The sequence below is a fragment of the Lolium perenne genome, chromosome 7 (assembly GCF_019359855.2).
Source record: "Lolium perenne isolate Kyuss_39 chromosome 7, Kyuss_2.0, whole genome shotgun sequence".
Taxonomy (NCBI): Eukaryota; Viridiplantae; Streptophyta; class Magnoliopsida; order Poales; family Poaceae; genus Lolium; species Lolium perenne.
Window position 1 is genome coordinate 142,908,013 of NC_067250.2, and position 71,701 is coordinate 142,979,713.

At 43.7% G+C, this 71,701-nt stretch overlaps 4 protein-coding genes and 1 long non-coding RNA gene across 6 annotated transcripts; 3 read left to right on the forward strand and 2 right to left on the reverse strand.

Annotated features, from left to right (window-relative positions):
• Positions 1-10,880: 10,880 nt before the first annotated feature.
• LOC127318745 (uncharacterized) lies at positions 10,881-11,702 on the reverse strand. Its single transcript, XM_051349225.2, has 2 exons — positions 11,553-11,702; positions 10,881-11,442 (listed from the first exon to the last, which is right to left on the reverse strand). The coding sequence occupies exon 2, from the start codon at positions 11,416-11,418 to the stop codon at positions 11,167-11,169; it is 252 nt and encodes an 83-aa protein (XP_051205185.1). The 5' UTR covers positions 11,419-11,442; positions 11,553-11,702; the 3' UTR covers positions 10,881-11,166.
• Positions 11,703-14,833: 3,131 nt separating this feature from the next.
• On the reverse strand, positions 14,834-15,685 carry LOC127318744 (uncharacterized). Its single transcript, XM_051349224.2, has 2 exons — positions 15,465-15,685; positions 14,834-15,312 (listed from the first exon to the last, which is right to left on the reverse strand). The coding sequence occupies exon 2, from the start codon at positions 15,287-15,289 to the stop codon at positions 15,035-15,037; it is 255 nt and encodes an 84-aa protein (XP_051205184.1). The 5' UTR covers positions 15,290-15,312; positions 15,465-15,685; the 3' UTR covers positions 14,834-15,034.
• Positions 15,686-17,173: 1,488 nt separating this feature from the next.
• LOC127318660 (uncharacterized) lies at positions 17,174-18,794 on the forward strand. The gene is made up of 2 exons (XR_007862057.2): positions 17,174-17,995; positions 18,454-18,794. It is a non-coding gene; the product is annotated as an uncharacterized lncRNA (long non-coding RNA).
• Positions 18,795-27,231: 8,437 nt separating this feature from the next.
• Positions 27,232-32,749, forward strand: LOC127318587 (RNA-binding motif protein 25). Of its 2 annotated transcripts, none has more exons than XM_051349069.2 (7): positions 27,232-27,678; positions 28,740-28,993; positions 29,136-29,288; positions 29,975-30,371; positions 30,444-31,106; positions 31,190-31,773; positions 32,259-32,749. In XM_051349069.2, the coding sequence occupies exons 1-7, from the start codon at positions 27,273-27,275 to the stop codon at positions 32,508-32,510; spliced, it is 2,709 nt and encodes a 902-aa protein (XP_051205029.1). In that variant the 5' UTR covers positions 27,232-27,272; the 3' UTR covers positions 32,511-32,749. The 2 variants fall into 2 exon arrangements, with proteins under 2 accessions (XP_051205029.1, XP_051205030.1); XM_051349070.2 differs by having other exon boundaries at positions 27,539-27,678; positions 27,983-28,993.
• A 13,419-nt stretch (positions 32,750-46,168) lies between these two features.
• Positions 46,169-55,271, forward strand: LOC127318656 (DEAD-box ATP-dependent RNA helicase 29). The gene is made up of 11 exons (XM_051349134.2): positions 46,169-46,653; positions 47,085-48,246; positions 48,338-48,395; positions 48,643-48,741; positions 49,769-49,808; positions 49,965-50,041; positions 50,164-50,216; positions 51,318-51,399; positions 51,479-51,529; positions 52,214-52,346; positions 54,624-55,271. Exons 1-11 carry the CDS (start codon positions 46,188-46,190, stop codon positions 54,974-54,976), a joined length of 2,574 nt encoding a protein of 857 aa, XP_051205094.1. The 5' UTR covers positions 46,169-46,187; the 3' UTR covers positions 54,977-55,271.
• Positions 55,272-71,701: the final 16,430 nt, after the last annotated feature.

Below are 71,701 nucleotides of genomic sequence, written 5' to 3' on the forward strand. Positions count from 1 at the left end.
TCCGGTACTATTGCATCGAAGAATCACGGTCCCGGTGAGAAGATCCTTCACAGAAAAACCATAAGGGTCAAATTGGATAGAACATGAATTATCGATAGTGAATTGCCGAACAGAAATCAGATTTTTGATAATGTTAGGAACAACAAGAACATTGTTTAGATAGAGTGGTTTGGAGGGAGAGTATAAAGTTTTGGAACCCGTGTGAGTAATTGGAATAGAAGAGCCGTTTCCGACGGTGACAAATTTGGATTGAGAGGGTTTTAGAGAGGATAGGTTACCGGGATCGGATGCCATGTGAGAGGATGCGCCAGAGTCCATGAACCAGTCGCCTCCCGAGAGTTGCATGTTGTTGAGAGCGTTGACGAGGGCCGGGTCCAGCGCCGGCTTGTTGTATGCGGTGGCGGTGGCGATGGGTAGTTGTAGGAGGGCTGCCCGTAGGCAGCGTATGCCTCAGGAGGGGTGTAGCCGGGGCGCGGGCCAAGGACGCCAGTGGTCGGCGCGGTCCAGGGCCGCGGCGCCCATGACGCCGACGACCAGGGGGCCTGCTGCTGCTGCTGGAGGTGGGCGCGAGTAGGAGCGCCATCCACGGGTTGTATTGCCAGGGGGAGTCGCTGCGCCCTCGCCCACGGCCGCCACGGCCGCCACGGTAGAAGGTGTTGGCGGAGAGTTGTCCAGTGCCGCGACCTGCGCCCCCGGAGTTCACAGCGCCCCCGGACGACGGAGGTGGTGGAGCTGGAGGACGGGGGCTTCCATTGGGAGGCTGCACACTCTGTTCGCAGGCCCAGAGCACCGTGCCCGCGGCATTCTTCATATCAACTTTCTTCTGCCTCTCTTCGAGGATGAGGGCGGAGCGCGTCTGCAGGAACATTGGGAAAGGCACCTGAAACGGAAGAAACGATCGGAGGTGTGCATAGCTCTCGTTAAGACCACGGAGGAGGGTGAGGACGAGTGTCTCATCTGAGACGGGCTGGTCGACATCGCCGAGGGAGTCGGCGAGGGCCTTCAGCTTGGCGCAGTAGTCGCTGATGGAGAGGTCCCCCTGCGGCGTGTTGCGGAAGTCGGCCTCCAGCTGGATCGCGCGATGTTTCTTGTTGTCGCGGAAGAGGTCCTCGATGGCGTCCCAGATGACGCGTGCCGTGGCGCCTGGGCGCATGACGATGCTGAGGAGGTCGACGGAGACGGAGCCGTATATCCAGGAGAAAAGGGTGAAGTCGTCACGGCCCCAAGATGTGTTTGGGCCGGTGTCAGAGGGGGTTGATTCGCCGATGACGTGGGCAGTGAGGCCATAGCGGCCGAGGGCGACAAGGAAGAGTTCGCGCCAGCTGGTGTAATTGGCGTCGTCAAGGCTGAGGGTGATTGGGACGTGGAGCTTGATGGATGTGGCATAGGTTGTGGGGTTTGGGCTAGTTGCAGCTGGAGGACGGACGAGGTCGGTGGAGGGTGTAATGGTTGTGGTGGCATTGTTGGCAGCAGTGGTGGTGGCGGCGAGGAGTTGCTGGGAGAGTTGGGATTCGCGGGCGTCAAGGGCACGAGCGCGCTCGTCGAGCTCGCACTCCTTGGCCGCAATTTCGTCGGGTGTCATGGTGGAGAGGAGGGTTTTAGGGTTTTGGAGAGATGGGAGGGGTGCGGCGACCTAGAGGGGAGAGGTGGAGGCCGGCGGCTAGGTCAAGATGACCTGCTCTAATACCATGAAATAATATGGTCACGGGTGAATCAATGATCCTTCCTCGTGCCGATCATACATATATATATGAGAGAGTACATCTTGTGTTACAAGTTTACAAGTTGACTTAGGAGCTAAGCCTAAACCCTAACCACCGACGGCGCCTGGGCTAATGGGCCAGGCTGGTCGATGGTCTAACAGTAGGTTTCTAAATTGTGGAACCTTAGCTTTTAGTCATTGCGTGTAGAGAGTGCAGCAGCACAAGAGCGCCCATCCCCTTCTGAAACTGAGAGAAAGTACAAACCCATGATATATACGAACCGGCTTTCAATCCTTCATGATTAGCGTTGCATATGTACTGTGCATCAGCACAAGACCTCCCATCCCCTGATCGGAAGATCTCTTGTTTTGCAATATTTTCTAGAACATGCACCCAAACTAGTATGACACATTCCTTGTAAATTCAAAGTTATCTGATGGGTAGTGCGGATGAACATAGTACAATAAACAATCGCATTCATGTTCCTGGTGAAGTACATGTAAAGAAGTTGTTGCAAGTTTTTATTTCTTTAACATCTTAAAGGATAAAGAGAATTCATGACCTGAAGGAAACATGCCTTGGAGGCAATAATAAGTTATATTATTCTATATTTCTGGATTGATTAAGTTTATAGTTCTATGCTACAAGTGTATTGGTTCCACATATTGTAATATCAAAGGAAATTACATGTGTGGAATTATAAACACCAAATAGACATCCTAGTCTCGCTTCTAAGACTAGTTCGTATATTATTGATAGTTTTGTTTTTTTACTAAGGGTAAATGTAAATTATTACGATGTTGCCAGTGATATATGAGAGCAACAATGTTAGTAGAACAATTGTGTTCGATATAGCCCGGATGATCGATATACCATGAAACACATCGTCAATATTGTTATTGGTAATTTCTCAATAAAAAGTACTACTGTTATTTATTTTTTCGAAATGGGGCATTGCCCAGCCTCCGCATCAATATGATGCATATGACTTTTTTCATTTACTGAAAGGTCCAAAATATTCAGAAGTTTACATCAAGGATTAGAGAGGGTTGAGACATGTATCAACCATCGAAAAATAAATAAAAACACAAAATTATCCATTTTGCAGCCTATTAGTGCGCCGCCACTCAGTAGCCTGGAAAAAGAAGTCCCGAGTAACCGTTAGCAGACGGCTGCATATCCATAATCTCCCGCTGATCCTCCGTGAGAAGGAAAGCCCATTGTTAAATCCGGTACACCGCCCGTCGTATAACCTGCAAACAACTAATTCCCTTTTGTCTCTTAAAAATTATGCCATTCCGACTTGTCTAAATAGACCAACATACAAAAAATATGTCAATCCATATTCTATTATTATCCAATTTGTTTACCCCATTAAACCAATTACCAAACATATTAGTAATATCCGCAAGTGGGGGTATATCAAAAGAAAAATAGATCATGCCCCAAACAATGTTAGCAAAAGGACATGATAAGAATAGGTGATGTACCTTTTCTAGCACATTACAAGGACAACACTTTTGGCAACCATCCCAATTACGTTTAGCCAGATTGTCTTTTGTGAGCAGAACTTAGTTGTTAAGGAACCACATGAAGATTTTGATTTTAAGTGAAATCTTTAGTTTCCACAAATATTTACGTAAAAATGTAGTATGACCATTCATTAAGTCAAGATACATTGATTTTAGTGTAAATATGCCTGAATCAATGAGTTTCCATACAAATTTATCCGGGTTGTTTGTCAATTGTACCGTCATTAGTCGCTGACAAAGATTAATCAATTGGTTCCATTTATGTTCATTAAAATCCCTCATGGAAGCAATATAAAGTGGGTTTTGTGCCAGCACAGTGGCCACCAAAAGATTCCTTCGCTGTACAATATTATATAGCGCTGGATATTGTTGTGCTAAAGAAATGTCCCCTAGCGAGATGTCCTCCAAAAAACAAATATCGGATCCATTCCCCACTTTGAAAAACCCTCTAATGAAGAAAATATTTTTCACACGCATAAGGCCCTTCCGAAATGGAGAGTCGGTAGGTTTAACCTCAACTTGTGCTAATGTTTGATTTTTCAAATAATTATTAGTAAGAAGTTGCTGCCACATTCCCTCCTCGGTAAGAAGTTTAAACCACCATTTACTTAGCAAACAGTTATTTTTTAGTTGCGGTACCTCAATTCCTAATCCTCCTTGGTCTTAGGTCTACATACCATATTTCATTTTGTAAGCCTATATTTTTCTTTGTTTCATCAGTGCCAAAAGAAACTCGAATGGTAAAAATCCAAACGTTCTCTCACACCTACAGGGATCTCAAGAAACGACAACATGAACATTCGTAAAGTGGTCAAGACTAAATTGATTAATATTAATCGATGAGAGTAATTTGTTGCGCCAACTACCAAGTTTTGCCTCAAAACGACTCTCAATAGGATTCCATTCAGAATTTCTTAATTTCTGATAATGTACCGGTATACCGAGGTATCTAATTGGTAGTTATCTAGCCTCACAACCAAAAAAAATTGTATGTATTCATGTTCCTTTTCTTTAGCCTTCCCAAAACAGAAGATCTCACTTTTATAAAAACTAATTTTGAAGCAAGACAGTTTCTCAAACATAGATAGGATTAGTTTCATGTTAATAGCATTATCAATGTCATGTTCCAAAAACAAGATTGTATCATCGGCATATTGGAGTATTGATACTCTCCCATCAACCAAATGAGGAATAAGACTTCCTACTTTACCCTCCTCTTTTGCCCGCGCAATAAGAATGGCAAGTACATCAGCAACAATGTTGAAAAGAATTAGAGAAAAAGGAGCACCTTGTCTCAGCCCTTCTCTTGTTTGGAAATTATGTCCGATATCATCATTAACCTTAATTCCCACGCTACCTCCTTGGACATTTTTTTATCAAATCGCACCACTTGGGATCGAAGCCTTTCATCCTTAACACTTGCTGGATGAACGGCCATTTAACTTTATCGTGAGCCTTTTTAAAATCAATTTTGAAAAGAAACCCGTCTAGTTTTTTTCGATTAGTTTCATGAATAGCTTCATAAAGGAAAACAACTCCCTCAAGGATGTGATGTCCCGGCATGAAAGTCGTCTGTGTTGGTCTAACGACTTTTTGAACTATCCCGGAGATACGAAAGGTAGCTACCTTACTAAGATCGGTAGACCATAAGACTTATACGGACTTGGATATGATATGGATGTCGCAAGATCATCACATGTTATCTTGTGATTGAGTATCGATAAAGGTGATTTTTGTTCATACCGGGCAGTATGTCGTAGTTTTATATGATGTAGTTATGGGAATTGCCACCGCCATGTGGTTTGTCTTTTTCTTATCTGTATTTACTCCACTCACTCAATTTTTTGAATTTGTTGTCTGAATGGTATGCAATGAACAACTTATATTTCTCCTCTCTCATTTGTTTTTTGAAACAAGGCAAGACTTGCCATTTTCATTGATAAAGAAGAAGGCAGACGATTTATTAACGGGAAAACCGGTCAAAAACCGATAGAAATGCATCAATATCGTCATGGGAGATGACAATATTGGGCACAAACCCCTGACCGACCGAGAGACAGCTCCGACTTGGCCGTCGAGCATCACAAGAGAACTATGCTGGGCTTGCGCCGACCTCTCTCATATTTTAAGCCATATAGTATGTACGTAAGGCTTGAAATTTTTATCCTTACTTTTATTTGCCATGTTTATGATGAGGACATCTAGGCAGTTTGGTACACTAGGATAGCCCTTAATACGATGATTAAGTCTAAGGTTATACCAGTATTGTATCTTAGTATTATTATAAGGGAATAATATAGCCAGGTCATGTGGTGAGCCAATTAGGATTAAATTATTGTTGTGTTTTGTTTTGGGCCTGTCCAAACCAAACCAGATCAGCCCACCTAGTGGGGCGCCCCAGCTACCCCCTCATATAAGGGAGCTGGCCAGTTAGGGTTAGGGTTAGCTTAGATTGAATCCAAATAATGTAGAACATCAAGTTCATGTTATCACCGTCCCTATGGGATCGGCGTGCGTGACAGCGTCTTGGACGTTCGTCCGGTTATCCATCAATAAAGGCGTGATAGTTCTTGAGTCTGTCAAGCGTGATCGTGCGTGCGAGAAGGTACTCGAACTGTCGAGGGTTATCGAGCTTGGCGTGTCTATTCTTCTTGAGGTTCGGCGTTCTTCATCGAGTTGCTCGTCGGATTGGCGTTCCCCATCTTCAGGCCGCGTGTATCGCACACGTGGTTGGGAGAGTTATCGGATAAAAAGGATCAAGGAGGTGCACCGTGAAAAGATCGGGCCAACGCCCCGTATCATCTTGGTATCAGAGCACTAGGTTGATCACGGTGCAATTTTATTGTTGTTCGCTGTTGTTTTTCTCGATTTGTAGTGGATGCCATTGGGTAATATGTCGCCATACTGTTGGTGAAGATCGAGGAAGCCTTCGTTCATGCGGAGGAGGTGGCGGCAAAGGGAGAGGAAGGAGTAGTGCTGCAGAATCTCTGCCACGATAGGAGTTCATCGGAATTCTCTGTCGCGGCCAGAAAAATCGCGAGGAAGAAGATCAGATCCGTCAGGCGGCTGGCGTCATAACCTGGCAGACCGGCCTCAGCACTGGACGGGCCCGCGACACGGCTGGTAGACCGGCCACCAGACCGATTGGACCGGTGCCATGACCGGCCAGGCCGGCCTCCAGACCGAATGGGTCAGCGAAAAACCGGATCTAGCGCCGGTGTCAACCGGGGCATAAGTACTGTGAGCAGGGGCGTGTCACCCGGCCACCAGGCCGGCAGACCGGGCCACAGGTCGGACGGTACGGTCCACGGGCCGACCGAACCGGACCACTGGCCGGCCAAACCGGCATCAGGGCCGGCACGACCGCCGGCCAGCCGACAGTTGCACCTGCTGCTGCTTTTCTGCTGTTGCTGCTACTGCTTGTTCGTCGCGGAGTGTATGAAAAAAAATTCTTCAAGGAGGGAGACATTGGTGGTTCAAAAGAGTGCATACTTAGGGAGCGGCGATTTGGCTCCCGGGAGCATTTGCTCCCGATTTTTACGGAAAATCAGAATAAATTGAAAACTTATCAAAAAATTCCGAAAAAAATCATTCACGTACCTGACCATGGCACGCACCACCGTGTAAAATGTCATTGCAAAATGTCATTGTATGCGCCCTGAAGGACGCATACGATGACATTTTGCAGCGAAATTTCACAAGGTGGTGCATGCTATGGTCAGGTACGTGCATGATTTTTTTCGAAATTTTTTGAAAAACAAAATTTGCTCCCCAAAAATCCGGGAGCAAATGCTCCCGGGAGCCAAGACGAATTTCCGGCATACTTAGGTGTTTTCAGCTTATTTGGATTTAAGGCGGACGGGAATTTGTTCTGTTTGTTTTGGGTGATATGCATGGTGCGCTTCAGTTGCATTTGAAAGGATGCTTGTGTCTTCAATCAGGTTGATGGCATCGAAGACCAAAGGGCGCCAAGGTCAAGTCAAGCTAGTCGAGAGCGAGGATGAGGTGTGGAAGACTGGAGAGTCTTGCGAATGAAGACCGGCGATGTTGCTTATCTGACGCCATCCTTTTTCTAGCAGATCCACACGCGTTGGGGACAACGCTTCTTGAAGAAGGGGAGGATGATGAGGATATCCAGGCAGTTTGGTACACTAGGACAACCCTTGATACAATGATTAAGTCTAAGGTTGTACCAGTATTTTATCGTAGTATTATTATTAGTGAATAATATAGCCAGGTCATGTGGTGGGCCAATTAGGGTTAAATTAGTGTTGCGTTTGGTTTTGGGCCTGTCCAAACCAAACCAGGTCAGCCCACCTAGTGGGGCGCCCCAGCTACCCCCTCATATAAGGGAGCTGGCCGGCTAGGGTTAGGGTTAGCTTAGATTGAATCCAAATAATGTAGAACATCAAGTTCATGTTATCACCGTCCCTATGGGATCGGCGTGCGTGACGGCGTCTTAGACGTTCGTCCGGTTATCCATCAGTAAAGGCGTGATAGTTCTTGAATCTGTCAAGAGTGATCGTGCGTGCGAGAAGTTCCTCGAACTGTCGAGGTTATCGAGCTTGGCGTGTCTATTCTGCTTGAGGTTCGGCGTTCTTCATCGAGTTGCTCGCTGAATTGGCGTTTCCCATCATCAGACCGCATTAGATTCATATGCTTGATGTCGAGCATTTACTATGGGGCAAGCATAGAGGCCGTGCTTGCATTACCAAAAAAAAAAAAAAAACCCCACTGACATATGCTAGATGTCGATCATTCACTACGGGGCAAAAATTTGATGACACTCAAGGTACACTACATAAGTTTGCACGCTACAGAAAGGATTATGTGATAACGCCATGGCCCAAATGTTCATTTCGATGAAGAGACGCATGCATGTGGTTAAATTAGAACATCTCTAATTGTGTCCCTAAAGCGTCTCAAGCCGTCAGATTTAGCGTTTGGGGGACGCAGTTTCTTCGTGCCACGTTTGGAGGGCGGGGGGGGGGGGGGGGGGGGGGGCGCGTTGCCCAGTCGCTTTCCCCACCCTAAATTTTTTTGTTTGAGTATTCGAAAAAACAACCATTGTAAATCTGTTTGCTAAAATTATTTTTAAATTAAAATACAATAAATAATAGGAAATTATACAAAAAATAATAAGTGGGGTGAGATCAAGGCGCCACCATATTTGCTGATAATCATTTGATCCTCCACAGATGCTCAACGAAATCATGTTGAAGTTGCTGTGAACATTGCTATCACGGATCTCTGGGTGCATGGCGAGGAAATTAGAAAAATCTACAGGCACCTCATGATCAACATCCGCAAGAGGGTCCTGACACTCATAGGGACTAACATGTGTCCTGTCCCGATTCTTGCGGCCATCCTCGATGATCATGTTGTGCATGATCATACAACTCTGTTTCACCTCCCACATTTGGTCGTGAGACCAACTTAGAGCAGGGTACCGAACAATAGCAAATTAAGCTTGAAGCACACCAAATGCCCGCTCGACATCCTTCCTGCAAGCCTCCTGGATTGAAGCAAAGTGGCAATTCTTCTGACCTGATGGCACCGGGATTGTTTTGACAAAAGCCGCCCATTTTGGATATATATTGTTAGCTAGATAATAGCATTTGGTATATTGGTGGCCATTGATCTCATAGTTGCATGGTGGAACATGATCTTCCACTAGTTTGCTAAACACTAGATACCGCTGCAACACGTTGATGTCATTGTGTGATCCCGCCATGTGAAAGAAAGAATGTCAAATCCATATGTCATAATCTACCACAGCTTCAAGCACCACACTGCATGCAATATCCATGACGTCCTTTATATATACATTGCCAAGCAATCAGGCAGTTCTTTCATGATCAGTGCATACAATCGATGTTTCCAAGCATCCTAGGGAATCCTCTAGCTGCATTTTGAGTCATGATCCTTGCAGTCTTTTCTTCAGTTGGCTCTCTCAAGTAGTACTTGTCAAACTTTCCCACCACAACTCGAAAAAACTTATACATGCACTCAATTGCAGTAGACTCACTCATGCGAAGGTAGTCGTCATGTGTATCAACAGATGCTCTGTATGCAAGCATCCTCACGGCAGCGGTGCACTTCTGAATTGACGAGAACCCGGCCTGCCGACAATGTCGTGCTTCAGCTTGAAGTAGTGGCCGAACTCTCGAACGTCGTGGAGGATATTCATGAACAAACCCGCGCTCATCCTATACTGGCGCCAAAAATTGTCGGCCTGTGTTGCATCATCTGTGAAGTAGTCGTTGTGCAGCATGGTATGCCCCTTCATCCTCTGTTGGGGCTTCGACTTCTTTCTTCCCGCCTTTGAACCTCCGCGGCGCGGCCTTTTCCTCTTCTCCACGTCGGCGTCAAGCATGTTTTTAGAGGGACGCGATGATCGCCAAATGCTCCCAAAGGTCGTCGTCGAAGTCTTGCTCGTCCTCCATCATTTGGATGATCTTCTCATCCTTGCTATGCATGTCTGAAGCTAAACAAATGGTTAAAATTCGCAGAGGAAGCAATGAAGAGGAACACCTTCTGTGCGCGGAGGAGGGTGGATTTGTCGGCTCGTTATGGGACGCGTTGGCGAAGCGGCGACGGCGAAAAGGACGGCGAGGGAGCCAGTCGCCACGATGGTGCCCGACTCAGGAGAGATTGGCCGTCGAGACAGTCGTCAAATCGAGCGGCAGCAGAGAGGTGGGAGCGCGGCGAGAAATAAAAGGCGAGAACCAACCGTTCTAGATTTGGTCGCCGACGGGTGGGTACCCACCTATTTTCTCGCTCTGTCCGGCGCGCTCGAAGCGTCCCTTGTGGAGCGGTGATGACTCGGGGCGCCGGACTGTGTATTGGGTCGCGTCCGGGAGGAAAGAATCTTTGGGGCGCGCGACTGAGAACGATAAAATGTTCAATGTGTCCCAAAAACCTTTGAAGAACGCTTTAGGGGATGCGATTAGAGATGCTCTTAAGCTCTTCTTACATAGACTGCATAATAATACTATAAAACCTTTGGTTGAGCCCATGCATGTCACGCACTGATGCGATATTTGTCCAACTAACGCATGACGAGGGGATCATTTCCGTTGTTCTGATAATTGTTTACTTGCTGTACGGCTCCGTATGACGCGTCACGCTGCGGCGCGGCGCTGTTGGGTGTTAGCGGTCAAATTAATCAGATCCTCGAGGATCTTCTCACAACCGTGCTCCACTTGGCTCGCGTTATCGAAAACAATGATAGTCCTTGGCTGTAAGCCTGCAGAATTAGTGGATTATTTGGTGAGGTGGATGTAGAGTGTAGACCGTATAATTGTGGCGTCCGTTAGCAGCTTTGGTTTTTCAAAGGGAGGAGGTGACGATGGATGAGCCACACGAGAACAAAAATTCAGAGATGGCTAACTCATGAGCAAAGTCAATGAATGAACAGGAGTGTGCTTCAGTTTTGTGGCTACGGGTTAACTGCAGGTGGCGGACAATTTGGCTCACTGGCCGCCTAAAAGTGAAAAGCCAGCAGACATTTATTCATGTGATATTCCATCGTAGTGCTTCTTCGTGAGCTTTAGCTAGCCTCATGTCATCTCTGTTTGACCTTGTGGAAAGAGCAGCTTACCCAAATGAATCAATAAAGCCATGTTGTAAGCAAGGTTGAATGTTGAAACAAGTACAACATGCACTTTGTACGGATACATATATGAGCGAATGACAGATGCTGGTACAGTTTGAACAAACATTAATTCCAGTTTGCAAAGCTTAGGAATCCAATAGCAAGCTCACGTACGGGTGAGGTGAGGAACTGAGGATACATATCACCATTTAGGCATTTACATGTGTGTGTGATCAATCGCAGCCGCGCTGTCTAATTAAGGCTCACAGGTTAGGACAGGACATCTCTCCTTTTTGAAGAACAAGGACGGCTGGTTCTCCTGATGTTGCTTGGATCAGAAGGCGAGGAAGAAGCGCTTGTTCCTGCTCCTGCGGCCGATGGATTCGGCGGCGACGAGGTTCTTGGCGATGAGCTTTTGCGCCTGCCGGCTCTTGATCTCCACCCTCATGCTGTCCGTCTTGCCCATTTTGTCATACGCCGCCGCTGCCGCCGCCTTCTTCCCCGCTCCCTTCTTCCCGAAGCCGCCGGCCTGCATCTTCGACCTGATCCCGTCCACGAACCTCCCCAGCTGCCCCATCATCACCATCTATCTTCCGACGCAAAGATTTACCTGCAACGGCGATACGAAACATTAACAAAGCGCTAGTTGCCGAGCTAGCTGAATTCTGCACATGGATAACACAAACAGGATACGTAATTAAGCAGGAAGACGAGCGATACCTTGCTGGAGCTAGCCGAGGCAGAGAACGGGAGAGGAGACTACAGGAAGGGCTGGGCAACATGTTACTTGCTAGGCTGGTAGCGGTGGTGGTTAAATAGAACCATGCAAATGCAGCAGCGGAAAGAAGGCGAGGGGACCGTAGTACCAGAAAAAGACCTGCGCTTCAATGTCTCTAGCTTTTTTTTTCTCTGGAAGGGAAAAAACATGGATCTTTTCTTTCTTTTTTCTCTGAGAGGGAAAAAAAAGGCTCCAGCTATTTTTCTTATGATAATTCCGCCGGTCTATTAATAATCATACAGCGGCCAGGGCTTTAGCATCGGTTCGTGGCACGAACCAGTGTAAAAGGTTTTTTAGCTTTGTAAAATACAGAAGAAAATGATAGAAAATTTAAAAAATAAATTTTTTTGAGATTCATGTATGTTACGCAATCTACTATTAGAAAAAAGTAAAATGGCATTAACTTTTGCATACGATGTCGGAAAAAAGTATAATATATCGAAATGATCATGGGAGAAAGTTACATTTGAATTCACCCGGGTTTACCCGATTAACTACTTTTTAGATTCTCAAAATTCCAAATGGAAATATGAAAGCAGGATGATTTTAGTTTTTGCCAGAAATTCGAGATTTTATATTTTATTTTTAAAAAAAAATTAAAATAATAATTCTTACTGCATAAAGATTACTATTACTTAACCATAAAGGTTAGCCAATTTTTTGATTTACAAATTTTCAGGTTTTTGCAAAAAAAACTTAAAATTTTTTAAAAAAATTATTGTTTATTTATTTATTTATTCAAAATTATTATTACATCATTACTTTTTTATTAAAAGAGTTATTTAGAATTCAAACAATAAAGAAGTGTGATATCGCGAGCAATATGTTAATAGGATTGATATGATACTAGTATAATAACATGCGCGCGAAGCATTTGAAAGCGAGATGGAAAGAAACTCAAAAGTTAAGCGTGCTAGTTCTGGAGTAGTGGGAGGATGGATGACCGAGCGGGAAATTTGACCACGAGTAAATAATTTGACTACAGATTAAGTGTAGTTAGAGACTAAACTTGTCACATAACTAAAATAATAGAAATTCTAAAGAAAAAAAAAGGGAGTGGAAAATAATTAGAAAAATAATTGGATAAAAAAATGGCATCGGTAACGGGTTGTGACGCGGCAGCGTTTTGAGGCTTTTTCCTGCCGCGGCACACCCTTTACCACCGGTGCTAAAGGTCATCTTGTCCGGGCACTCGGCAGCCGCCACGTGGTGCCCCTTTAGCACCGGTTCGGAATACAACGGGCGCTAAAGGGGGAGGCTTTAGCTCCGATTGCGTTGTATCAGTTGGACAACCGATGCAAAAACCCCTGACGAACCGGTGCTAATGGCTTGTTTTCTACTAGCAGATAACAATTATAGATCGAAAGAAGCTGACCTAAAATCACAGCAACGAAAACGCAAACCGACCGGATCCTAGAAGATTCGTCGCACACATGAGGCGCAGAGATAACCTTATTCTAAATTCAGGATGTCGCCACCGGCTCGCCATCCCGAAAAAATGACAGAAAAAACCTTAAATAAGAAACAAGAGAACCCTCCGGTTCTAAGTTGACCGAGACTAAAAAAACGGATTTGATAGTTCTTAGCTTAGTTCGCAGTCAAGCCCTATACCGTCTGATTATATTGTGATCCGCACAAATACGACTTGCAAGTTAGATTTAGTTGCAAGTGAAAATACAGCTAAGAAAAATAATCTGAAACATTAGATTCGCTTTGTAATTCGTGATTCGTGCTAGCTATAAATTGCAAGTGAAATTTAATAACCTCATGTAACTTGGAACTAAGTTAGGTCTTGGTCAACTGATAGTTAACCATACGTCCATACCCATTGAAAAATTATGGCTCCAACTCTCGAGTCTGGATTTGAGGGAGAAGGCATATTGAGCGTTGCCGAGGTGACTCAGGCGAGTAACCACTGATCCATGGAAACGAAATCCGCGCGAGGACTTTGGCTGCACGATCTTGAAAATCTTCGATTGCGTGAGGAATTTGGATGGATTGGATGCGCTCAAACGTAAAGCTTGGTCGACGGGAGTGTTTGACGGGCGTCTCTTTCGACTGCATATATCAGCTGCTTCACCAGCCAGCAACGCTAACCACGTACCGTCGCTGGAGAGATTGTGGTTATAATCGCGGCAGGAAGGTCTTCTTCTCCGCCCCCGTGCTGTTCCGACGTGAGACGTGTATGCACCGCAGGCACGAACCGAACGCCGGGCGGATGGCTCAGCCCAGAGAGATCGCTTCTTGGTTTCAAACAAGATCAGCAGGGATCGGCTGCATGCCTGCATAGTGCATAGGACAGTGACGCGCGCCCATTTTCTCTACTGTTTGAAATTGAGAGAGCCAAAACACGAGGATGCCGACGCCTGTGATGGTAGCGTCTCTTGGACAAGTATGCGCAGACCCTTGTGTTTGACGCGGACTCCTCGCATCAAGTGCCTGCTATTGCCACCTGTTTCCTGCGATTCGCTTTCAGGTCAGTGAGAACACACATCGCTGGAAATCGCAGATTTTCTTGCGTCTCCTGGTTCACTTCAGCTACTAGGGTAGCACAGTCGCCTTCCACCTGAATTGGCCCTGCTTGTTTGGTTAAGACAGATTGTATTGCAAGTAAACCAGCAATAGATTCAACAACTTCTGTACTACTAGCACATTTTGAAAATTTCCCCAAGCAGACAACTTTGTCCTGCACCATGTCCATTTGCTTGAATCTCCACAGCAAGTTTATATGCACTTCGGACAGAGAAAAAACCACTTCTCTCATAGGTCCACGCTAGGTAACCCTCTCCATTGAACGCTGGACTTTTTTTTTCTGCAATATCACATCCGCGTCAACTGTGAAGAAAATTCCCTTAACCAGCTCCTCTCCGAGATATTAGTAGCCGGGTCTATCAAATCAAAAACCCACTTCTTTCTAGACTGGGCAGCTTTGCCGATAACTTTCATACTTTCTCTTGGTAGCCCATTATGACGCCAAAACTTTATTTTTGAGCCCGACATAAAACTCCAGATCATGCCGTTCTTGAGTAACTCCAACCCATGCATGATACCTTCTCACCATGGAGAAAAATTGTGTACGAAAGTTGTGTCAATATGATCATCTACCGGGTATAGCTTTTAAAAGTCTCACACATATTCAATCAGTCTCCAGGGCCGAAAGAGCTTGATTAAAAAGACATATATGAGCGGATGACAGATAGTGGTATACCCCAGTTTGCAAAGGTTAAAGCACAAATTGAAAACTAAATATCAAGCACACGGGTGAGGAGGTGAGGTGATATCACCATTTACATGTGTATGTCAAAGAGCTCCCCGTGAACACCTTTTTTTCTCTTCTAATTTGCAATCGTACCGTCTAAAATGTTGGCAGGCTAGGACAGGACATCTCTCCTTTTTGAAGAACAAGGACAGCACGTTCTCCTGATCAGAAGGCGAGGAAGAAGCGCTTGTTCCTGCTCCTGCGGCCGATGGATTCTGCGGCGACGAGGTTCTTTGCGATGAGCTTCTGCGCCTGCCGGCTCTTGATCTCCACCCTCATGCTGTCCGTCTTGCCCATCTTGTCGTACGCCGCCGCTGCCGCCGCCTTCTTCCCCGCCGCTCCCTTCTTCCCGCCGCCGCCGGCCCGCATCTTCGACCTGATCCCGTCCACAAACCTCCCCAGCTGCCCCATCATCACCATCTATCTCCCTTCGCAGAGATTCCCTGCAACGGCGATACAAAACATTAACAAAGTGCTGGTTGCTGAACTAGCTGAACTATAGAGGGGCAACGGCCTGACTAAACTGATACTACTTCACATGGATAGCAGAATCTCAGAAACAGGATGCTTGATTAAGCAGGAGGGCGAGCGATACCTTGATGGAGCTAGCCAAGGAACAGAATTGGGGAGGAGAATACAGGAAAGGGCCGCACAGACATGTTGGTACCTTGTAGCGGTGGTGGTTAAATAGAACCATGCAAATGCAGCACAGCAGCAGCAGAAAAAATTCGAGGTGACGTTGTACTAGAAAACGACCTGGGCTAAAACGGCTCTAGCTCTTGATGACTGGAGGGAACGGACGTATTGAGCGTTGAACAAGATGAGTAACCGCTGACAATGGAAACGAAATCCACGCGAGGACTTGAGCTAGCAGGACCTTGAAAATCGTCGATTGCCTGATAGCGTGCGGAATGTGGATGGGCTGGATGCGCTCAAACGCAACGGTTGGTCGACGGGACCAAACGATCCCGTTTATCGCGGGATTGGATATGTTTGAGCCTTTTTTTTGTTTTTTTGGATAGATGATGTTTGAGACACCGGACACGGGCGCCTCTATTCTCTTTCTGACCAAGCCAACGTAACACATGATGTAAAAAAAATTGGTATATAGTGTCATAAAAACTGACTTTAGGCATTTGAGGCTAAAAATAGTCTGCAACAGGTGCTCTATATCTATTTGGTGATACAAAAAAATTAGATCAATCCTAAATTTTGTATCTTTGTGCTGCAAATATGTAACACCCGCGAAAGATGAATCGCCGTCACCATCCGCACCGGCAGCCGCCTTCAACATGTTCGACGATGTGCCTTCCATATGTTGCACAACGAGGAACAAGAAGGAGATGCCAATGAAGGCAATGATGCACTAGGAGTTTTTGTGCCAAACTATTCTATGCTTTGAACTATGCATGAGACCTCTCGTTTGTGTTTGTATTGAACTATGGTATAATTTGTCGGCCTATGCTATGTTATGCTATGTGGATTTGAAATATAATTTTATAAGTGTGTGATAATCTTGCGAAGTTTAAAATTTATTTGTTGCTGATATGTTTGTGGCGATCCTACGTAGTTATTAAATTTTGATGTGTTGATATTTGTGTGGTGCCCAAAAATCACTTTAAAATTGGGGCTACCGGTAGCTCTTTTCCAAAAAAAAATGGCAACATTGAAAATTAAAAAAAACTAAAAAAATCCAAGATGTAGATAATGATGTACTCCACAAACACACGAAATCTGGACTCCAAAATACCTTATGTTATATTCTAGAGAAAATCTGATATAATTTGGAGGTTTAAATGTTTGAACTATTCACTGCTTTAAATGTCAGATTTTATCTTTTTGTGCAGCCTAAAATAGCGAGTATTTCGAGTTGAGAGTTTTTGATGTTGCTAGAGTAAATTACTTTCTACTCCGGTTGATTTTAAAAAAAAAGGCTTCAAGAAAAAATTGAATGGCTGTAATCATAGACCTAAACGTCCGCCTTGGTGCGCTGGTCTATTTTAAATCTTCTTTCGCGGCAGGCAGTTAGCCGTGTCTTAAAACTATGCTCTCCAGTTCTTTTTAATTGATTCAAATTTAGTATAAAGTTGTATTAAATCTAAGTCAATTAAAAGAGACTCGAGAAAGTGCATCTTAAAAAACAGAAATTGTTTTGCTGGCTGTAACTTTTCCTGGGACCAAGTAACTGCAGAAGTTTGTGGTTATAATCGTGGTAGGAAGGTCGTGTGGTATTTTCCGTCCCGGTGCTGTTCCGACGTGAGACGTGTCTTGGTTTCAAAGCAGACTAGGAGGCATTGGCGCGGCGGCACGCCGCGCCCGGTGGCGTAACATAAGAAGTGCTGGGTCTGAAGTAAAGACAGAACAGAAGTACTTGGTTTGTGCTATTGTACATGCAAACATAGCACTGAAGTAATATGGGATCAGGTACTTCTACAGCTAGGTACCAGATACTTCAAAGCACATATTGTCTAGAGCAGCTGTTAGTTACATAATATTTCACAACTGATCCCGGTAGTCTAGGGAATCTGTACTTCACCGATCTTCCTCTTCTGCTGGTGGTTTTCAGTCTGAATTGACCTGTTCTTGGACCTGAGGTAAAATTGGTATTTTCTTACAACTGCATTGGTTCTGGGTAACTTGTGTTTGAGTTTTATGCTTACTGGCAAGTGGTGAGCGCCTTTTTGAACTATTTCTTGGCTGATGCTGAGCTGACATCTTCAGTAGGAAAAACTGCTGTTCTTTGATCTAGATTATGGCATAATACTGTGTCCCTTTTAAGCTTTGGCTGCCCTGGAATTGAGAGCATGGATAAAGTCCAGTTTGTACTAACATTGTCTACACTGGATTCAGCCTTTTCTGAGATGGATTTGCTTGGCGTGGTGGCTGAAGCTATGCTATCTTCTTATGCATTTGCCACTTCGTCAGATGGAGAAGGCACCGAAGCTTTTTCTGTAGACGGTGGAGTTTTTGTTGCTTCCCGATGGCAACGCTGGGCTAGCAGCAGTATTACCTGCGAACAAAGACATCTTTATTTCTATGGTTTATATGAGTAGCGGCAGTTGCTTACCTGTGCCTCCCTTCTTTGCAGGGGCAGTTTCCCGGTGCATCTATAAGCATTTCCATTAGGTAATCCCTTTTTCCAGCATACCTTGCAGGACATGAACCACCAGCCATCAGAATCATCGACCTCTGTGACAGTAATTGCCAGCTTATAGTACTTTCCCTGCATGTTATCAATGGTATTGATATGTTTAGGGATAAGCGAACAGCAATGCATAGTTATTTTATCAATAGTTCTAAACGTAATCACAATGAAACTCTTTCTTCTTTGGACAAAGTGTACAATGTTGTCTGAACAGGGTTAGGCCTTCCATTTTCTGATCCGTGCCATTCTATTTCATCTGGTTGATTCTCATATCTGTAATAAGTGGCCATTTATTTCATGAGCATGTATATAGTAAAAGTAGAGATCAGTTTGATGAGTTGAGTGATATATGTTGCATGTATAGCAAATACCTCCCGAGTGGGATTGTTTATCTAACAATGGGTTAGAGATGTGATTTGGAAGCACAATTTCCCTGCAGCGGAGCAAACATGCAGAGTTAAGTGGAGTTGCCTCGTGCTCGTGTTTGGAAGACGCTCAAGGGTTGTGCTTGTGTAGCCATGAAGCTTTCTAAAGTATAGACCGAGCCCTCTTTTATATCATTCTTGAACTGGTCTACGCGGATGACTGGTATATTTCCCTCCATCATGGTTAACTATAGTAGGAACAGAATTCAAATATTAAGTGCGGAAGATAGAAGAAAGAACAATCACGCCCTGTGAAACATTCAACATGTGGTAGGTGCAGACACGATTTGAGGGTTTTGTACATAGTATATTTAAGGGGTACATTATATTTTTAATATGTAGAAATGATTTTTGATGTATTTGTGGAATAAAATTAGCTATACAGTGTGACAAACATGAGTTTGAAGGCACTGTCATCAGAAATATTCTTCTGATTCTAAAGGGAGCTTAAATGTAGATCATGTCTTAGAGTTCCTTATTACGTACTGAAACTGGAGCTTAATTGAAAATCTTGGAAGTATGTATATATAATTTAAGACAGCGTAACATGCTGATATATAGGTTCCTATAATTAACGACACATCATCTATTTTGATTTATCTAGTGTGCAGGCAGTGCTCAGATACAAAAATATCTTAGATGCAGAACAGTATTATGAGAATCCCTTGTTATCGAAAGTATGACATAATCCGAGAAGCTGGACAACGTGTACATTGGAAAGTAGTGTAACATGTTTAATGTAGATAGAATCTTATCTATTTTTATATATTTAAAGTGCATCTAAGGCAGTGCCAAAAACGATAAAGAATCTTTGCTTAAGAGCATTTGGTTCTAAAAAAGGATTATAATGTAGCACCTCATGGTCTACAACAATGAAGCTAATGCCTGGTCACTTAGGCATCCAAAACCACCACCACTGGGATCTGAGACCTATCAAACTTGAATAGATCGAACATAATGTTGAGATGAAAAATTACCTACAAATTATTGAGAGAAAGATGAGTGATCTTTGTGCACACCAGGAGTCCGCACAGCAGTCGCGGTACTGCAATCTACATGGCATACCGACATCACCTCAGCTGTATATATAAGCAGATTCCGGCTTCCGGAGAACACATGTTGGCTTGGGACCATGGAGTAGCGAAACCATGAGAGTTCAACTCGGTGGCTGAACCCTGCATAAATTTGGTTGCATGAAAAGCACTTCCATCCATGGTAATGAGTAATGACAACACTACCAATCAACTTACATAACTTAACTATACAACATAAGACACACTCTGTTCTTTGATACCTTCAGAACAGAACGATAGAAAGAAGATCAAATGTTAGTATTCAGTTTCTACACATTTTTTCCAAATAAACTTATTTAAAAATGCAACAGCAGACTAACTTTTTTTTCTTTTAGATCTTCAACATAGAACGCCGTAAGGAAGATGAAATCTTCGTATGCAGTTTATACACTTTTTTCCCAAAGATCATTTCAGAGCTTCAAATTAATTTTGTACATATATTGCAGAAGAATGAATTTATCATATTGTTTATTACATATCCGGTATTACTAAAACACATTACTAAAACACATTGATTGTAATTACCAACGGAAACCGAAGAGAAAAATGAATTGTCTAAAGTGAAAAAAAATCACCTTCATGCAGCCTGACAGTCAGGAAACAAAAAGAATGACAACTGCCTCTTGCTGCACCTACTGCTGCAGAGCCTCCACTAAAAATTGGTGTGCATGCGCACTCCACAAAACAGCAACAATTGTCACTCTTAATTTGAAACCATAATCAGAATTATATCGTAGTCACTTGGCAGAGACATAAGCATGTAAAGCACCACCAAAGGTAGGCTCGTGAAGCATTTTGCCATAATGACCAACAATAAAGCTCTACCAACATACATGTTGCTTACTTACGCAATTCAAAATTCAGATTGCCGTAGGTGTACCTCTGACAGGAACATTTGTCATGTGTGAAACTCCAACCATAACAGTAGCCAATGGTATTTGTATCAGGCATCAATAGCAATCCTAAATTAGAAAAAGAAAGAGCAGGGGCTGCACAGAAATTATAGATCCATTATGATTCTGACAAAACAACTGATTATATATCAAGACAATCAAGACATTGGTACCATGATGTTTTCAGGTGACTGTAAGACTTCATTAGATGATAGCTTGTAGACGTGTAGGCCCCATCGCTGCTGCTTCTTTCATCTAATTTGCATATAGAGGAGAGGGGGACATGGAGTTGAGCAGCATATTGGCTCGTTGCCGAGAGAGGAAGAGGTTTGCCAATCTAGCCGGAGAGGAGTCAACATCGTTCTTCCGAATCCCTAGCAGACATGGCGAACCAGCCGGCAGGTCGAGGGCATCCCGGCGAGGAGGTACGTCAGGGAAGTCGTGGCACCTCGGCGGCGGTCGCAACGCCGGAGGAGGGCCCAATCCTTGCTATGGCTGCAGGCCATTGAGCAGCTCGGCAATGGGGAGCTTGTGGCAGGGGAGAGGTCGGGCGTCGACCGGCCACACGGCGAACCAGCCGGCATGTCGAGAGCACCATCTCAGCGAGGAGATACGTTGGGGAAGCCGTGGTGCCTCGGCGGCGGCCGCAACGCCGGAAGAGAACCCAATCCATGCTATGGCTGCAGGCCATGGAGCAGCTCGGCCATGGGGAGCTTGTGGCAGAGGATAGCTCAGGCAAGAGGTAGGCAGCAGCTTGGGGGCAGAGGGCGGTCGGTGGAGGCGGTAGAGTTCTAGATTGGATTTGATAATTGTGGAATAGGTCACCGTCACGTTTCCACTAGAAACATCGTGAAGTGTTGTCCTCCTCAGAAACTGCCACGATCACGATGAAAAAAATATCTCACCGATTTGGACGGCATACATGGTAAACAAACGAAGGAAATCCACCTTGTTTGTAGGTAACCGGAAACCGGAAGATCACCGGAAGAAAAAGAGTAGAAAAAAAAGGAAATAACCGAGCTAATCGTTAGCTGATCAGAAGATGGGACAGATGGCATGAAAGGATTAGCAAAAAAATACATGTCTACAGTAGCCAAACGTTAAAGATGGCGTGAAATTGTACATCTTTTATATAGTGTATAATTAGCAGGGAGCCGGGATCGGCTGCACAGGACATGACAGTGACGCTGACGCGCGCCCCTTTTCTCTACGATTTGAAATTGAGATCAGCTGATTGGAATGGATGCTATGTGACGGGTCAAAACAGGAGGATGCAGACGCCTGTGATGGTGGCGGCTCTTGGACAATTATGTGCAGACCCTTGCACGTGACGCGGACTCCCAACAGTGCCTGCTCTTGTCACCTGTTCGAGCCCCTGCGATTTGCTTTCAGGTTAGTGGGAACACAGATCGCTGGAGAGGCTCTGATGATGACTGTTTGTCCGAGGCGAAACACGGGTACGTGAGTGTAAGTCGATGAAACGTGGCGCACATTTTGCTCTTGTACATGCGTGCAAGTGAAGTGCTTAGAAAATAAACCTGCTAAATGATTAAATAATTAAACATGCGGTCTAACTAAGCATCTCTCATGTACAAACGAGCACCAGTGATTAAATGCTGGTTTATTTTTTAAACACCCACTGAATACCTTGTATTGTACATGACCTAACACGTTCTGATCATGCATTCTGACTATCTATACGTGAGGTATCACTAGTTGAAAAGAGAGCTTTGGTTTTTTCTCCAAAGAGCATTAGCACCGGTTTTGGTACCAACTCAGACTAAAGGGGTCATTAGCACCGGTTCGTGCGGTCTGCACGTCCAGGGGACCAGCCGCGGTATTAGCACCGGTTCGTGCGGAACCGGTGCCAAAGGTTTGCCGCCAGGCACGTAGCAGCCGTGGAATCTGTAGCGCCGGTTCGTGACACGAACCGGTGTTAAACGAAAACATTAGCACCGGTTCCGCCGGTGCTAAAGGTTTGTCGCCAGACACGTAGCAGCGCGAAATCTGTAGCACCGGTTCGTGACACGAACCGGTGTTAAACGAAAATATTAGCACCGGTTTGTGTCACGAACCGGTTCTAAAGCTTCCATTTGCCCTATATATTCAGCTCACCCCCTCCCCCCAACCAGCCCTCACTCCATTTTTTCTTGGTGGAAGCTGGATGGAAAAGGGGTAAAGGTAGACCAGTTGCACAAAATGATAACAGTGGATCTCAACAATCTTGGTTACAGAGATGAACCATTCGTCCTAGTCAATGATGTGGCTCGGGTTTTCTATGTGAAGGACATGTTCTCCAGACCGTAGAAAAGAAAACATAAGGAAACGATCTCATCCGATGAGCTAAATCGTCACATAATTCTTTCAGGGAAAAGAACCATCGTGGAAGTCGAGGACAAGACATACATGTCAGGAAATTATAATAAGTTTGGTAAAATTCCGCCTTTCATAGTGAATGACCCAACCATTGCGTTAAATGCTGAAGATGCTCCATGGTTACGGTCGAAGCGATCATAATGTATTATTATTATCATGTACCTTGAACTCATAATGTGAAGGATTTTTTTGTGATTCTATTAGTAACATTGGTTGTTGATCTAAATGCCATGAAACCTCGAACACGATAGCTCATATTGTGAAGGATTTTTTGTGGCGTATGCAATTCTCCAAGTTTATTATTTTCCTTGCAACTATGACACATAATATGACAACACGCGAGGGTTTCATGTTGTTTGGATCGTTTTTGAATTTTTATGCTCGTTTCAAACTATATTCAAAACGGCGGGCATGAAGATCCTTCGCTCGGGGCGGAGTTTCGCTAAACTTACACTAGATCTCTAATGAAATAGCATGTTGTGAACCCAATAAAAAAATTTACAAAAAATCTTGAGCATTATATCATGTGCCTGTAGTTTAAATCTGGCCGACCTCCTTCTGATTCAGCAGGAATTTGTCTTTTTCACGAGGGGTGGACGGAAAGGTTCCAGATACACCGGTTGAGAAATTATCCATCTTAGGTGGTCTAGTATTTTTGAAAAATATGTTGGTACCAATGTGCAACTTTAATTTGCTGGTTGCTTCACAAAACACCCCTTTTTTGCACCTCGAAAATGGAAAATGGCTTTTTCGTGCGATGAAAAGGAAAACTTCCTCCTGCAACATCGTAAGACATCCCAAGATGCACATGTATGCACAATATGGGCACACTATCACAAACTATGTCGCGATTCTATTAGTAACATTGGTCATTTGACCTAAATGCCATGAAACATCGAACCTGATAGCTCATAATGTGAAGGATTTTTTGTGATGTATGCAATTCTCCAAATTTATTATTTTTCTTGCAACTATGACACATAATATGACAACACGTGAAGGTTTTGCGTTGTTTGGATCGTTTTTGAATTTTTTATGCTCGTTTCAAACTATATTCAAAACGGCGGACATGAAGATCCTTCGCTCGGGCGGAGTTTCGCTAAACTTGCACTGGATCTCTGATGAAATAGCATGTTGTGAACCCAATAAAGATTTTTATAACAAAAATCTTTAGCATTATATCATGTGCCTGTAGTTCAAATCTGGTCGGCCTCCTACCGATTCAGCAGGAATTTGTGTTTTTCACGAGGGGTGGACGGAAAGGTTTCTGATACACCGGTTGTGAAATTATCCATATTAGATGGTCTAGTATTTTTGAAAAATATGTTGGTACCAATGTGAAGCTTTAATTTAGTGGTTACTTCACAAAACACCCCTTTTTGGCACCTCGAAAATGGAAAATGGGTTTTTCGTGCGATGAAAAGGAAACCTTCCTCCTGCAACATCGTAAGACATCCCAAGATGCACATGTGTGCATATTATCACAAACTATATCGCGATTCTATCAGTAACATTGGTCGTTTGACCTAAATACCATGAAACCTCGAATACGATAGCTGATATTATGAAGGATTTTTTGTGATGTATGCAATTCTCCAAGTTTATTATTTTTCCTTGCAACTATGACACATACTATGACAGCACGCGAAGGTTTCAGGTTGTTTTGATCCCAAAATTATATCTATAAATACACTTTGTTTATGAGAAACTCAAACATGGATTTAATCCTCAAATAAGAAGTTAAAAATCTGAAAATTCAAATAACATAGGTAGTATGAAAATAAATCAAGCTAAAACCTCGTACATGGTAAAATATTATCATCATAGATTTTATTTTAGGGTGAGACCTTCTCGATTTTTAGTATGTTTCTGAGCTAACGATATAGACAACATGTTATGTTGTTGAACTTTCCCCCTTTTTTGATGAATCAATGTTTCAATTTCTGGAGACTTCTTATGATCTAACTATTGCTTTGTTCGGGGTAGACTATCCCACATATCCTATGTCTGTGCACAAATTTTTTGAAATCGCCCAACACCTCAAACCATACAAAAATGATCCCATTTTACTTTAAGGTGTTGGAAAAATGAAACTTAAATATTTGAAATATTGGAGAAATTAGCCCTTCTTGTATGCATTTGCATTTATATTGGATCCTAGGGCTAAAATGAACACGTTAGCTACCGTTCTCACAATTAAGTTATGTCGTTAATGTATCATATGATCAATATTTGCAGGAAGTAAAGGATAAGTTTGCTAAAGTTTATGGTAAGTATGAGGTTAGCCTCTTCCCCCACCAACGGGCCTCGCCAACACCAACTACATGCAAAAAGAACAAGAAAGTAGGTGGTGGTAGTGGGGGAGTCATTTGGTTCTTCATCTGCCTCCCCCTCGAGCTCTTCCTTTTGTAATTTCATTTTTTATTTGTAATTTTATTTTAGTTATAGAGCCAGTTGTACTCTTTTACTTCTCAGGGATGGAAGGATTTGATGAGGTATTGTTGACTGCCAAAACCCACCGGCGGGCAGCGACCGTCAACACAGGTAGAGCCGGGAAGAGCCTAGAGCTGCGGCTGGCTGAGACCCCTCCGAGCGACGGCCCGCAATGCTCTTCTGGTCACACGTCCGATGCGAAGTGCAAGGGCGTGCCACCTGACCTATACCTGGTCAGGAAGGTGATGGGGATGCCTCGCTTAGTTTCCTGCATGGCATACACGTAAACATTAAATACGAGCCTCGATCGGCTCTCAGGTTATCCTGTGAATCGGCTCAAAGAGCCGATCCACCCATGATTCGTACGGGGTGCACGAATATATGGTGGTCCTGCTTGATCAAGATAAAGCTAATGAGATCTACGACGATTTAGGGTTTTCACCGCATAATCGGATCATCCTACTCCAGGTTGGGCCTCGCGGCCACGCACGGTGATCATAAGCCGATCCTAAACAAGGCCTAAAAACCAACATGAAGTTGATCCTCGGAACATCCTGTTTAGGACTTGCGAACGACACCCTACGTGCCGCTGGATCCTCCCCCCTTTGTAAGGCCTAACTATTGCAGATATTAAACTAATCCTTGTAGAACAAGGAGCAATCGTAACGGATCAGATCTACTAAATGATGATCAAGCGGGGTGCCGCCCCCACACCTGAGATAGGTGTGAGGGCGGCTAGACATGCAAGGGTTGCACTACGTAAGCATATTACATGAAGAACAATGCTAACCCTAACACATCTATGATAACTACGTTGCTCGCCATCAAAAGCGCTTCAGTACGAGCAACGCATGAACAACGTGGAGCTTGTGCTGCCTAGATCGCAAGATGCGATCTAGGCAGCATGTCGCTTACCTGATAGAAACCCTCGAGACGAAGGAGTTGGCGATGCGCCGAGATTGGTTTGTTTGGGTTGAACGTGAGTTGTTGTTTATTCCATAAACCCTAGGTACATATTTATAGTCCAATGGACTTTCTAATTCAGGCGTGCACCTAACCGTGCACGGGTAAAACTCTATTTTCTAATCTAAGATGCGATCTACTATAATTACAGATACAAGGGCAAACTAGCCCAAACTCAGCATAACAGGCCGATTCACGTAATTCTACCATGTATATTCTTCAAATCCATCCTGATCGCGGCCCACCTCTGACTCGGTCAAATACTGGTGATAACAGGTATCTAACAATAAAGGCCACTTTTTTAATCTCCATATAAACCTTGTCCCCATATTACCCCTAGCCTATCTTTTTTTTTGGCTATAAATAGGGCAACCCACCCTTCTTATTTCTCACCCTCAACTACTCAAGAGTACTCAACCTACCCATCTTACACTTAAGTACACAACCCACTCCTCTCATTTCCCACGATCTCTCACACATGGCTGGTGTCAACGAGAATGGGGGAAGAATTGTTTCCACTTGGGGACACTTCATACAAGAAGATCACGAGGTGGATGGTGTTAGGAGGTGTGTAGCAGTGCACAAAAGATGACATGTCAGCATGCATTATGCACGCGGAGGATGAACCAGCCACTTGGTGAGGTACCACACTCAACATATCAAGATGGATGAAAAAGGTGCTAAAATATTATTTGAAGTTGAATATGCATCGCGGAGGAGGGCACATCCTCTTCGTGAGATACCACATGAATCATGTTTTTTTTTTTAGACAAACCACATGAATCATGTGCGAGATGGAATGATGAACAAGCGGCTATGTTGTTTAGATTTTTAGAGCGGATGGCCTGGTGACGGGGTACGTGGGCCGGACATCACGGGCAGCCAGTTCACGGGCCGCGTGTGTGCCAGACACGTGAGCACGGGGCCGGGCCAGTGCCGTGCTGGGCCGTCCCGTTGGCCAGGTTTGCATCTTCGCACGGACCGGCCCAGTTTACGGGCCTTTGCTTCCCCCAACTGTTCCTGCGTCAACCACACGGAATCAGCCTCCTCGCCGTGCAGTTCAGGAACCCCCATCGCCTCCTCTCCTCCCCAACCATGGCGGCCGTGGCGCCTCCCCCGGACAACCTAGACCCGCCGCCGTCAACTCCTCCCAGCACAGCGACTCCGCCGCCGGCCGCCGCCACCGCCACATCCACCCCGCCCAACCCCACAACCCCCAACCCCTTGACCCCCAACCCCGCCATGCCAAGCCCTAACCCTAACCCCCTCCCGGGCCCTCCGCTCATCATGCCGCCGATGCCCCCCGCGCCGGTATCCTTCACCCCGTCCTTCCGCCCCATGCCCGGACCTCCCCCGCCGCAGATGCAGCAGTACGGCGCCGTGCGCAACCCGGGCTACCCGATGCAGCCGCCAGGCGTGCACCACGTGATGCGCCCGCCCACCATGTACGCTCCCCAGCCGGGGCCCTACATGCAGCAGCCCGGCGCCCCCGTCCCTCCCGGTGGGTAAACCCTTCCTCCACCCATCTCCATCAACATCTACTACGCTGCTCTCTAGGCCTTTTGGGATTTAATAAGCCACCGAATTTACAATTCCCCCGATTTGCATCTGGGAGGTTTCCAGACGTTCCATGAGCTCGCGTTGTAGGAAATTCTGGTAGGGAAATCGAGTAGCGATGTCTCGACGTGGGTAGGATTCCTCGGGGATCAGGGTTCGGATGCCTCTGATGCTAGTGATTCAGTGTTAGAGCAACTGGGATCCGCTCGCTTGCTTGATAACGATGACCGGGTATTTCTATGCTACAGCGGTGGTCGTCGTGAGCAGCCGTTACTCCCTACGTACGGCGAGAGGTGCTGGCTCATGTTTGATTCCGCAGCTCTAACCGGAGCTGTAACCGATCGTTTTCTCCCTCACTGCGCGTGGTATGCTGAACGTCTGAATTTGAACTGGTTATTTTTTTTTCCGCATTGTCTAATTGATTTGAATACTTTAGCCTGCCGCTTAATTAGGCTCAGTTTCTGTATGTACTTAGATCCTTCAACAATGGGTTGTTGCAAAAATATGGGCTAAGGTACCATGATTTCCTACCGCTTAATTTCATGTCAAGTATTTTTCCTCCTTAATTTGGCTTTGATGTATAGTTACTACTGTCAATAAGAAAGTTTAAAGAGAGTGACACATCTGCTTAAGCTTTTATATCTGAGTAGTGCAATGCAATGGTGTGAGCTATCCCAAGTTTTGCAAATAACCAATACAAGTACATTGAACTCTGTCCATTGGGCGCTAAGAGGTAAGGCCAGCTTTACCTAATTCTTCTTTCATTCGAACAGAATATTCCCTTTTGTTGATGTTAACTCCAGTTATTATTCTGAACATGCAAGATACCTCCTTATCTGTTTAGTAACACTTCTTTCTTCGTGGCTTATGGTAACATAAGTGTTTTCATATTTCCGTTTGTATTAGTTCCATGTATTTCAAATGATTAATCTATGCACCGTGTGTTCCGTTTTCCGAACTTTTACTAATGTGGCAGCATAGATGTTTGTTTGTTTCTCTCTTCAGGTATGCAACGCTATCCTGGACCATACACTATGATGCGTCCAGTCTTTCCTCCACGCCCCATGCCTCCAGTTGGTGTTATGCCAATTCAACGGCCACCCCTTATGCCTGGGATCCGTGGTGCTCCTCCTATGGTAGCCCCTCCTGTCAGACCGCCTGCTCCAGCTGTTACACCTCTTGACAAACCACCAACTGCAGTTTATGTTGGGAAGATTGCCCCAACAGTGGACAATGATTTCATTCTTTCACTTCTTCGGGTATATCTATATCTTCCTATTATTTCAAGATTATACATGGAAGAGTTTGAATTCTGCATGCTTCATTCAGATTTTATGTTTATGCTTGCATTGGTGTAATCAACTGCTTGTATTATGTGTCTAAATGTTTTTTCGTCTTCAGATTTGTGGACCTGTCAAGAGTTGGAAGCGGACCCAAAATCCAAGTAATGGGAAACCCGTAGCATTTGGCTTTTGTGAGTTTGAGTCTGCTGAAGGCATACTTCGTGCTACTCGGTTGCTCAACAAATTGAGCATTGATGGACAAGAACTCGTGGTATGTATCATTGCATTCTTACGATTATGAAATATGGGAACTAGAATGTAAGTTCCTTTGAAAGAAAAAGGACATACAACCAAATATATATAGGCCATGACATCAGTTGTTTCTGGCAGCTCTTTTTGAGCAAAAACTGACAAAACTGATATAAACTGTTTCTTAGTAATTAGCCTGATCCATCTACTAACCAAGTGGAAATTATTGAATTTATTGTCTTCGTCACTGAGCATGTGGGTTCCAGACTTATCTTTAATTGAAGCATGTGTCATCTTTTGGATGAAGAAAACGAGGGTACAAAAGTTGCTACCTTAACCTTTTTCTGTGTACCGTTGTTCAGTTCATCAAATTTTCTGTTGCTGTATGCATAGGCAGAACTTGTTAAGTATGACTGCATTTGATTGTTGCCAATTTGTTCATGTGTTGCGTCATGTAGCAACCAGCATTTCAATTTCCCCCTCAGTTCTTTTGCGTAAGGATGCACAGAAAGACCATATTTACCTTGAAAATCTTGCATGATGTAGCAAATCCTAATCACATGTTTTTAGGAGGCCATTTTATGATTTTTCTTTCAGATTGAGATGATTTGTCACCGTATATGTTTCCTGTTAAATATTTGTTTGTAATATTTCGTTTGTTCTACCAAAGTAATGATAATGTTACCATGTGTCCTATATTTATGCCAGGTTAATATTAATGATGCCACCAAAGAGTACCTGAAAAAACATGTTGAAGGAAAAAAGAAGGCACAGGAGAATGCCAAAGAAAAGGAAGATGGAGGCGGGGATGGAACTTCTGCTGCTGCTGAAAATGAATCATTGAAGCTTGATTCTGATAAAACAGATGAAACAGAAGATGTTGGAGATAAGGATGATCAAGAAAATACTAAGAAATTTGGGATTGTTACAAATGAAGATTCTGAGGCGGATAAGGAGGCTGCAGAACAAATAAATAGTATGATTGAAGAGTGGTTAAAGACTCGACCACCGCCGCCGCCACCACCACCGCCGCCAGTTCAACCACTTGCTGAAATCTCATCCAAACATAATAATGGAGAGTCTGGTGTAGACATGACAAACACTGGTATGTAGTACTACTATATTTTTTTTTGTCGGAAATTGCATTTGGATAACATTTACTTCATTGCTGTTGCAGATTCTGAAGACAAGAATAATGATGACATGGACAAAAGGACATCTAATGAAACTGAAAAAGCAGAAACTGGCTCGCCTGATAGGAGGAAGGATAGAGAACATGATAAGGACAAGCGAGAAAAAGATATTCAAAGATATGAGCGTGAGCGTGAGCGAGAAAGAGTCAGGAGAGATAGAGACAAGGAACACAAGCATAAAGAAGTGGAAAGGCTGTACAAAGATCATGTTAAGGAGTGGGAATCCAGGGAAAAAGAGAAGGAATATCAAAGGCAATATGAGAAGGACCGCGAGAAGGAAAAAGAACGTGAACGTAGAAGGGAGATCATGAAGCAGGAAGAGGATAGCGACGAAGAGGATTCAAGGAAAAGAAGACGCAAGGGTAGTAGCACATTTGAAGAGAGGAAAAGGAGGAGGCAACGTGAAAAACAAGAAGACTTGGCAGACAAATTGAAAGAGGAAGAGGAAATTGCTGAGGCAAGGAGGCGCGCTATAGAGCTGCAACAGCAGGCAGATGAAGCAGCTGCGGCGGCTGCGGCAGCCGCAGCAGAGTCTGCTACACTTATGGAGGTTGATGGTGATGATGAAAAGGAAAGTAATGTGCAAAACAAGCCGATTAATTCAGATGATGATAACATTACCGGCTTTGCAAATGGTGGTTATGCAGGTGAGTGTGAATATTTTCCTTGCAAAGTTTATCACGTGAGCTACATTCTAATTCCAACATTTTCTTTTACATCCATTGTACAGATGATGGCACTCACAAGGACAATAATGGTGATGAAGCAAGTACGATACAAGGTCAAATTCTAGATATCAATCAAAATAGCAATGCTCCAGCAAAGAAGCTGGGTTTTGGTTTGATTGGCTCTGGAAAACGAACATCTGTTCCATCAGTTTTTGCTGAGGATGATGATGAGGATAATAAGGATAAAAAGATAAGACCTTTAGTACCTATCGATTACTCCACTGAGGAATTACAAGCTGTGGAGACAGATTCTTCTGCTGGCCAACAGAATATTGTAGCAGCTGCTGAGTTTGCCAAGCGCATCTTGGTATCTAATCAGAAGGAAGAGAAGCTTGAAAGTGAGAAGGATAGGAGCAGGAGATCCACTGATAGGTTGAGCCAAAGGGATAAAAGTCGAAATGAGGAAGATGGTGCTCGCATCAGTGATGAGAGAAGAGAAAAGATGCAGGATCGAGACAAAGATAGGCAAGATAAGCCCAAGTCAGAGAACAAGAAAATTGTGGATGCAAAACAACTGATTGATATGATTCCGAGGACAAAGGAAGAGCTTTTTTCCTATGATATTAATTGGTCAATATATGAGAAGGTGAATAGTCTCTCGACCTTGTATTTTTAATACGGAGTACTTAAAATTGGGAAATGTTTTGTTTCTTACCTAGTTTGAAGTGATTGTCATGTCATTTATTTGTGCATGCATGTTTTTCCTGTTAACGTTATACAAGTATTTATGGAACACTTTTAACTATGTTTATAGTGCTCCTTGAACTGTTACGGATATGAGGACATTTGAGTTCTTTCCTTCCAAATAGATATGAGATCCACCTGATGACCCGAATAACACATCGTCATGAGTATAATGATAAACCTGTTGTTATTTTCATACTGATTACCATCTGTAATTATTTTGAGAGGTACTCGTGCAGATGTATTCTGGATATTTATAGAATATGGAAGTTGGGTCATATGGTTTTGAGAATGTTTCTTACTCTGCACTATTTGATTTAGCTTTCCCTGTGTTTTGTATGTGACATGGTTATATTCAAAATTAATATCATCATTCTTCTGTGGCAGCATGAGTTGCATGATAGAATGAGGCCTTGGATCTCAAAAAAGATAGTTGAATTTCTTGGTGAGGAGGAATCAACTTTGGTGGAATATATAGTCTCGTGCACCAAAGATCATGTGCATGCGTCGAAAATGCTGGAGCTCCTACAGTCAATTTTGGATGTTGAGGCTGAAATGTTTGTCCTTAAGATGTGGAGGATGCTAATATTTGAAATCAAGAAAGTTGAAGCAGGACTATCAGGAAGAGGGAAGGCTTGAAGTTATTTTTTTCAGGGAGGAAGGGAAGGCTTGAAGCTGAGGCAATGATCTTGTGCAACATTCTCTGTTTTTTTGTCAGCAACTGTGTTCTCACTTGTAGACTTCTGAGACAGCCTCCGAAAACATTTGAGTGAGATCAAGTTAGTGGTTCCCTATATGTTCTGATGCCTATTGTAGAAATGTATACATGAACAAGTGATACAATAACATTTGATCTAAAGTTGTTGCATGCTTGCGCATTACAGTGTCTTTTTGTAGAATTTATATCACTGTGATGTTTATGGTGAATACATGTTAAGGAATCTTCATCAACTTGATTATCTTTGAGGAGGATTTCATGGTAAAAAACTCAAAATTTTCAGGAACGAACCATTTCAAGAGCAATCAATGTCTACAAAGTTATATGTATGTACAAGGTTAGTGTTTGTTGTACTAGGAGCATAAATCGATCAATGGTCTGGACTTTTACCAAAGACCCCAGATCTTGTAGTAACTGCCTTGTGATCGCTGACAATCATGGGAACAGTATATTCTTGACGTGGATTGTTGTGTAGATCGTACACTTTGGTTGTGGATTGCTGTGTAGATTCTTGATCTGGATTGCTGTGTAAGGGCATCTCCAGCGGCGCGACGCATTTTAGCGTCCGTTTGCGTCGGCCCTTTTGGTCGAAAACGACCGCGCGTCCGTTTGCGTCGGGGGTGGCTCCAGCGGCACGACGCATTTTTTTTAGGACGAATCATTTTTTTGAACTGAAACATAATTTACAAAAACTGAAACATAACTTACATACTTGAAAACATAAAAAAAAAAACTAAAACGCCTACTGCTGCGCATCGTCGCCGTGCTGCTCCTCGTCGCTGTCGAGCAAGATGATCTCCAGTACGTCCCACGGCCAGTAGCCATCCGGGGGAGCGTACGTCGGGCGCGATCACGATGCTCGAGGTTGAGGAGGCTGCGGCTGAGGCGGCGGTGGAGGCGCCTAGGGCTGCGGCTGTGGCGGCGGATGAGGAGCCAAGCCATAAGGCTGTGGCGGCGGTGGGGGAGGTGCCCAGACATAAGGCTGTGGCGACGGTGGGGGAGGCGCCCAAGGCTGTGGCGGCGGTGGAGGAGGCGCCGCCGAGTCCAGGAGCGCCTGTCGAAGGGCTTCATCGGCGGACAGGCCAGGCGGCATGACAGCGGTGGCGTAGCGGGGCAACGGCGGCTGCACCGGCGCGTCGTACTCGGAGACGAGGAGGCCGAGCTTGGCCATCTCGTCGTCCGTCATGTTGTCGGGGAACTCGAAGTTCCGGCACTCCGCCATGGCCTGCTGCCATTCGTGGAAGACGAGGCCGACGTAGTCCTCGCTGTCGTCCTTCACCTCCTCGCTATGGTACGCGAGCGCCTCGATGTAGTCGTCGTCGTCCTCGTCCTCGCGGTCGTTGTGCTGCGGCTGCTCACGTCGCGTCGGCGCCTGCTGACGACGCGTCGGCGCCTGCTGACGACGAGCCGGCGGTGCAGGGCCGAAGGGATAATCCCTGTCGCCCATGAAGCCAGCCCGTTGATGACCCACAAGTATAGGGGATCGCAACAGTCTTCGAGGGAAGTAAAACCCAATTTATTGATTCGACACAAGGGGAGACAAAGAACACTTGGAAGCCTTAACAACGGAGTTGTCAATTCAGTTGCACCTGGAAACAGACTTGCTCGCAAAGGTTTATCAGTAGTAACAGGTTTATAGCAGTAGCAGTAGTGAAATAACAGCACAGAGTAACAGAGACAAGTAGTGATTTTAGTAAACAGCAGGATTAAAATACTGTAGGCACGGGGACGGATGACGGGCGTTGCATGGATGAGAGAAACTCATGTAACAATCATAGCAGGGCATTTGCAGATAATAATAAAACGGTGTCCAAGTACAAAGCAATCAATAGGCATGTGTTCCATATATAGTCGTGCATGCTCGCAATGAGAAACTTGCACAACATCTTTTGTCCTACCAAATGCCCGGTGGGCAGCCGGGCCTCAAGGGAAACTACTGGATATTAAGGTACTCCTTTTAATAAAGTACCGGAGCAAAGCATTAACACTCCGTGAACACATGTGATCCTCACATCGCTACCATTCCCTCCGGTTGTCCCGATTTCTGTCACTTCGGGGCCATCGGTTCCGGACAGCGACATGTGTATACAACTTATAGGTAAGACCATAAACAATGATTATCTTCATGAAACAATAACATGTTCAGATCTGAGATCATGGCACTCGGGCCCTAGTGACAAGCATTAAGCATAACAAGTTGCAACAATATCATCAAAGTACCAATTACGGACACTAGGCACTATGCCCTAACAATCTTATGCTATTACATGACCAATCTCATCCAATCCCTACCATCCCCTTCACCTACAGCGGGGGAATTACTCACACATGGATGGGGGAAACATGGCTGGTTGATGTAGAGGCGTTGGCGGTGATGGCGGTGATGATCTCCTCCAATTCCCCGTCCCGGCGGAGTGCCAGAACGGAGACTTCTGGCTCCCGCGACGGAGTTTCGCGATGTGGCGGCGTTCTGGAGGGTTTCTGGCGACTTCGACTTCTCTTCTGGCGTTTTTAGGTCGAGGCGAATAAGTAGTCCGAAGGAGGGCGTCGGAGGCCGGCCGAGGGGGCCACACCACCAGGCCGCGCGGGCCCCCCTCTGGCCGCGCCACCAGGTGGTGTGGGGCCCTCGGGCCTCCACTTCAATTGCCCTTCTGGCTCCGTTAGTTTCCTGGGAAAATAGGGCCTTCTGCATAAATTCCGAGGTTTTTCCCGAAAGTTGGATTTCTGCACAAAAACGAGACACCAGAGCAGTTCTGCTGAAAACAGCGTTAGTCCGTGTTAGTTGCATCCAAAATACACAAAATAGAGGCCAAACAATAGCAAAAGTGTTCGGGAAAGTAGATACGTTTTGGACGTATCAACTCCCCCCAAGCTTAGCTTATTGCTTGTCCTCAAGCAATTCAGTTAACAACTGAGCGATAAAAGAACTTTCACGAACACATTTGCTCATATGAGGTATATATTCTCATGCTATGGCTAATACTTAAGCAGTTCATAATGAGACACATGCAAATAAAATCATCTAACAGCCATGTCAATCATGGAGAAGCACCAACAATTAATAATAAGCATCATGAATCATGTATATAAGCAAGAATTGTAATGTTCATAAGAGAGCATGATAAAGTGGTATCTCGCTTGCCTGTATTTGATTGGCAAAACATAAATGCCCGGGCACCTCTGGAGTTCATAGAAAGACTAGAAGTAGTGATTGTCAAAAGATAAATGCATCAAAGTTATACCACAATCAATCATATTTTGAGACAAGCATATTATACTAAGAATGACAGTTGTGCTCTCAAGATAGTGCTCAAAGAAATAATGGAGACACAACATAAAAGTAAAAGATTGACCCTTCGCAGAGGGAAGCAGGGATTAACATGCGCTAGAGCTTTTCATTTTTATAAATCAGGAGTAAAATTATTTTGAGAGGTGTTTGTTGTTGTCAACGAATGGTAATGGGTACACTAACTACCTCGCCAACCGGACTTTCAAGAGCGGCTCCCATGAATTATTGCATATTTATTTGGCACTCCTTCCAACCTTTCTTTCACAAACCATGGCTAACCGAATCCTCGGGTGCCTGCCAACAATCTCATACCATGAAGGAGTGCCTTTTTATTTTAGTTTTATTATGATGATGACACTCCCCTCAACCTTTGCTTACACAAGCCATGGCTAACCGAATCCTTCGGGTGCCGTCCATCAATCACAAACCATGGAGGAGTGTCTATTTAAGTTAATTAATTCGGGACTGGGAATCCCATTGCCAGCTCTTTTTGCAAAATTATTGGATAAGCGGATGTGCCACTAGTCCATATGAGAGTCCGTCAAAAGTAAATGACAAGGTTGAAAGCTAAACACCACATACTTCCTCATGAGCTATGAAACATAAACACAAATTGAGAAACATTTTGAAGGTTTTAAAGGTAGCGTATGAGAATTTACTTGGAATGGTTTGAAATGCCATGCATAGGTATTTATGGTGGACACTCTGGAATAACTTGGTTTTCATGTGTTTGGAAGCACGAGCAGCGTTCCCGCTCAGTACAAGTGAAGGCTAGCAAAAGACTAGGGAGCGACAAATCAAGAGAGCAGTAACTGTCATAATCATGCTTGCGGCAAAATAAATTAACGGAGGCATAAAAGTGATACAAGAACTCTGAAGCAATATAGATCATCGAGGCTTAATTGACTTTTTTGTTCAGTCATATGCATGCGTGAGCATGTGCCAAGTCGATATAAATGAGTTATTCAGAGGAGGATACCACAATGCCATACTTACTTATGAATAAAACAATGCAAACAAACATACATGACATGCTACTCATATTAATAAATTGGAGCTAAACATGAGAGATCATGAACTACTAGACTTTCTCAAATGACATATACCTCACATGAACCAACTAAGCATGCTCACATGGATGAGTATATGTACAAAAATGAAAACAAATAGAGTTCATACCAGTCTTTCACCACAATCAGATTGTCGTAAATCGTCATTATTGCCTTTTCACTTGTGCAGCTTGGATAATATGAAATGAAAACCACGCTCCAGCCACCAAAGACCATTAAACTCATGAAGAACTTTACAAACCAGAGAAGAACAGCAAATATTTTTGGTGTTTTCGAATTGCAAACAAGAACAAAAGGAAACAAACAAACAAAGCAAAATCTTTTTGGGTTTTCTTATAACAAACTAGCAATAGCAAATAAAGTGAAACAAATGCAAGAAACCAAAGCAAACAAATAGTGAAGAGAAACAACAGAAATATTTTTGGTCTTTTTGTGTTTTGGGAAGGAAACAAAACAAAAACAAGAAATAGCAAACTAAAAGAAACACAGAAGAGCGAGATGGCAGAAATCTGCCAAAACCTAACAGCAGTACAGAAATTGATTTTTACAAAAATCTTACGTTGCTCAGATCGAAAAGTGTTCAACTAATGAAAGTTAGATAACAACCTGGGGAACCTGCACAAAAATTTGCAGCTCAAAATGACTCTCTGGCTATTTTTGACGATTTTTACAGTAACGTTCCAGAATCTGTTTTCAAGCAGCACTTCCCCAAATATCATCTTCCTCTCATTAGAAAATCACTCAAACGAACAAAACAAGTATGTACAAGTATCCAGCAACCATAATATGCAAAGAATGAGTGATGCCGGTATACCTCCCCCCAAGCTTAGGCTTTTGGCCTAAGTGGAGTTCAATCCCATCGATCCCATGAGGTAGTGTCTCCGTAATATGACGAAGATGGATCGTATCCCGGGTATGTGCTAGAGGAAGCACCCGGATATGTGACGGTGTGGTCGTAGGAGGTCCCGACGTCCTCGGAGTCATGTTGCTGGTGGAATTCTTGTATCTTCATATGTTCATCCACCTCCTCCTTGGTGCACGACCATGATTGCCTGTCAATACTTAACAAACTAGGTTGGGGAAGAGGGATTTCCTTCTCCTCCCCGTCAGAAAACAACATTCTATACACCATATTATCTAAAGTAGAGTCAGTGGTAACAAAATGATGACTCTTCATAGCAGTAATATCGAGTCTCCTAGGGGCCAATGGCACATCATTAGGATCAAGAGGAAGATTAAGATATGTTAAAACACGCAATGCGATAGTTCCTCCAAAAATAGGCCCCCTGGTAGTCAGGCGGCGAGCAATAAGAGCACCGAGGTGATAGGAGGTTTGACCAGTAAGTGCAATATGCAAGAAAGCAAGATGGTAACTAGAGATATTACTAGTGTTCTCCCTACCAAGAATGCTAGTAGCAATGTAGTATGCAAAATACTTAATGGCGGGAAGTTGGATGTTCCTTATCTTGCCCCGCTGGATGGTGCGACAATCATCCTCGGTGATCCCTCGGTAGAGCTCCAGCAAGTCCCGGGGGTTGTCATCAATCCTACTTGCTGTACCTGCAGGGGCAATGTCCAAGGCACAACAAAAATCCTTCAACGGCATAGTCACAGTCTTACCATAGATTCTGAATGCAACCGTTGGCTCATATTGTTTGTTGTCGAACTGGAAACTCTCGACAAAGATCTTGGTGAGCATGTGGTATTGCTCCCTTTCATCGCTCATATAGGTGGTTAACCCTGCCCTGTTGACAAGGGTCAAGAAATCCTCCAGTATCCCTGCATTCCTTAGAAAATCATAACACGGAAAAGTAGAAGCATTAGGGGGACCATGGTCCTCTTCGGGCGCGAAGCTAGGCGCGAGGATGTCTTCATTGTATGATTGCCTAATCCGGGTGGCGGCCCTAGCAGGCCTCCCGGTGCTGGTTGTCCCCTTCTTGAACAACTCCCCAAAGCTAAACTTCTTCATAGCTTCTCTGAAATTTTCAACAAATGACATAAAAATTTGGTTTGGTGACATATAATTGAGGGAAACTACCATAGGAACTTGCTAGAGTACTAATCATGCATCAAAACAAGTTTCTACCACTTAGAACAAGCATGCAAGCTCACTAAACATGTTACCTACAGCAGCAAAATATTCAAGATATACTCAACCAAATGAAATTCTACTTGGATGGGTGGAGGAGTCACATACCGAAGAGCAAATGTGCCAAATTTCAGACAGAAATCTGGGCTGAGCAAGGAGATCGAAAAATCTGGAGTTCTGGAGCAAAAACGCGAGAGAGATGAACTTGGTACGAGTTTTTTCGGGAGAGAGAGTGTTCTGGGCGAAAGAGATGACAAAGTGGGGCAGAGGGGGTCCCACACCACATGGTGGCGCGGCCACCTCCTTGGCCGCGCCGGCCAGTGGTGTGGCGCCCTCTGGTGCCCCACAGGTCATCCTCTGGTACTCCCAGGTGCCTCGTCGAAAAATAGGACCAACGGTATAATTTTCGCGAATTTTTGAAAACTTTGAAAAATGCACATTTTCTGGGTATTAAGTTTATTATTACTGGCCAGGAAAAATTTTGAAATCTTCGAATAACTAAAGAACTTTGCAAATTAAGAATGCTACAGCAACTAGAGCAAGTGGAGGAAGAAAGAGATGTTGTTTACCCTCTCCATGCATATAAAAAGTATCCGTTAACAAGGTTGATCAAGTCTTGTCACCAAATAACTTTTTCATAGCATAAGAAGAAATAAACCTCAAATCAATCATGTTACCTTGAATTGTATTGATATGGATCCAATCACAAGAGTTTGATATTCTTCTTTAGGTTCATATATAGGACAATCAATAGTTCCCACTTTGATAGTTCTCACATGAGAGATAGTATTAACTCCACACGCTTTTTCAATCCTCTTGGGGAAATAAACGGTATGCTCCCTATCATCAACATTGAAAGTAACCTTTCCTTTGTTGCAATCAATAACAGCCCCTGCGGTGTTAAGAAAAGGTCTCCCAAGAATAATAGACATATTATCATCTTCAGGCATTTCCAACACAACAAAATCAGTTAATATCAAGCAGTTAGTAGTAACTTGAACAGGAACATTCTCACATATACCAACCGGAATAGCAGTAGATTTATCAGCCATTTGCAAAGATATATCAGTAGGTATCAACTTATCTAGGTAAAATCTCTTATAAAGAGAAAAAGGCATAACACTAACACCGGCTCCCAAGTCACATAGAGCAGTTTTAACATAATTATTCTTGATAGAACAAGGAATAGTAGGTATACCTGGGTCGCCCAACTTCTTTGGAATTTTGCCATTGAAAGAGTAATTAGCAAGCATAGTGGAAATTTCCTCATTGGGGATTTTCCTTTTGTTAGTAACAATATCTTTCATATACTTTGAATAAGGAGGCAATTTAATAGCATCAGTCAAAGGGATTTGCAAGAATAAAGGTTTCATCCAATCGCAAAATTTATTATAGTGTTCTTCTTCCTTTGATTTTAGTTTCTTAGCAGGAAAAGGCATTTGCTTTTGCACCCAAGGTTCTCTTTCATTACCATGTTTCTCAGCAATAAAGTCTTCTTTAGTATACTTTTTATTTTTAGCATGCTTTTCAGGTTCTTCTTCTACCTCTTCTTTATCAGGAGTATCATTCTTATCATTATCATTATCATTATCATGTTCATTACCACTTTCAGTTTCAGCATCAGAAATAGAAATACTATTAGGATCATTAACAGGTTCAGAGGATTCTACAACATTTTTATGTTTCTTCTTCTTTTTCTTCCTAGAATGAGCACTAGGTTCAATGCGTTGAGAATCTTGTTCAATTCTTTTGGGATGCCCTTCAGGATATAGAGGATCCTGGGTAGAGACACCACCTCTAGTTGTTACTTCATAAGCATGTTTCTCTTTAGAATTATTCTCTAACAAGTCATTTTGCACTTTAGTGAGTTGATCAATTTGAGTTTGAATCATTTGAAAATGTTTAACAAGCATCTTAACATCATTGGAGGTTCTCTCCACAATACCATGCAATTCACTAATAGCTTGAGAATTTTCCATTAAATGATTCTCTACTCTCATATTAAAATTTTCTTGCTTAACAATATAATTATCAAACTCGTCTAAGCATTGTGCAGGAGGTTTTGAATACGGAATATCTTCCCTAGTAAAGCGTTGAAGGGAGTTTACCTCAATCATGGATGAAGGGGGAATTATCTCACATATATCTTCAATAGGAGGTAGATTCTTCACATCTTCAGATTTAATACCTTTCTCCTTGAGAGACTTCTTGGCTTCCCTCATATCTTCATCATTCAATTTAATTAAACCCCTCTTCTTCACTATTGGCGTTGGAGTTGGTTCAGGCGTATTCCAATCATCATAATTCCGGCCTATTTTAGCCAATAATTCTTCAAATTGCCCTGGAGTTCTTTTCCTGAAAACACAACCAGCACAACTATCCAGGTATGCCCTAGAATCAATGGTTAGTCCACTATAAAATATATCAAGTAATTCATGCTTTTCTAAATCATGGTCAGGCAAAGCTCTAATAAGAGAGCAAAATCTCGCCCAAGCTTCAGGCAATTTCTCTTCATCTCCCTGATCAAAACTATAAACTCTTTGCAAAGCAGCATGTTGAGCACTAGCAGGAAAATATTTCCGAAAGAAAACAGCAAGCAATTCTTTTGGACTTTTAATAGAACTAGGTGGCAAATTATTATACCAAGTTTTAGCGTCATCCTTTAATGAGAATGGAAATATTTTAGCAACAAAGTAAGTACGCTTCTTAACATCATCAGAAAACAAGCTACTCAAAGTAGATAACTCAGTCATGTGTTCAACAGCACTTTCTTTTTCAGTACCACAGAAAGGTGTTTTCTCAACAATAGCTATATGAGATAGATCAAGAGAAAAATCATAATCTTTATCCCTAATGTTTATAGGAGATGTGGCAAATTTAGGATCAGGAGACAGGTTTATATATCTAATATGTTCGCAAGCAACTTTTTAATTTTTCTTGCATCAGTAGTAGCATTGCATTTTTTAATAAAATCATCATCAAGCTCCACATAATCTTCCTCAGGATCATCACTAAAATAATCAAGTTCAGGTGAACTAACAGGTGTAGTAGCATTAGGAGTTTCAGTATTTTCAATTTGTCTAGACCTAGCAATTGTAGCGTCTAGAAAAGATCCCAATGAACCACTATTATCAAGCACAGCAGAAGCATTATCAATATTATGAGAGTATTCAGATTCAGCAGATATACCCGCATGCGAAGCATGTGGTGGTGAAACAAGTTTATCAATCACAGATGGTGAATCAAGTGTAGCGGAGGTACTCAGAATTGTACCTTTTCTTGTAGTGGATGGTAATATGGCGATCTTAGTATCGCGAGGTTTACCCATGATGGAGAATTTGCAGCGAACAATATTAATCCAAGTGAACTTCCAAATAAAGCTATGCTCCCGGCAACGGCGCCTTAGAAAATAGTCTTGATGACCCACAAGTATAGGGGATCGCATGAGTCTTCGAGGGAAGTAAAACCCAATTTATTGATTCGACACAAGGGGAGACAAAGAACACTTGGAAGCCTTAACAACGGAGTTGTCAATTCAGTTGCACTGGAAACAGACTTGCTCGCAAAGGTTTATCGTAGGTAACAGTTTATAGCAAAGATAAAGAGTGAAATAACAACAGCAGAGTAACGTAGACAAGCAGTAGTGATTTTAGTAAACAGCAGGATTAAAATACTGTAGGCACGGGGACGGATGACGGGCGTTGCATGGATGAGAGAAACTCATGTAACAATCATAGCAGGGCATTTGCAGATAATAATAAAACGGTGTCCAAGTACAAAGCAATCAATAGGCATGTGTTCCATATATAGTCGTGCGTGCTCGCAATGAGAAACTTGCACAACATCTTTTGTCCTACCAGCCGGTGGCAGCCGGGCCTCAAAGGAAACTACTGGATATTAAGGTACTCCTTTTAATAAAGTACCGGAGCAAAGCATTAACACTCCGTGAACACATGTGATCCTCACATCGCTACCATTCCCTCCGGTTGTCCCGATTGGCCACTTGGGGCCATCGGTTCCCGGACAAACGACATGTGTATACAACTTATAGGTAAGACCATAAACAATGATTATCTTCATGAAACAATAACATGTTCAGATCTGAGATCATGGCACTCGGGCCCTAGTGACAAGCATTAAGCATAACAAGTTGCAACAATATCATCAAAGTACCAATTACGGACACTAGGCACTATGCCCTAACAATCTTATGCTATTACATGACCAATCTCATCCAATCCCTACCATCCCCTTCACCTACAGCGGGGGAATTACTCACACATGGATGGGGGAAACATGGCTGGTTGATGTAGAGGCGTTGGCGGTGATGGCGGTGATGATCTCCTCCAATTCCCCGTCCCGGCGGAGTGCCAGAACGGAGACTTCTGGCTCCCGCGACGGAGTTTCGCGATGTGGCGGCGTTCTGGAGGGTTTCTGGCGACTTCGACTTCTCTTCTGGCGTTTTTAGGTCGAGGCGAATAAGTAGTCCGAAGGAGGGCGTCGGAGGCCGGCCGAGGGAGCCACACCACCAGGCCGCGCGGGCCCCCCTCTGGCCGCGCCACCAGGTGGTGTGGGGCCCTCGGGCCTCCACTTCAATTGCCCTTCTGGCTCCGTTAGTTTCCTGGGAAAATAGGGCCTTCTGCATAAATTCCGAGGTTTTTCCCGAAAGTTGGATTTCTGCACAAAAACGAGACACCAGAGCAGTTCTGCTGAAAACAGCGTTAGTCCGTGTTAGTTGCATCCAAAATACACAAAATAGAGGCCAAACAATAGCAAAAGTGTTCGGGAAAGTAGATACGTTTTGGACGTATCACCCGTCGTCTGCTGTCCGTCTCCGTGGACAGGTACGTACGCCAACTCTCCGAGTCGATGGCGTACGTCGGATCGGCGCGGAGGTCCTCCGGCAGATATCGCCTCCTGCGCCGGATCTCCTTGGTCCGCTCAGGCTCGCGCGCAGGGACTGGAGGGATGGGCACCCGGCGGCAGCTGAGCCGCCAGCCGCCAGGCAGCTGCACGCCGGACCAGGCGTCGCACTGCACCCATTTGCCGTGCATGAGCCTCCCCACCGTGACGGGGAGCGCCACCTTCTTGCTGCCGCTGCCGGAGGCCTCGAAGTCGTTCTTCTTCCCCATGGCGCAGCGACAGTTGTGGTGCGAGTGGAGCTGTGGGCGAAGGAGCAACGCGGCCGCTGGACTTTTAAGGGCGGCCGCGCACAGGATACGATGCCATTGAAGGCGGCGCAGAAGCCCAGCCGCCGCCCGCCAGTGCACGCGCAGAACAGGAAGCTGCGGCATTCATGGCGAAGGCAGCGGCGCAGACGCGGAGGCGATGGCCGCGGAAGCGATGCCCTCCATGCAGGCTCGCTGCCAGGCGGGCCCGGTGGAGACCGCAGCGGATACTTTGCGCGTCCGCGCAGCGTCCGCCGAGACGCAAACCTGGCGCATATTTGGGCCAGGTTTGCGTCTCCGCAGACGGCCCGGTCACTTTGCGTCGTGCCGCTGGAGAGGGTGCCAGACGCATTTACGACCAAAGCGGACGCAAACGGTCCTAAGCCCTATTTATGTGAAGTCATCCTGATACATAGCATTTGATCTGAAGTTGTTGAGTACTTGCGTGTTCAGTGTTTAGAGTGTCCTCCAATAGAATTTCTGTTACCTTCGTCAGCTTGACTTTCTTTGCATAGAATTGTATATGGTGAAAAAATAAAACAAAAACTCAAATTTAGCAATTTTTTTTTTTGAGAAATACAGTATAAATGCAGACGCTCACATACACGCGCATACACTCATTCCTATAAACGCACACACGTACACCTTACCCGATCACCTCCGAAAGACCGAGCATGCGGATTAAATCTTGAAATTGACGAAGTCACCACAGAATTAATCAATACCTGCAAGGTTATACGTTCAATGTATGTTTCTCTTGTACTAGTATCCTAAGTAATCCAGATGGAGTATATTTTACCGTTAACACATAAGTCGATGAATGTGCTGAACTTTGACTGAAGCCTCCAGATCTTGTAACCATGTAACCATGTCATGATCGGCGATCATAGCAAAGTCAAGAATAAGATACTATGATCGTCAACATTAAAGGCAAAAAATAAACTCTGAACATGGATTGCTGTGTAGAAGGAACAGTTTTTCCCTCTATTTTTTTAATACTGTATAACTTTTTTTTTGAACTTTTTAAATACTATAGAGCAGTCGACGTAGGGTTGAAAACGAAAGGAAAACTTTCCGTCCATTTTCGAAGAAAAAAGAAATGAGGGGCCAAATACGAAAAAGGAAGTGGCATTCTGCGGAAATGGAATGAAAACGAGAGAGCTTTTTCCAACGGAAACGAAAAGGGCAGAGGAAGGAAACCGAAAATATAACCGAGACTCGTGGTCTTGGTAGGCCTACATTTACATATGAAAACGGGCTTGGCCACGTATCAAGTCCACTAAGTCGTGTGCGGCTAGACCGCCGCCCACCTCGACGACTCATCTACCGTGCGACGACTCCACGAGAGACGACGCCAGCCGATCGCAGCGGCGTCGGCGTCTTCCTACCACACCATCGGCCGGCCACACTCCTGTTAAACTATGTGTGTTACTTTATGTTAAATTGCCTCTTGTCGAAGTTAACTGATATTCCTTATATTATTGTCTACTTGTTTGTGTGTGCCTTTTGGTCTACAAAGTAAGGTATTATGCCGTATTGTGTTGTGACAAATATCCGTTTTCTTAACGTATTCGTCCTGTATCTGCTCCGTATTCGTTTCCGGTGATTTCCGCTTCCATATTCGTTTCCGGGAATTCCGATTTCGTTTTCGATTCCAACAAGGTAGACGGAAACGAAAACGATAAAGCATGTTTCCGTCTGTTTCCGTTCCGTTTTCAACCCTAGGTCGAGCGAACTAGAGTGCGGGAGGCAATAGTTTTTTTTTGAGCAACTGGTAGTGAATAGTTAAAACCCAATGGGACAGTATCATGGGCTGATTCATGGTCAAGGTTCAGTTCAACGGGTACCATTCAGCCCAGATAAGCCCAGCACGGCAGCGCAAGTTAACTACGGCCTACCTCCTCCTCGCCGCCGCGGCTGAGACCTAAAGCCCTAAAACCCACCCCACCTCTCCCCTCTCCCCACCCCACCGCCTCCCACCCATGGCGCGCCTCACGCCCTCCACCTCCGGCGGCGGCAAGTCCAAGCCCTCCGCGGACGCCGCCGCCGCCTCCACGCGTGACCACAGGCCGCGGCATCGGCCTCAGATGAAGTCGAAGGCGGCGGGGAAGAAGAAGGCGGCGCAGGCGGCGCACAACAAGAAGCCCAAGTCGGGCGGGTTCGAGTCGCTGGGGCTCTGCGAGGACGTCTACCGCGGGGTGCGCCACAAGGGCTACCGCGTGCCCACGCCCATCCAGCGCAAGGCCATGCCGCTCATCATCGCCGGCCTCGACGTCGCCGCCATGGCCCGCACAGGGTCCGGGAAGACCGCCGCCTTCCTGGTCCCCATGCTCCAGCGCCTCCGCCGACGCGACCCCGGCGCCGGCATCCGCGCCCTCGTCCTCTCCCCCACCCGCGACCTCGCCACGCAGACGCTCAAGTTCACCCACCAGCTCGGAAAATTCACAGGTGCGTAACCATGCCCTGTTTTGTACAATCGGAAATTTGGTTAGACTAACAGTTAAGCTCAGGATGGTTGCTATTAGATGCTTTCATGTGCTATGTCGTGTTGAATCATGTATCCATGTGATAGATTATGCCTAGTGTTACTGATAGCATGGATATCGTCCCCTTACTATTCTAGTGTCACTGATTATCCACCCAGAGTTCCCTGTATGCAAAGTTAATTCATAAGATGTTGTACCTGTCATGCATTTTTGCCACTGTTTGAGCCAATTTAGGACCTGAAGTAACACTAACAGGATGCTCGTGTAAATGATTAGTGATAATTGAATCCTTATAATAGATCTGATACTGTTTTTTTCTATATATTTGTGTCTTTTGCAACTGCTAAAGAAATGCTACAACGTTGTGACATATCCAATTTTGCCTTTCTGTAGATCTTAAAACTGGCCTGATTGTTGGTGGAGGCAGTATGGACAGTCAGTTCGAGGTATTGGCTGACAATCCCGATATTATAATTGCGACACCCGGTAGGTTTGTGCACATTCTGGATATGGTTGACGACTTGTCACTGCGATCGGTAGAATACGTTGTCTTTGATGAAGCGGATTCCCTCTTCAGCTTGGGGTTCGCTGAGCAACTGCACAAAATTCTACACAAGCTGAGTGATACACGGCAAACATTGCTCTTCAGTGCTACTATGCCGCAAGCCCTAGCAGAATTCGCAAAAGCTGGCCTACGTGATCCTCAAGTTATCAGACTTGATTTGGACAAAAAGATAAGCCCTGATCTGAAGCTCGTCTTTTTCACGCTGCGCCAGGAAGAGAAGCTAGCTGCTTTGCTGTATTTGGTCAGGGAGCGGATCAGCTCCCAGGAACAGACAATGATATTTGTTTCAACGAAGTACCATGTTGAATTCCTGAGTATTCTTTTCCGAGAGGAGGGCCTAGCAACTTCCCTTTCCTACGGTGCTATGGATCAGGAAGCCCGCACTGAGCATATTGCAAAATTCAGGGCAAGGAAGACCATGGTACTCATTGTGACAGATGTTGCTGCAAGGGGCCTGGATATTCCGTTGCTTGACAATGTAGTGAACTGGGATTTCCCTGCAAAACCTAAGTTATTTGTTCATAGAGTTGGCCGTGTAGCTCGGCAAGGTAGAACTGGTACAGCATATACATTTGTCACCTCAGAGGACATGCCCTTTATGTTGGACCTACATCTCTTTCTTTCAAAGCCTCTTAGACCTGCTCCAACAGAAGAGGAACTGCTGAAAGACATGGATGGAATCAATTTGAAAATCGACCAGTCTCTTGCTAATGGGGAAACAGTATATGGCCGTTTTCCTCAGACAATCATTGATCTTTGCTCTGATGGAGTAAAAGAAGTCATGAATAGCTGCACAGAATTGATTGCATTGGAAAAGCCGTGTGCAAATGCTTTCCGTTTGTATCTGAAGACTCGTGCCATGCCTTCAAAGGAATCTATCAGAAGGGCGAAAGATTTTCCCCGTGAAGGGCTTCATCCAATTTTCAGAGATGTTCTTAGATCAGATGAAATTTTAGCTCTTGCTTTCTCAGAGCGCCTCAAGTCATTTAGGTAGTTTCTTCAGCCAGCGATTGTTTATATTACTTGTATTTGCTCATTTTGTGCCTTCTAATGGGCCCTTTTCATTCTTAATGATTATCAGGCCAAAGCAAACTATTCTAGAGGCTGAAGGTGAAGGTGCTAAATCAAGAAGTTTTAAAGTAATGCATTGGTGCTTCATTTTTTTTGTTTGGTTCTGAAACTTTTCAGCATTATATGTGTGATTATTCTCATGTCTTCAGACATGCAGCTAGTATGCTAACAGCTCTGATCTCATTACTTGATTAATTCCGAAACTAACTTCCCATACAGTTTTTAGGCATTCCAAATGTGGTTCATGCAAACATTACAAATATGTGTGTTACCATATTATTTGAAACTAACATGACCATCTGGTCTTGATCGTAGGCTAATCAGTGGCTAGATGTGATGAAGAAGAAAAGAGAAGTCCATGAGGGGATCATAAATTTGGTGCATGAACAGAAATCTGGTAATCTGGCAACAAAGGTAATTATTACTCTGAAGTCATATCTTTGTTTGTTCTCAACTTCTCATTTAAACATAGCAAGTTGCAAACCAGTTAATCACTTGATATACTAAATGTACCTTGAAGATGCTAGATATGACTTGGGCAAAATATTTGCCTAAATCTGTCTAGGTTTATTGAACGTGCGGCAATTAATTTGGATCAGAGGTTGTATTAGACTATTGGAGTGCCTTATCATTTATATGGAGAATTCAATCCTGAAAAGATTGGTTGTTGCAGCAAAGATTCCTGAAACAATCTAAAGTCATTTGTTTCGAAGCTGACCAGCAAGAATATATTGCACTGGTCTAATAGGTCCATACTTTTTAGGACTGTACTTTCTCCGTTGACTCAAACAAAGGCTCACATGCACTAGTTATGTATAGTTGTTTTGTTTAAAACTGTAGTACATGCGTGTTCCATGTTCTGGAATTTGCAGATAATGGTCTTAATTGTGAGGTTCTATAATCGCTTGGTTTGCGATATTTACTTAATAGAATGCTTTGAACAATTAGGGCGTGTAGTTTATCTGTTCAACTCTTGCGGTGATGGAGCAGTATTTGTATGATGAAACTTCATTTATGTGAAACATATAATGGATGCATAAATCATGCCTGGTAGTGGCTGGTCCCTTTGTAAGTTAGTTTGTTTGTTTGCTCCATTATTGTGATTGTAGTTTTATAGTTTCAGTGTTATGACTGTAACCTGTAGTTCTTCTGGTATCCAACTTAGCAGTGAGTATACGGCCTAGTGCTGATTATTTAGACTAACCGACAGATTATATGATAACATAGTAGGCATCCTCACCAGTTCTATGTATACGGTCTATTAGGCATTTTTTTTGAACAGTTTCTAGTAACCCTTAGAAATGTTATAGATTGATGACAACATGGCAGTCAAGTATTAACATGAGCGTACCTTCATTCATTCTTCTGCAATTGCTACATTGAATGTGGAGTTTGTTCTTATGCTTTGTGAAGTGATTTATGGCTATTTATTTTTATGCAGGAAGAAGAGGCGGAAAACATTTCAAACTGGGAGAGAAAAGGTATGCAATTTTCCCTGACTGATGTGTAGTGGGATTAATGCCGTCATTTGCTGTTTTAACGTCGAAGTGCATCTTGATCTCTACAACAGTACTCCTAGGGAAGTTCATCTTCCCTTTATGGTGATTATAATATTTTGCATTATCTATCGATTTCAGAAGTTTCTGGTACGAAGCGGAAGTCGCAGAGCTTTAGAGATGAGGATCACTACATAAGTTCAGTACCTCAAAACCAAGTACGCAGAGAAATATCCTTCACATTTGTTACTACTAGGGATCTTTATTGATTTATTAAGTTGCAGTTACTTGATGTAGCATTTCCATATAATATGAGTTAATTATTACTTTCACCCTTCAGCATTCGGAAGCTGGATTATCAGTGACGGGAAATGAAGGATTTGTTCAAGATAGGTATGCTGTGTTGCTTCCTGATATGTGATTTACTGTATTTTTCTGATTTGAAATTGTGCCATTATACTATCATTCGCCTTAGCAAGTTATCAGTACATCTACTGGGAGATGTACTGGTGTAGGGAGCAGGGATAAGAAAACCTGATTTTGAAACCAAAGTAGCACGGTAGCTGGTTCCGGGTAAACTACTGTTTATTTTTCTGTTTATTTATTTGTCTTCTATAATCATACCAATATCAAGATTTCATTAAATTAGCACTGTAGCACATCATATCCTCTGTTCTGTATGTAACATATCAACCCAGCCAGTAGGACAGATAACTGGCAGTTCACCACAGGTTTTATTAGCCATGGTTTTGATTACATGCTAGATGTTGAACGAACTGGTTATGTACTGAATATCCATTAACATTTGTGGTGTACTCCCTCGGTCCCAAAATATAAGGCATACTCCCTCCGTCCTCAAATAAGTGTACTTCTAGATTCAAAATTTGTCCTAAAAAAGTGTACATTTACACTACCAATGCAGTTAATTAATGCAATTAGCTCCTCCTAATCACTACCCAACTCCATCCTCCAATCCTCATTCCTCATTCCTCTCTTCCGCCTCAACCACCAATCATCATTCCTCTCCTTCAATTAATAGAATGGAGACTCATAAGACATGAGAGAGAACTAAGTTGTCTAATATTTCCTAGATGTACACTTATTCAAGGACGGAGGGTCAACATCTTATATGTTTGACCAAGTTTTATACAAATAATGTGAACATCTAGAATACTAAATCAATATCAATAGATTCACCATAAAGTATATTTTCTCAATATGACTATTCAATATTGTAGATGTTTGGTCAAACTTAGTAGGGTTTGACTTTTGACTAAACTTATATGCCTTATATTTTGGGACGGAGAGTATCTCTTAATCATGTCCTCTCTCCAGCATGAGTAGGATCTGCTGTTTTCGATTCTAAGTAGTTTTGGCCCATGCTTCCGTTGCACAATAATTTGTCATATCCACGTTTTGCTCTCATTATCCATGAAATGGGTCTACAGTCTCATCACCATGCTTTGTTGAATTAAGCTTAATGATGTCATGCAGATTGGACGCTGCTGTCCTAGATTTAGTTGATGATGAAACTTCTGGAATGCAAGCCCAGAAAACTCGATATCACTGGATGAAGGTATAACATTTCCTTGTGACATATCGATCTGGAATATGCAAAATCACATTTGGTCATGGTGTTTATTTTATTATTGCAGAACAAATTTGTCAAGCTGAATAATGGGGATCGTGTCACTGCTTCAGGGAAGGTAGATCTTGTGCATACATTGTGTTTCTATCATGCTTAAGAGGACTAAATGCTGCAGTTGCTAGATTGTTGTATACATTGTGATTGCTGAATTAATCACAGCTAGTTGTGTAGCTCATTCTTTTCCCTTTTAGTTTGGCAGACTTAAATATGTACTTGTTCAGTTGTAAATCTCCTGGATGTTTGGTCTGTGTTAAATTGATCCTGAACTAACTATTAGAAGTAGTATATACACTTTAAAAAGTATATATTCGTACGCCTGGATTGCTACTGCAACACGGTCTAATCTGATTACCTGAACCATGCTGAATCAGACTATTATTTTGACAAAATGAAATTAGTTCTGCAACAAGATGGTCTTTGTCTGCAGCTGAACACTATGGTGTGATATCTTGGTAGATTCCTGTACTATAAAAACTGCAACTTCGATTGTTACACATGGCTCCTATCTAAATGGTATTAACATGTTGATACATATTGCTGTGAGCTTAGTTATTCATTACGGAATGTTGTTTTCCAAAAAGGAAGGTTGAATTCATTACTGCGTGTATTTTACTTAGCATCTAATGTTCAGTACATCTAGTTTATACCTACCTGGTTGTTTTGTACAGATGTCTGACCTATCTATAGTCTAGGCAAGCAGTTGACTTAATTTTTAACTTACTATTTCTGTGATTGTGATTAGATTAAAACGGAAACCAGTGCAAAGTTAAAGGCAAGCAAAGATATCTATAAGAAATGGCAGCAGAGGTCACATAGAGCAATCAGTTCTGGTGGAAAAGATGGCAACTTTGAAGAAGGGGGCACATCTACACCAGGTAATACATTTTATCTGGCCTCATGCATTTACATTTATTATTATTATTTTGAGGTCAACTTTTACAAAGTTCATTTAGTTCATCAATCAGGTAATTAATTTCTTGTAATGTTGACCAATCTTTCCTCTTGCTGGGCTTAGAATCAATAAAGCTTTATCTGAAAATACATGTCTGGTCAAGATGCAAGGGGTCCGGATAGGTCCGGCAGGTTGCTGGACCACCGAACCTATGTTAGTAATCACAGGTTAAGGTTCGGCCCGCACCTCTTATACTAGGTTCCACAGTAATCCTAGGTTCGGACCACTCCTGACTCCTCTATACATGCCGCTGCTGGATTGCTGGGTGATACATGCTGCTGCTGGGCACTCATCACTCATCAGCTATCATCTGTACAGCCTGCAAACGACAGAACTGACAGAACAGTAGCATGTACGCATACATAGGCACTATTAGCAGTAACAGGCTATAAAGGAGAGTACAGAGTGGCAGCAGTAACAGGCTAGCTCCAAAGTCCAAATGCATGGACTACACCAGTAGAATATAAGAATCATTAAATTTCTTTACAAACAAATTGCTTTCATGAAAATTCTCCAACAAGTATAAACTAAAAATCATCCGCAGCCGCCTTGGTGATAGCAAGCAGACAAAGGGTTGATGCAAGTTCTGCAGAAAATGGAGGCATAATTTTTCCGCTTGTCGGCGTTGCCATAAACTCCACAAGCTGTACACATCCATTAACCTTGTGGCACCAATGCATTTTTTTTTACAACAATGTCAAAATTACCTCAAGATGCAGGTAAAGATAGGGAATTTGAGAAAATACGCATGAGCATGTTTGGGCTAATAATGCTTCTGTATACAGGCTATGAGTCATAAGCTAAACTAATTAGTTTATTTGATAAATGACAGTTAGTGTGGGCCTTTGGCTAAATTTAGCTTAATATTTAAGATAATGGGGCAATTTCAGATTAAAAGAGTTACAACCTTCCATGGTGTTGACAGAGTTAATCTTGAAACGAATATGCTGTTTAACTACAGGAGGAAGGTTTGCTTATTAGATGCACTTATCATTCTTTTGAACTACAATGGGCATCTAGTTTGCAAGGCTCCCATCAGTTTAAGAACTCTCAAATAATGATAACTAGCAAGTTCTAGCAGCAGAGAAACAGAACCAGTGGCTAAGTATGCAGAACTTAAGGCTAGATAACAGAACCAGTGGCTCCTCAAAGCTTGAATATGTCTCAATGACTGCTGCAGTTGGTGACGTTGCTGGAGAAGTTCGACCTGCAGCCGGAGAAGACCGATGGTGCGGACATCTGGGGCATGTTGTTGCGATTGCCCTTGGCTTGTCATCTGCACCTTGGTTGGAAATTATAAGAGTAGCTCATTTCTTACAGCAAGAAAATATATACCAGCAAACCAACTGAATACTAATATACCAGCAAACCAACTGAAACTATATTGATATCGCCACACAGCAAATTGTAAGGTAATAGTGCATGGATGCACATTAAGAGAACTATCATCATCTTGACTTCAGTATTAATGGCAATGTAGCAATTTTATAATAATAATAATAATAATAATAATAATAATAATAATAATAATAATAATAATAGCGGAGCATAGAAGCATATCTAGTAAAAAAAGAGTCAAAACTAGTGTCATTCATTTGTTACAGAACACCTGCTGTCAGATACAGACTGAGATATAATGCTAATGGCATTACTATCTTTTTTCCAACTAAACTTGGCCAATTAATAACACCGAGAGAATGTTTTTGAAGAAGCACGGCGGCAGCGTCCGTCTGCGTGCGCTAGAGGAGGTGCAGGTAGACCCTAGGGGCAAATGGGTGAGGTTCCTGTTGGACCTAATTTTTTTAGGGTCGGCCCTTTGCCCCAATGGTAACAGAATCTAGGTTCGGTCCAGCGGGTCAGTGGGCTGAACCGGACCCCTTGAATCATGAATGTCTGGTAAGCATGTCTCAGCTTTATGGTTTGGCATGCTATACATTATTTATTTTGTCAAAAAGAAGTTGATTGAAGCTGTGCGATGTGCATTCAGCGAGTTAATACTTAACGGGATAAGCCTTGATGGCATGTGATTCACTTGTTGCTCATGTTCTGTATCCTCTTGAATTATCCATTCTCTCTATTTTTTTCTTAGTTTGGTTTGTGGTAACTGTCAAATTTAGCACGGCAGCAGCTCCACCAGCTTAAATACCATCCAGGCCCTATGTAACACTGCCTGATGCTATGGCCTTTTTTTTTTCCCCAGGTGGCCATCAAAGAGGTGACAGAAGACACCCTGCAGCTGGCCGTGGGCGTTGGTCTATACCAAATGCTAATGTGCCATCTGAGATAAGAAATCCCCAACAGATGCAGAAGGGCAGGCAGCAAAAAGCAATGCAAAACATGCGCATGAAGGAGAAATCTGCAAAGGACGGTAAATTTCCCAACAAGTTCCAGAAAAACAGAAGGCCTGGCGGGTCTGCAAGAGATGGTAAATTCGAAAACAGTAAATTCCAGAAAAACCGAAGACCAGAGGGGAAAGGGAGTGGAAAAGGGAATGGCAAAGGGTTTGGTAAAGCTAAAGGAAAAGGCAAACCCAAAGGGAAGGGTGCCAGGTGATTATCTGTCCAAGTAGATTTGCTGCACCCATCTACATGCTGTAGCAAAGGAACTATTTGAGAACCAACAGGAAAGAAGTTCTCGGCCAAGAGCATTATCTTCTCATATGCCACCCACCTTTTGTTTCTGTAGACCGGGTCCTTAATTTACTTCAGTTTTGTTTCTTATATTGTAATTTTCTTGTGATAGTAAGGGAGAAAGAACCATGATCTTACAAGAACTGTAATCACTGTTGTTACTCATGCAACCCCTGGAGAGTTCTCGTGTCATTTGAAACTATCCAAAAACTTAAACAGACCTTTTGTACTTGGAATACTCAGAGGCTCCATTTGGTGAGGCGCAATAGTGCAACTACTAATAGCAACCTAGCATTAGAAGTCAGAGAAGAGGCATGCAACTAGTTACCGACATGGCACGCGCCCATGCCGTTTGCCCATTTCCGTTCTGCAACATGGAGGCTGCCAGTTAAGTTTTCATTGTCATGGGCAAGTTGCTCTGTATCATACTAATACATTGCGGCTCAGATTGACTTCCATTGTCAACGGTGGACGCGCTACTGCCCTGAAATCTGTGTTGTTGCCGCCATGTAACTGAATTATAATTGCACTTCATTTGTTATGCAAGTAGTTTGTTTTGTTTTGGTTATCCTTGGCACTACCCCCATCCTGTCCAGTGGCCACACGCCATTTGGTCAGACAGACAACAAAACAAACCACTAGAAATATGTTGCAGAGATAACTTAAACAAACTAAACTAGCGGTCACCTCAGATCCAAAGATTGCATTGTTTTTTCTTGTAGACCATGCAACCAGACAAGGCCAGATCTTTTCTAGATATGGAAAATGCAATCTCAACTCCAGGCCAAATGTTAACCATTCGGCAGGTTGAAAACGGCTGCACTGCCAAGAACAGAAAGTTAAGGTAGCAAGATATGGTAGAAAAGAGGAGCAACTTTTAGGTCAGTGGAAATCATTTATGCTGCTGCTGCCGCTGCCGTTGGTGGCGCAATCAGGAATCAACAGGTGGTCGGATAAGGTTGTGGCATTTGTTACGGTGCCTGTGAAATCCATGATAAATAGTGCTAGTACTATTCCTAATGTCATCCAAAGCAAGCATGACACGGAAATGTATAAAAGTCATCTTACTGGAGATGTTAGTTAAAATATTTGTTTTGACGTTCAGATCGTGCACAATATTTATTGAACTAGCCCATCCATGCTTTGTGTGTTAGAATGGCATGTCTAGGTTGTCTGTTTGTTCTAGATTTCCCTTTCTCTGACAAGACTGGAGAAAACCCAAAAAAGATGTATGCTTTTACCAATCTCTCGGCCAAAACAAAGAAGAGATTGATGAGCATCGATACTGAACGTATCTCACTAGGTTTCCCTGATCCGATCAGAACAACGGAATGGGTCTTTGATATAAATTTCTTAGATTGCATGTTGCAGCACCCTGAATTGTCTCCATTCGTACGATTCCACCTCTCACTCTCAGCTACTTCTTCGTATCCACCGCACTAAGTGAAAAAACCTTTGAAATAATAAGAAATTTTTTTAATACTCCCTCCCATTTATAATTTATATTAGTTGTCACTAATATAGATGTATCTAGACATATTTCAGTTCTAGATACATCCATACTAGTGACAAATAATATGAATCAGAGGGAGTAAATTTATTTTTTACGAATTAAATAAGTTTAAATAACGAAAGCAACAACAAACACAAAGATGGATGTTAGGATGATCTCCTCCCAAGTGGGCCCAACGGCCCACCAGGCCCCTTTGACCCGCGTCTTGATCGGAAGCGCCCAACTCTCTATGGTTGATGGGCCCCTATCGCCAACGCTATATAGAGAGGTGGGGGCCGGTGGCACGCGGTACGAGGTTCCTCGCGCTGCCACACACACCCCACCGACAAACCCTACCGATCAAGGGAGTGCTGCAGCGATTGGAAGTAACGCCGCCGTCACCACTGTTTCGACCTCACGACGTCGCCTTCGCCATCGACACCATGTCCAACCCCTCTGGTTCCTCTAACCAGGGAGAAGGTATGCCTCTCTTGTCTCTTCCTCTCCCCTAGCACACACACGCAGCACCTCCACATATTCATACATAGTAACAGCTCTACCCCGAATAGATCTACACTTGTTTCTAGGATTCTAACAATGGATAGCACATGCATGTTCGCCGGGAAGGCCACAACGACAGTGTTCACAACAATATTGTCATTGTTGCCCTTGGTGGTGAAGAAAGATGAAGTAATTATACATCGGAGCTGCAGAAATAGTTGATCAACCATCATGGATGTAGTCGAACATAAGCGGGCAGCAGCGTTCGAGGCGCACCTGAAAAACCTTATCACCCTTTGCCTGGTTCTCAGAAGATTGCTATGGTCACGTCATTCGTTACGGTGCCCGTAGAATCCAAGATAAAGAGACTTATCGAAAGTGGCACCACTATTCATAGTGTCATCAAAGCAAGTATGACACGGACATGTATAAAGATTATCATCTTACTGCAGATGTTAGTAAAATACTAATTGGTTTTAAAATTCAGGTCGTGCACATTATTGAACTCACCCCAACCCATACTTTGTGTGTTCGGAGAAAAGGCATGTCCATACTCTGTCTGTTAGAATGGCATATCTAGGTTGCCTTTTGTTCTAGATTTCCTTTTTTTTTGTGCCAAGACCTGAGAAAAACAAAACAATAATAGATGTACTCATTTCGCCTATGAATGAATGTACTTCTAGCGTTCGTACTAAATTACTTTTTAAAAGAATCAACCAATTTTATAGGAAACAATGGTAACATATATATCCCAACTTTTGTATAATATGAAACTACAGTTCAAGACAAATCTACTGATGAGTAGTGTCGTAAATGCTATTACTTTCCCTATAAAATTCATCAAATTCTTTTTTTCTAAGTAAACACAAAACCTAGAAGCACACTTATTTATGGCCAGAGGAAGTTTATGCTCTTATCGTAACTGAGAATGAATACTGAACGCTTTTCACTAGGTTCTCCTGATTCCATCACATGGCTGGGTCGGAATAACCGAATCGATCCCCTCATCCAAATCTCTCAGGTTACAACTGCAAGTTGCATCACTCTTAAAAGTCTTGGTTCGCATGATTCCACCTCTCACTCTCTGCAGGGACATATCCACCTTAATTTGTTCGTATCCTTGAGGCTCCGACTGAAAGAAGCTGCTAACCTTTTCTTCAACGCAGGCACAGAGACAAACTGTTCATGAACGAAACCAAAGCAACTAGGCAATTAATCGGCGAAAAGATAAACCCAAGCCTCGTTTTCGCGGTGACAATCCAAAGGAAGAGACGCGTTGCTTCTAAAATCAACTAGAGCAGATGCATCATCATGGGTGTTGACGGTGTGGGCACAAACCTGCTCCTATATTTCCTACGAGAGCAAACTACCAGAAACGTAGTACAGTATTAGAGCATCCCCACTCGTCTCCCCGATGAGCCTCTGAGCGACGATTTTTCCATTCGAACGGCGTAATTTGGTCCAGTCGCGCACCCGGTTCCTCGATTTCGTCCGGATTTGGGCCTTAATCCATCCGGCGAGCCCACGCCATCCCCGACCCCCCGGGGAGCGCTCGGGGAGTCCGGACGAAACGAAAGCGCGGGAAACGTCGAGGAAACTTCCCGCGCGTCTGGTGGCCCCAACTTGTCGGCGAGAGAAACCGATCGTCGTTCTCATCGCATCGTCTTCCGCGCGCTGTAAAAGCCTGCCGCCGGTCAATATTCGCCGGCCGCGTAGCTTCCACGCGGCGAGTTAATGTCGTCGCCTCGGTATCACACACGCCTACCTCTATTTATGGCCGAACTACCGCGCCTGCCCCACATTCACCTCGCTCGCCTTCCCCCAAATCTTCCCCGTTCTCGAACGAACCAGCAATGGCGAACGACGGTGCGGCCAAGAACGGCTTCGGCCGCCGCTCTCTCCACCAATGGGAGGGACGGCTCCTCCACATGGCGGGCTACCCGGCGCCGCCAGACTTCCGCGCGCCGGGAGGATGGAGACTGAGCGCAGGCGGCGTGCCGATCCCGCCGCCGCCAATGGGTCGGGCCGCCCTCGAGGCGGAGATCGACGCAGTGCTCGTCACTCTCAGTGACGAGCAGCGCGCGGACCCACGCTTCTTCCCCGACAACTACGAAGCGTGGACCGAGTTCTTCCGGCGCAGGTACGAGCGCGAACTCGCTGCGTATGATGGCCCTGCTCCTCCTCCGGCAAGGAACAACGCCGCCGGCCACCGCCGGTGGTGGTGCGCGCCTGACCGCACCCTCTCGAATGTGCTCGCGCACATCGAGGGCGGGAATTCCCCCGTCCTGCAAATGCCGCCGCCGGAGGCGGCTACTGTGTCGCGCCAGCGCAGTACCTCCTGGCTGCCGAGGAGGATGGCGCCGTCCTCCTCCTCGTCTGGGTCAAGGTCGGCGTCCAGGTCCGGTGGGTCATCGTCGTTCTTCGTTAAGAAGGAGCCGGCGTCTCCGTCGACACCGGCGCGCGTCAAGAAGGAGCCGGCGTCTCCACCGCCGAGCAGAGGGCGGAGCAGCGGCGCCCTCGTCATCCGCGACCAACCCTCCTCTCCGCAGCGCGGGCGGAAGAGGAAGTTGGCGAAGAAGGAGGCCGCCGCGGCCGCCGCGAACCAGCTCGCCGAGGAGGAGGCGAAGCGCGCAGAGGACGCCGCGGTGGCAGAGGCGATCGCCAGGTCGCTGAAGGACCTGTGCCCGCCGACAACAGCCTCCCCATCGACGCCGCACTGGAGTGGTCCAGACGTGACTGGGAGCGCCAGGAGGCGGAGCAGCAACGGCGGATGCTGGACCTGGCCGCGCGTCAACTCGCTGCCCGCGCCGCCGCACCATCCGCCGGTAGGACCGCCGCGCCCAGCAGGTAGGTGATCAAGCTCGAGGAGAGCAACGACGACGACATCTACCGGCCGTCGCCGCCACGTGCCGGTGACGCTGGCCAGGGTACGAGCGGCTGGTACGAGGCGCCGCCGCCCTAGGACGACGCCGGCTCGAGCGACGACGATGACGGCGGCGACTACACGTCCTTCTACCACCATTTCGGCATGTAGGAGGCCGCTTTTTAGCTTAGGTTTTAGTTTGCCAATCGCCGAATTCAAATATATGTACGAATTCGGCCTATTTATGTACGAACTCGCCTATATATGTTAAATATCATTAAATTTCGCTTATATTTGAACGAGCTTCGTCCAAATTTGTCTGAATTCACCGATTTACGTCAACGTACTTGCATCCATCCTGAACTCGCGGCTGGGAAAATAGGCCTCCCCAGGTCCCTCCAATCCGGACGGAAATAACGCCGGATTTTGAGGTGGGGAGACCAAACTAGTGGAGATGCTCTTACGTGAGAGAAGCGTGTGGATGGAGCTAGCCATGGAAGTTCAGAGAGAGAGCTTGGAAAAATCGGGGGCGGTCGCTGTCCGCGCGTGCCGATGGCGTCAGGGGTTCCTTGTCCACTTCGAATTGGCGTCTGAACTCTGAAGCTAGCATCTGCACGCTGCTGGACTCTAGCGCCGCGCGCGGCTCGTTCGCTGAACCAACCAGCTTGGGAAGACAGGGACACGCAGCTTACTCTTTACGTATCTTATCTCGCTAAATACCTGTGGCTAATGTGGTTCTTGTGGTAGCGGTAAAATGACTAGGTCTCACCGTGCGATCAGCGATGGCGTTTCCACACGTGCAGTACCACCCTTTGCTTCCTGAATCCCGATGGAACTAGTATTTACTTGCCGATGCCCAATGGACTGACTGTATCTCATTTCCACAAAAGAAGCAAATCTTAAGTTTGAATCACACGTACATCTCACAATTCACAAAGACAGGTTTTTTCTTTCACCGTGAGGGTGGTCTACTCGTTATATTTGGCATTTCTATAAAGAAAAAAAATCCTTATGGTACATGAAAAACATGGAAATGGACAAACACTAGATAAAAGATCTAGAAACATAAGGGACCACATCGCTGGACATATGTTCTCTCTGGTGGCCCCTGGTTTGGTGAGATGGGATATAATCGATCGGTCACAATAAAATGATATCAATTTTACACATGACTCTTGTGATCATGGACCATGAGCATAAAGAAGAAAACATCAGAAAATATAAATGTACATATATGCTACTAGAATACTTACACATCGACCTAGAATGTCCTACTGGTGCTTAAAGAATATTTAGCGACATCCCATCTCTTGGACTACCTCGGTGCATCCTGTTTATAAAGCAAATATGCTAATGGCTATGAAATTTTTACACTCCCTCCGATTTAAATTATTGAATATATATCTGAATAAAGTTGAGTCAATTAACTGTCAACACCCGGATTTTTAAGTCCAGATGCCTATTATGCCATTCCTCGCAATCCCAGGAATATTGTTTTTGCGAGACATAATAGATTGATATCACAACACATCATTCATTACATACCATAATCGTCTTACAAATAAAGGATCACATGATCCAGTCTCATTACAATAATAGAAGTTCTATTTATTCATTACATAACACATAGCGGAAGCGAAAGTAGCGTAGTAGTAGTCCATCTATTCCACAGGCAACTGTTGACGTCAGGAGTGGTCCTAGTTGTCGTAGACGTCCTGCTGTCCTTCTTCCGGGTTCTGGTACTCCTCTTCATAGTCTGGCCATTTGAATAGCCAGGGACACAGCCGTGAGTACTTCAAAGTACTCGCAAACTAATACTAAGGTAAATACTATCAACTATAGTAAGGGGGTTCTAAGCTCTAGTTTCATTTGCATAAAGCCAGTTTTATTTCATAAACACTTTAACAATCAAAGCCTCTTCATTTAACTAACTCAAGTGGGAACATTAGTGTCATTCCCACAACTCAGTTGTGATTCAAAGTCAAAGTCACCTTTCAATTCAAGTCACAAGTCACCATTCATATTTTTAGAAAAGTTCTGATGACGGAACAGTATGGCCTTTCCAATCGGTCCATAATCATGGACGCGGCTATTCGAATAGGTTTAACTCTGCAGAGGGTGTACACTTGTGCCACAACAATTGCAATAGTTCGTCGAGGTAATCGGCCCTGATTTATCGTACGCAGTACGCGAACTACCAATCCTAACCTTTCATTTACATATTCTAGTATAGACACCTCTCCCCATGAGCTTGGCCTCCCAGTGAAGACACGCGGTCAGCCTGGGAACTGCACAGGGCTTGGGCCGGACATTCACCTCATTTCACGTCATTTCACATCACTCCTTTTGTAGAGGCAGCCTCCAGCATAACCCCGATGACGCTTGTTCAGAGGGAACCCATACTAAAATACATAAGTTTCCAGCTAAGCCCTACCCAGATTCAGGTATTGTGGGGGTACTTGTAAAATTGGAATGGTATCGCATCCGAACCCAACCATCAGTTTTTGTAAAATTCACCAAGTCATTCACCAGTCATATTCACCTTCAAAATCTCTCAATAGAATGACTCATCATTCCAAGGTTTTCAAAGTCATTTCAGTTCACAAGTTCCCAACTAGAGTAGTCACTTTTAATATTAAGCACTAGCCACTAGTTATGAGGGGTACTAAGTATCTTGGAGCTTGCTAGGCTAAGTGTGATTCTCTTGTACTACTCTACAATTCAACCAAGTGAATCATAAATCAAAAAGTAACTTTGATAAATAAAATCAAGTAAAGCTTGTAAAGTAAAAACTTGGGATAGGTTCATAAAGTAAAATGTAATGGTGCCTTGCTCTTGTAGAGCTTTGCACTTGGCAAGAATATAAACTTGCAACCAAAATAGTTTGCATTAGTCTAGCTTGCATTGGTAATAGCTTGCCATAATATAGCTTGCCTTGGTTGGTGATGTGATCAAAGTTTTCTTGCTCTTCCTCTTGGTAGAAGACCTCTTCCTCTTGATAGTCTCCGGTACTAGCGTCTATAAACGAATACGAGGATACAATCACCAAACAACACTTAAGTATTCTTAATTAGCCTTAATGGCTCACACAAAGGATCTAGCATCACTACTTAACATTTATCAACAAATTATTCAAGGGTTTCTTTATTTAATATTAGGAGAAATAATTTCCTCTCATTGAAAATTTAAATTAAGGTTTCTCTTTGGTTTGGAGAAATAATTCCCTCTCATTGAATTCTTCCTAAGATTTAATCTCTCTTATGAATAATATATGACCTAGGTTGACCAAGGTCAACCTCTTCATACTTATCATTTGAGAAAAATGATTTAAATGAGGTTCCATACCTCATGCATTTTAATACTAACATGGTAGTGATTTAATGCCACCAAATAACTCAATATGAGATTATATAGACCATGGTCACTACCTCATGTTGAATTACTTAGAACAAGATTTAAATGAGAGGAAAACCTCTCATATGATTTAACACATAGTTGTAACTAATTTAGTAAAAACTATTATTGAGGTGATGCAATATTCTCAAATAACCAGGGATGATCCCATGTTGACCAAGGTCAACACTTCACACTTAGTATTTGAGAAAAGGGATTTAAATGAGATTCATCATCTCATGTGATTTAACTAACCATGGCAAAGGTAAATACTATTTAGATTTAAAAATCTACAAGTGGGCAAGTATGAGCCTAAGCATTTAAAGGTCAACACATTACTTCATATCACTTGTGAGAATGAGTTAAATGAGGTGCTACACCTCATTGGTTTAAATTCCTAAAATTTGAAATAGTTTAAATGGGCTAGTATTGACTACATAGCCAATATTTTGATTCTAGCCCATGATCATGTACAGAACATATATCATATTCTTACATAGTAAATTAGAGTTTGTTAAATGTGAATGATTGCAATTGGATTCACTTCAAAATTCAAAGTGGTTGATTTTTAAAATTTATTTGAATACAGAAAAGTATCTGTTTTGTTATTTTTGCTATTCAAAAACTACACAACATATGGGGTTGAATCTAGTGAGGTTAGCTAGATAATTTCATAAGCTTTCTATAGCATTTTGAATCACCAGATTTGGATTTGTAGATTTAACACTATTCAATTTTTTAACTTGGCAGCAGTATTGGATTTGAACTAAATGGATTAAACCAAATTTGAAATATTGGGCCACGCGGGAAAACAGAATGGGCCGAAACGAGGGGGAAGGGACTGGGCTGGCCCAACTAGCGCTTTCCACGCAGCGGGCCAACTGACATGGTGGGGCCTGCGTGTCAGTGGGTTAGTTCACCGAAACGGTATCCACTCACCTGAGTCGTGCGATCAGAAGCTAATCCGACGGTCGACCGTCGTCGTCGTCGACGGGGGAGGAGAGCTCGCTGCGCCGGCGGGGTAGGGGGTCGGCGGCGTGACGGAGGTTCCCGCGGGGTTCTGCTGGCTGCTGGTCGACGTTGGCGTGGACGAGGAAGCGACCGGTACCAGTGGCAACTCCAATGGTGCCCGAATTTGGTGGGTCGATCTGCGGCGGACTCCAGCGTTCGACGGAGCAATTGGAGCGGTGTGAGGCTTAATCGAGGTGGAGAAGGTGTTGAGGAGGTCGAGGAGAAAGAGGGGAGCAGAAATGGTGTGAAGAAGGAAGGGCGAGGAGGTCTCTATTTATAGGGGCACGGGTGCTGCAAGGGTGCCGTGGAGGTCATCGACGGCGAGACCGTTCCAGGGAGCGAAGGGGCAAGCTATGATGCGCGGCGTGTAGGCGACGTCTAGGCGGAGCTATTGAGCGCGACGGCACATCGAATGGTGGACGGAGGCGTGCAGGCGACGCTCGAGTGTTCTCGGTATGGCGCGGCAGGGTTTTGATGATGGCGACGGTGACACGGCGGCCGCAGGCTAGCGACGCTGTCTAGCTTGCAGAGGGTGGTGAGGCGGTGCTCGATGCAGTTCTAGACCTTGCAGAGGAGGACGAGGCTGTCGGGGCGAGGACATGTACTGCGGCGTCCAGAACGTCGTCTGGGCGCGCTCACCGCGTGCCTGGCACGTTCTGGGCGTGCATGGGCGTGCCTGGTTCGGCCAATTGTGTGCGTCTCTTTGCGTAGGGATGGTACAGGCGTGCTTAGGGGAGTACATAGATGCTCGATGACAAGGTGAAAGAGAGAGGGGAGAGCTAGAGAGATGAGTGGCATGTGTGGCCGGCATGCACACGACATGGATAGTTTAGGGCTTTTCCATGCTTAAAGCAGCAAGAGCAAGGACGTGTAGAGGTGCAGGGGTGTAGAGGGGTGATGATCATCACAAGTTAAAGGTGGTTTAGACCAAAACCCACTGGATAATAGAGTGTATGCCAAAACCAGAATCATGCCTGCAAGGTATTCGACATAATGGCCGCATGAACATTCTTTTCAAATTTTGAAATTCTTTTTGGTGCAACTCAATTATATAATTAAAGAAAGGGATTGATGGTGGTGGTGGTCAATTTGACAAAGTTTTGCAAGTTTTCAAATTTGGGGTAATCTTCACTTTACTTCAACATCACCACTTGTCACAACCCTACTGGTCAACCTGGTCAAAACTAGCAGGTGTGGTCAACATGAAAGTTGTTGACCTTGACATGGTCTTGGATTACATGGTCATAGTTTACCAAGTTTGGTTGAGGAAAAGTCAAAGCCAGAGGGGTAAAGAGGGGATCATGTTAAAAATCACCCAAATGACCATCATCACATGTGAGATGGTTTTGAGATTTCCTTTGATTTGATTCTTGTTTCTTTGATGCAATTGTGTTTGTTTATCCTATATAAGTATTCTACAAGCAATAGATCAAGCATTGGTGGCCTTGGTTGAAGATTTGCAAATTTGGCTAAGTGTATGTGAGTGAAATTGGGGATTTTCTCCCTATTTGATTTCTCTCCATTTGAGTTGACTTTTGTTGACTCTATTGTGGTTCTTATTAGTTTAGAAACATTTTCAAACCATTGAATCCATTTCAAAAGGTCTTGTTCAAAGATTTGCAAAAATGGCCATAACACATAAGAGATGATGTGTCAAATTTCATTAAACTTGTAAATTGTTGATCTTGCTTTACTTGGACATGGGTTAGGGTTAATTTAGTGTTATATTAGGTTGAGAGGTGGTTTCACATCATTTGGTCAAGGTTTAAAGTCATAGGGCAAAATTTGGTGAAATGGCTATGTGCCACATATGCCTCTATGCATATGTTGCATTTGAATTTTAATTTGACTTGGATTGGCCCAAATGGTGTTGTTGAGTGTTGAAATGGTATATGGAAGTGATCCAACCATTCACAACAAGTCTTAGGGTCAAGGATCTCAATTTCACAAATTTGCTATTTTACTCTCATATGCCTCTATGGCATTTTTAGTTTCTTTTTATTTTCTTTGGAAACAACTTGAATTAGATTTGATAATTAATAGGTAAGGTGTGTGAAGGTTTTCCAAACCTCTAAACAAAGTGGAAAGGTCTAGGGTGAGGATTTATAATTATAGCCATAGGCACATATGCCTTTTTCTTATTTAATTTCCTTTTATTTTATTTTAACTAGGATGATGAAAAGAGGGGTGAGGTTTAGGGTTTAAGATTATTTCAAAACTACTATTACAAGCAAACATGGCAATAGCACAAGAATTAAGCAAGATCACTATGTATCATACTTAATTTAATAAAAGTTTTTGTTGGTTCCAAAATTTGGAACTAGGGAAATTCATTTGTTTTGTTTTGAATTTTTGGGATGTTACAAACCCTTCCCCCTTAAACAAATCTCGTCCTGAGATTTTAAGAAAAGTTAGGTTCCTAAGAGGGATTGAACATTTTATTAACAGGAAGACATACTTGGCATGGTCTGGGGTGCTTCCTGAGCTTCAGTGGTAGTCATGTGGTAGAGGCGGCCGTTGTTGTTGTTGTTCTGGTTCCTTCTACCGGCGAAGCGACGCTGTTGCTGGGCAGGTGCAGCGGTGTTGGCGGCAATCTTGGCAAGCTTCTTGGGGCACTCATTGGAGTAGTGGCCCACAACTCCACATTCATAGCAGTTCACCGTTGACTTGTCCTTCGGGGTGATGGGGATGGCATTGCTTCCAGTCCTCGGGCCAGTGTTGGTGTTGTTGTTGTTCCCATTGTTGCTGTTGCTGTTGGGGTTGTGGTTGTTGTGGTGGCTGTTGTTGTTGTTACCTCCGGGCTTCGGGGGTCCTCCGTTGTTGTTGGAGTAGTTGGGGCGATAAGTCTGAGCAGGTGGCCTGTTGTTTCTTGGGGTAAATCCTCCAGAGGAGTTGTTGCGGTACTTCTGGGCATTGTGGGGCCCATTCTGGTTCATCATTCTGCGCTTGCGGTTCTCATTGGCCTGATGCAGCTTTCCTTCCATCTGTATGGCTGAGTCCACGAGGGCTTCTAAGTCAGCGAACGGAATGTTCACCAACACAGTTTGCATCTCATCGTGCAGTCCGTTCAGAAATCTCTCCTTCCTTTTCTCATTGGTGTCAGTCTCATCCGGGGCGTACCTTGACAGAGTGAGAAACTTGTCGCGGTATTCCACCACGGACATCCTTCCTTGTTTGAGTTCACGGAACTCGTCTCTCATCTTCTTGATCAGTCCTTGAGGCACGTGGTATTTGCTGAATTTCAGCTTGAAGTCTTCCCATGTCATCATCTGTCCCGCATTCATTGCACGGGCACTTGTCCACCAGGCTCTGGCAGGTCCTGACAGGTAGTGGGTGGCGAACAGTACTTTTTCTGCGGCTTCAACTCCCGCAACTTCGAGGTTGTTCTCCATGGTCTGGAGCCAGTCATCAACATCGAGGGGCTCTTCAGTTTTGTTGAATACCGGAGGGTTGGTGTGCTGAAAGTTCTTCAGCTTCGATCCAGGGTGATCGTGGTTTCCATGGCCTTGATTGTTCTGAGCTATCTGTTGCAGTGCAGCTATGTTGGCTTGGCGTTCAGCTCTCTCGACTTCTCGGTCTGCCATCATCGTCTGCAGCAGTTGCATCATGGCATCCTGGGTGGCGTTGCGGGTTGGTGGGGCCATCTGAATATTGAGGTAGATGATAAGATAAGAGGGAAATTTCTATGGTTTGTTTTGTTAAGTTTAAAAAGTTCATAATATTGAAAACTTGAGTAGTGTTGCGGGGGTAAAAACCAACAACACTTTTTCATTCATATCAAGCATCATACATTACAAAGCTAACACACCGTTGGTTTGAAGAACCATTCATCGCTCTACGATATAAGGGGATCCTGATACAACTCACACATACGAAAGTGCTTAAATGATACTACTCTTCAGGGGGGGATTCTTCATCTTCACGGGTAATGTGCTTGGCGAAAAGCGAGGGCGTTGTCCAACTCCTTGCGGGTCTTGTACAGCATGAAGTCGAGGTGTGCTACATAGTGGTTCATCTCCGTGTGCGGGGGCATGGTCATCGGTCTTCCGGTGGGGTCATGTCTTGGGTAGTAGATGAAGCGAGTGTTCTTAATCTTGTTCTCATTTTGTCCACATAGACGAGAAATTGCTTCTTGCATAGCTCTGACTAGTCCTTCCTTCCAAGTGTTTCTCGTTACAGAAAACCATATGGTTTCCCATATTGGGGTTCCAGGCTTCCTTCGTAGATCGGCAGAAACTTCCCACCGAGGTGGTCCTCCGGAGTGATTGTTGAGGGGTGTTCCGAAGAACTCGGGGTACGGCCGTCCTAGATAGTCCACTAGTTGCTTCAAGTCTTTCTCGAACATCAGGTTTCCTCCGTGACCAAGCTGATAAAACTCCCATTTGTACTCCATCTGTGAAGAATTATGATGAGTAAGTTAGAGAAGTGTGTCCAATTTTTAGGTAATGGTATAGGAAGAATAGAGCATAACTTTCTTATTTTGAAGATCTCAAGGATAAGAGGGAGAATAAGTTTTCTTAAATAGTCACTTCATTTGTTTTGAAACTAAAATTTTCAGACGTCCATTCTAACTAGGGTCTCCTAAGGTCAACAATGGCTCTGATACCAACTTGTCAACACCCGGATTTTTAAGTCCAGATGCATATTATGCCATTCCTCGCAATCCCAGGAATATTGTTTTTGCGAGACATAATAGATTGATATCACAACACATCATTCATTACATACCATAATCGTCTTACAAATAAAGGATCACATGATCCAGTCTCATTACAATAATAGAAGTTCTATTTATTCATTACATAACACATAGCGGAAGCGAAAGTAGCGTAGTAGTAGTCCATCTATTCCACAGGCAACTGTTGACGTCAGGAGTGGTCCTAGTTGTCGTAGACGTCCTGCTGTCCTTCTTCCGGGTTCTGGTACTCCTCTTCATAGTCTGGCCATTTGAATAGCCAGGGACACAGCCGTGAGTACTTCAAAGTACTCGCAAACTAATACTAAGGTAAATACTATCAACTATAGTAAGGGGGTTCTAAGCTCTAGTTTCATTTGCATAAAGCCAGTTTTATTTCATAAACACTTTAACAATCAAAGCCTCTTCATTTAACTAACTCAAGTGGGAACATTAGTGTCATTCCCACAACTCAGTTGTGATTCAAAGTCAAAGTCACCTTTCAATTCAAGTCACAAGTCACCATTCATATTTTTAGAAAAGTTCTGATGACGGAACAGTATGGCCTTTCCAACTGTCCATAACCGCGGATGCGGCTATTCGAATAGGTTTAACTCTGCAGAGGGTGTACACTTGTGCCACAACAATTGCAATAGTTCGTCAGGGGTAACTGGCCCTGATTTATCGTACGCAGTACGCGAACTACCAATCCTAACCTTTCATTTACATATTCTAGTATAGGCACCTCTCCCCATGAGCTTGGCCTCCCAGTGAAGACACGCGGTCAGCACTGAACTGCACAGGGCTTGGGCCGGACATTCACCTCATTTCACGTCATTTCACATCACTCCTTTTGTAGAGGCAGCCTCCAGCATAACCCCGATGACGCTTGTTCAGAGGGAACCCATACTAAAATACATAAGTTTCCAGCTAAGCCCTACCCAGATTCAGGTATTGTGGGGGTACTTGTAAAATTGGAATGGTATCGCATCCGAACCCAACCATCAGTTTTTGTAAAATTCACCAAGTCATTCACCAGTCATATTCACCTTCAAAATCTCTCAATAGAATGACTCATCATTCCAAGGTTTTCAAAGTCATTTCAGTTCACAAGTTCCCAACTAGAGTAGTCACTTTTAATATTGAGCACTAGCCACTAGTTATGAGGGGTACTAAGTATCTTGGAGCTTGCTAGGCTAAGTGTGATTCTCTTGTACTACTCTACAATTCAACCAAGTGAATCATAAATCAAAAAGTAACTTTGATAAATAAAATCAAGTAAAGCTTGTAAAGTAAAAACTTGGGATAGGTTCATAAAGTAAAATGTAATGGTGCCTTGCTCTTGTAGAGCTTTGCACTTGGCAAGAATATAAACTTACAACCAAAATAGTTTGCATTAGTCTAGCTTGCATTGGTAATAGCTTGCCATAATATAGCTTGCCTTGGTTGGTGATGTGATCAAAGTTTTCTTGCTCTTCCTCTTGGTAGAAGACCTCTTCCTCTTGATAGTCTCCGGTACTAGCGTCTATAAACGAATACGAGGATACAATCACCAAACAACACTTAAGTATTCTTAATTAGCCTTAATGGCTCACACAAAGGATCTAGCATCACTACTTAACATTTATCAACAAATTATTCTAGGGTTTCTTTATTTAATATTAGGAGAAATAATTTCCTCTCATTGAAAATTTAAATTAAGGTTTCTCTTTGGTTTGGAGAAATAATTCCCCCTCATTGAATTCTTCTTAAGATTTAATCTCTCTTATGAATAATATATGACCTAGGTTGACCAAGGTCAACCTCTTCATACTTATCATTTGAGAAAAATGATTTAAATGAGGTTCCATACCTCATGCATTTTAATACTAACATGGTAGTGATTTAATGCCACCAAATAACTCAATATGAGATTATATAGACCATGGTCACTACCTCATGTTGAATTACTTAGAACAAGATTTAAATGAGAGGAAAACCTCTCATATGATTTAACACATAGTTGTAACTAATTTAGTAAAAACTATTATTGAGGTGATGCAATATTCTCAAATAACCAGGGATGATCCCATGTTGACCAAGGTCAACACTTCACACTTAGTATTTGAGAAAAGGGATTTAAATGAGATTCATCATCTCATGTGATTTAACTAACCATGGCAAAGGTAAATACTATTTAGATTTAAAAATCTACAAGTGGGCAAGTATGAGCCTAAGCATTTAAAGGTCAACACATTACTTCATATCACTTGTGAGAATGAGTTAAATGAGGTGCTACACCTCATTGGTTTAAATTCCTAAAATTTGAAATAGTTTAAATGGGCTAGTATTGACTACAAAGCCAATATTTTGATTCTAGCCCATGATCATGTACAGAACATATATCATATTCTTACATAGTAAATTAGAGTTTGTTAGATGTGAATTATTGCAATTGGATTCACTTCAAAATTCAAAGTGGTTGATTTTTAAGATTTATTTGAATACAGAAAAGTATCTATTTTGTTATTTTTGCTATTCAAAAACTACACAACATATGGGGTTGAATCCAGTGAGGTTAGCTAGATAATTTCATAAGCTTTCTATAGCATTTTGAATCACTAGATTTGGATTTGTAGATTTAACACTATTCAATTTTTTTAACTTGGCAGCAGTATTGGATTTGAACTAAATGGATTAAACCAAATTTGAAATATTGGGCCACGCGGGAAAA

Coding starts and splice junctions, on each gene's coding strand:
- LOC127318745 (XM_051349225.2), bottom strand. CDS start 11,418: ATGGTGATGATGGGGCAGCTGGGGAGGTTCGTGGACGGGATCAGGTCG.
- LOC127318744 (XM_051349224.2), bottom strand. CDS start 15,289: ATGGTGATGATGGGGCAGCTGGGGAGGTTTGTGGACGGGATCAGGTCG.
- LOC127318587 (XM_051349069.2), top strand. CDS start 27,273: ATGGCGGCCGTGGCGCCTCCCCCGGACAACCTAGACCCGCCGCCGTCA. Junction 27,679..28,739: donor CGGCGCCCCCGTCCCTCCCG/GTGGGTAAACCC, acceptor TTCTCTCTTCAG/GTATGCAACGCTATCCTGGA. Junction 30,372..30,443: donor TGTAGACATGACAAACACTG/GTATGTAGTACT, acceptor TTGCTGTTGCAG/ATTCTGAAGACAAGAATAAT.
- LOC127318656 (XM_051349134.2), top strand. CDS start 46,188: ATGGCGCGCCTCACGCCCTCCACCTCCGGCGGCGGCAAGTCCAAGCCC. Junction 50,217..51,317: donor GAAGGATTTGTTCAAGATAG/GTATGCTGTGTT, acceptor GATGTCATGCAG/ATTGGACGCTGCTGTCCTAG. Junction 51,400..51,478: donor CTCGATATCACTGGATGAAG/GTATAACATTTC, acceptor TTATTATTGCAG/AACAAATTTGTCAAGCTGAA.